This window comes from Macrosteles quadrilineatus, unplaced genomic scaffold (genome assembly GCF_028750875.1).
Source record: "Macrosteles quadrilineatus isolate MER2022 unplaced genomic scaffold, UCM_ALF_1.0 Scaffold_13__1_contigs__length_4303367, whole genome shotgun sequence".
NCBI lineage: Eukaryota > Metazoa > Arthropoda > Insecta > Hemiptera > Cicadellidae > Macrosteles > Macrosteles quadrilineatus.
This window is the reverse complement of record NW_026542606.1, coordinates 3,616,221-3,688,309: the sequence shown is the minus strand read 5'-3', so window position 1 is coordinate 3,688,309 and position 72,089 is coordinate 3,616,221. Positions and strand designations below refer to the sequence as shown.

The 72,089-nt window shown below is 35.8% G+C and overlaps 2 protein-coding genes across 2 annotated transcripts; one reads left to right on the top strand and one right to left on the bottom strand.

The window, feature by feature from the left end:
* The first annotated feature begins 5,299 nt into the window (after positions 1-5,299).
* Positions 5,300-17,578, top strand: LOC129004936 (uncharacterized). The gene is made up of 8 exons (XM_054433656.1): positions 5,300-5,362; positions 7,174-7,319; positions 7,802-7,981; positions 9,785-9,971; positions 11,734-11,852; positions 12,544-12,677; positions 13,070-13,187; positions 14,743-17,578. The coding sequence occupies exons 2-8, from the start codon at positions 7,205-7,207 to the stop codon at positions 16,890-16,892; spliced, it is 3,003 nt and encodes a 1,000-aa protein (XP_054289631.1). The 5' UTR covers positions 5,300-5,362; positions 7,174-7,204; the 3' UTR covers positions 16,893-17,578.
* Positions 17,579-34,982: 17,404 nt separating this feature from the next.
* Positions 34,983-46,314, bottom strand: LOC129004975 (zinc metalloproteinase nas-15-like). Its single transcript, XM_054433705.1, has 6 exons — positions 46,185-46,314; positions 41,426-41,602; positions 40,959-41,139; positions 39,146-39,264; positions 38,845-38,978; positions 34,983-35,132 (listed from the first exon to the last, which is right to left on the bottom strand). Exons 1-6 carry the CDS (start codon positions 46,312-46,314, stop codon positions 34,983-34,985), a joined length of 891 nt encoding a protein of 296 aa, XP_054289680.1.
* Positions 46,315-72,089: the final 25,775 nt, after the last annotated feature.

Below are 72,089 nucleotides of genomic sequence, written 5' to 3'. Positions count from 1 at the left end.
TGGGAGCTCTAACAATTGCAGTCCATTATTGTTAAGCAGTATGGTCCCAAATTATTGTTTTTTTTTTTTTTTTTCATCACAGTTCATTTGACAAAATTATAATTGAAGCAGCCCAATGTCAAGTCACGCGCGCTTGTGCAATAGTTTGTTTACAAGCTTTCTCCAGACCACGGGGGAGGGGAGGGGAGGGTCTGATAAGCCGTCTATTGTTCGATGTAGTAACACTTCGGCCCAGTAACATTTCGGCCAAACTCAAATTTCTTAGAAAAACAGTATCACTTCGTCCCACTCGCTTTTACAAATGATTAAATAAGCTAATGGAGTAACATTTCGGCCCGACGAAAAATTGACAAGGGTTGAGGAACGCAGTTCAGGTAGTAAGAGGTACATGACCTGTATACTTTGCAACCACCCTCTGGTGGAATGTCGCCCAACCGTCACCCCTTGCATCCTCTGACCTCACATGACGGAGAATCGGTGGAATCTTACCTAACCTAACCTAACCTATCCTAACCTAACCTAACCTCAGGCCCGTTCTTGACCCTGTCAGCGCCCTAGGCACATCTAATAATAGTAGCGCCCCTTTGCAATATATATAACAGGGTGTACACCGACCAGGAATCATGCGGGAGATTTTTAAACCTTGAATTTTGTGTTTCTACCTGGAGTTTTCAATTTACCGTGATCGCACATGACAACAGTGACGTTTCCGTGACCGCGGGAGACGATAATATGTCTACACACGGCCGCGAGGGATGATCAGAATATTGCCGCGATCACGGAAGACGATGATAATGTCCACACGACCGCGGGAAACAGCAAGAATTTTGCCGCGATCGTAGAAGACGATGATGATCTCCACACGACTGGAGGACATTATTAACATTTTACCGCAATCGCGGGAGACGATAACGATGTCTTCACAACTGCGGGAAACGATTACGATGTCTACAGAACCGCGGAATACAATAATTATTTCTACACGGCCACGAGGGGCCGTGGTTTCTATGATAATGTCCACATGACCGAAGGAAAAGATCAGAATTTTGCCTCATTCGCCGAAAACGATTATCTCCATTTGTCCGCGGTAGATGATTACCATTTTTCCGCAATCGCGGGAGGCGATTAACTATGTCCAAACGACCGCAGGGGACGATATAATGATGTCTTCACGGCCGCGAGGAATGATCAGAATTTTATCGCAATCGCGCAAGACGATGATAATGGCCACACGAAAAGGTAAAAAAATGTTGCCTAATGTCTCGTAAGAGGATGATGATCTCCACAAGACCGTGGCAGATGATTACCATTTTGCCACAATCACAGGAGGTAATAAGTATGTCCACACAACCGCGGGGGACGATATGATGTCTTCACGGCCGTGAGGGGTGGTCAGAATTTGACCGCGATCCCGCAAGACGAGGATAATGTCCTCACGACCGAGGGAAAATATCAGAATTTTGCCTCATTTGCGGAAGACGATGATAATCTACTCACGACAGCGGAATATGTTCATATATTGCCTCGATCATGGAAGACTCAGTCTTCAATAACCATAAATAATGGGTAATTTAAATAAATAAATAAATAAAATGGGTAAGACCATTTAGTATTTTATGTCCAAACGACCTGACTGCAGAAAATAGTAAGAATCTTGCCGCAAACGCGGGAGACGATTACGATGCCTACACGGCCGCGATGGGTTATCAGAAGTTTACCGCAATAGCATGCAAATACTACCACGAAATTTTTTTAATTTCCAAATTTTTGGCGCCCCCCAAAAAAGCCAATTGCCTCGCGCCCTAGGCACGTGCCTACCGTGCCTATTCGGTAAATCGGCCCTGAAACCAGCATATTACTAACAAAACAGACGTTGTAGCGCCTTCATTACCTGTGACACTGCAATGCTCACATATACGTAATGCGTGTAACGTTAGTCATACTGTAGGCATATAGCCATTCGCAATAAAGAGTTAGTAACATCGATGTAACGATTAATACCACTATATGTCAATAATTTTGGTGTCGGATCACTGATGATGTACCACTAGATTGAGACATAGCGGTTTTCCCGTATCCGTCCGTTTTCAAATAAATCTTTGAATAGAACTTTATTACAAAGCATTTATTACATTCAAGTTATACGGTAAAACGAAACCAACATGTAAATTGTTTCATAAAGTAGTGTCGAAAAATTTTATTACATCATAAGTTGCAATATTTGAAAATATAATATTAAATCAGTCCTGCAAAATTAATTTAATGTCCATGAAATGTAGTAAAACACTGCGTCTACACAAAACAGGCAGGGGTAGAGCGTACCCTTAAGAGGTCATCGTTCTTCAAAGAAATAAAACTTGACAGTTAATTCCCTTAATTCAGTTAATTAACTTCCCAATATTTTTGAGAGAGAGTAAGTGGTTTATTTATTTCTTTGACTACAGTAATATGTTTTTCAACCACACTTTTGTTGGTAACAAAGAAATCAATGGATGCTACATCTTTCCTTACCAGTTACTACATCGTTAAAGATATAGCGTAGATAAGGTTTGATAAAACGTAATAGTGGTTTTGATAATATGATTTAAAATAAATGGAACAACTTTTAAACCGTAAACATATTATCATAGATATAACTTGTCTAGTCTATGATATTATACAACAATTTTGTGGATAAATATAAACGAACATTTTAACAAGTTTAGTAGTTTAAGACCTGTTTATACCCAGTTTTCAGTAAATACCAATGTGTAAGCTGTAAGTATGTAAGTGATCGCGCTGAACAATGTTTATAATATGTAGTCACAAATGTCGACGGCGCGATGTTCTGATGGTTTTCCAATATTATCATCACCAGCCAGAAACTGGATTCTCCGTTCTTGTTCGATTTCAATAAATCTCACGTCAAGAATAAAGAACTCTCGCAATTTGATTTCACTCTGTAAGGAGTTACATAAGTAATCTCTTATCTGTAAATAAAAGTAGATATTTATCAACGATAAATAATATTTTGGGAATACATTTTGTCATAATGACACCACTAAACTTGATTGCTTTTTTGTTAGCTACCCGTTTTGATTTTTCTAGTGGCTATCATGACTATGACCACAGAGAATAGACCATTTATAAACCATGGTGGTCTATTGTCTGTGTTTTGACCTAAGTCATAGAAGTCTCTAGTAGCCTAAGTTTATGACGACCAGTAATAGTGTCCAAGTGGTGAACATGGATATGAGTTACAATCTTCATAAACTACGTTTAAAACTAATTTTGAGATATAAATTAAATCGTGTATTTTTATTGTTTTAAACTAAAAATCTTACAAGTAGCTTGTAAATTAGTTAATTACTATATTTTAATTTTATTCGCCCTGTTTATACCATAGATACAGGGTGTCCCACGAAGAGGTTTTAAACGTTTGATTTTATATTTCTTGCCCGTTTATAGACCGATCATTTTAACACTTTACGCAATTTATAAAGTAGGTTTAAAATATTCTGGGAAAATTTCAGCTCCCTAACACTTGTAGAAAAAAATGTTGGCATACGTATTGAAAAAAAACCGGCGCATCATACTAAGCGAAACTCTGAGCGAATTTCCATTTACCTAGCCGGATTTCAACTAAAATATTCCCCAACAATTGTCAGATTTATTTACTATTTAAAATACCCCCACCGCAGCGAACCTGCAGACTAAGCGAATTTCTATTTGCCTGATTGGATTTAAAATGTCTCCTTAAAAATATCACATTTATTCCCTATTTAATTAACATTAGCTTAACGAGTACTTAGGTTGCTGCAACAGGGAGGGTAGAAGGTGTTTTTTTTTTTGTAAAATGTTAATAGTTTAGTAGAAAATGAAAGCATTTTCCAAATTTGATTAAAGTATGTTTATAAAACAAGCAAACTACGACAGTTTAAACTTATTCTCCATAAGAATAACATGGGAATTTTAAATTTACAGTTTTTGGAACTTTCTCCGTAACTATTAGGCGCATAATAACGCTTAAATATACTAAATTATTTGTTTTTTTAAGCTCTACAAAATGGTTTGAAAAGAAAATGCTAAATTTTAAGTTTTTAGGGTCAAAATGGGAAATTCAAATTTTTACCCCATAAAACCCCCCATAAACCCCTGTTCCCATAGTCCGATCATGCTGGTTCGCGAACTCGTTCGAATAAACGTAGGTTTATACGTTTGTACCAAATTTAATCTAAATCGGACGATTTTTGCTCGAGTTATCACGCTAATGGACACATATATAAATATATATATATATAGGGACATATATAGGGATATATATATATATATATATATATATAGGGACCTCAAAACGAAAAAGTAAATCGGTCCCGGGTCCAGGTCTTACCATGAGTACTACGGTAATAGCTCATTCCCTAAATTCGCTAAAACATTAATTTTAGTAAGTACTTAGGTTATGCTGCCTGAGGGAAGATAGGCCTATTGAGTTGAGTTTTTTATTGCATGTTGATAGCTTAGGAATGAAATGAACAAAATTTCCAAATTTGGTTAAAGTATATCCATAAACAAGCAAACTATAACAGTTTATTTATTCTCTATAAGAGTAACATTAGAATTTTAAATTATATTTTTTTAAATTATCTCCGTAACCGTTGGGCATACAACAACGACGCTTCAATATACAAAATTATTAAGGTTTTAAGCTTTACAATAGGTTTGGAGAGATATTATGAAATTTTGTGTTTTTAGGGTCAAAAATGGGAAAAATCAATTTTTACCCCATAAACCCTCGTTCCTATAGTCCGATTATGCTGGTTCGCGAACTCGTTCGAATAAATGTAAGTTTACACGTTTGTACTAAATTTCGTCAAAATCGGATCATATTTGCTCACCCTAATACAAATATAGTAGAGAAACCCCACAATTTAAGATGCAGTATTTTATATATCGATAGCAATAACAATGTAAAAACTTTGAATGGGGTATAACAATAAACATCATTAATTGAAAGCATTTTTTATATTTTTTTCATACGTATGCGTCCATAAAATACGTAAAAATATGTATTTAGCTTCTAAGGGCCGTGATACGATCAAACACATCGGTTCCGGATCTAGGACTCACCATAAATACCACGACAGTAGTTGCTACTTTAATAAAAAAAATCGCTAAATCTAAATACAGTAACTTGTCTAAGTCACCTAAATGCCAACTTACACATGATGTCATGACCGTTTTATGTAAAATGAAAAACTGGAACACCTCTGTTATCACTATAGCAATGATAAGGTCAACAGAGTCTCTGAACAGTATCAGTGTGCTATGTACTCTGTGCTAGTGTCAACCAACCAATGCTGCTTCATGCCTACGTTGGAACTTTGTGAGTCCTTCCTGGTTTTACAGCAATAATTATAGCTTAGTGTTTTACATTTACTATTAAAGATTGAACGCTCAGTACGTAGGACACCCGTTTTGTTTGATTTTTATGTTAGCGACTGTCCTTATGAATTCAAATTGTTTAACAACTCACATTTGTAAATTAGGAATGCCGATCCAAAAAAATTAAAAGAATTCGTTATAAGCTTGTTTATTAATATTTATAAAATATTGCAGCCTTGTAGTTGATTACATCACAATCAAATACACCAGCGGCGAAATTGCAGTACCAAATAACATGGATTTACAATACCTGCCAGCAGTGCCAGCAGTTGTATTACGGATAGCTGATATGTATAGTCGAACCACATTAATGTATCACTCCAATGTATTAAACATCCCTCATTCTTGGAAGTATGCATGAACAAGCGTTTTAAAATCATGCTCAAATGCTTATTGTCAAATACAGAGTCAAAATCCGGGAAATGGTTCTATGGGTCAAAATAAAGAGAAAATGATGAATTAAACTTTTTACAAAATGGGTTAGTTAATAATATATGCACCAATTTGTATTTTACACGTATATACAGTATTTAAATTTTTAATTAGTTTGTTCGAACAGATCTTTATGAAACTTGTTATTTATGTCAAGGTAAAAGAAACCTTTGTTACCAAAAATTAATTTTGTCCACTTCAAAATTCAAAATGGTGCCCATTAATGTTTTTATAAATTACATTAGGCATAATGCCGCAACCCCTAGCCTGAAGTAATGTGAAAAACATTGCCGGGCTCGTGGCTAGCGTCTTAGAAAAAAAAACAACAAAAAACTATGAACTGCCATGAAAAAATATGAAGAACACTTTTATTTAGCATTTTTAATTTCCTATAAAATATCACGACTTTTAGTTCAAACAAACCAAAATGAGGTGCAACCTAATCAGGACCTACATAATCATGTAGCTTGCCCTTATTCTACCTCATTTTACAACAAAAATCGAGATATTTCAAATATTTCTTTATTTTTCATCTAGGGACTTACTGATGCTTATGCCTACTGATCTTTGGAAACACTGTGACGTGGTTTGGATTCATAAATTGTGATTTCGTTCAAACTACCAAAAATAATGATCTCATTTTAGATTTCACGCAAAAGGAGTATTTCGTAGTAAAGAAGACTAAATAGTTTTAATATTATGTAGTAAAAAAATACTTGGTTTGACAAATCTCAAAGCTAGCTAGCTAACGCTCATTATAAAATAAGTATTTAGATCTGAGTACCTAACATATGCCTAAGCCCTGTGTTAAGCTAATCATAATATATACATCAGATATGAAATATTGAAGTTAAAAATGTTCACTAACAAAGCTTATCATTTTGATTTGTAAACTTTAATAAAATTCCCATAGATTCTTTCATAAAGGTCGCCATCGTATTACTCAATAGATAAGAGGTGTAATAAATATATTTTCAAGGTTGAGAGACGATATTTTCATTGTTCTTGATAGCAAGCATACAGCTACGACAATGAACTATTAGTTTCCCCTAGAAAAGATTTAGTGGGAACTACTTTCTTGGTTCAGTAATGTATTATTCAATTTTTAATAAATTCACCATGATAATTTATCATAATGGAATGGTAAGGTTTCCTACAGTAAATAGTGGTTAGGTATTGTCATAAGTGTAAATGTGAATTTGTTATGACGTCGAATTTTTAGTAGTACATGAATTCTCTACCAAATTATCTATATTTTATAATCATAAAAAATATTAGTTAGTTTTTAGTGTTTTAATGTGTTTTATTTTGTATTTTTAGGGTGACATTGATGAACTGAAACTCTTTATTCATGCTACTGCTTCTGTTGCTGAGTGTTTATATTCTGCCGAATGTCTACACAAAGCCCGTTCATCCCCTCAACCCTGTGGAACAACCCTCGGAGTGCTACCTCTCCCCGCCGTCACGTATGTAATCAACCGTTAGCATCTATTTAAGCCCGTAGTAGATGGGTATAAGCTACAGCTGGTCCATATAGGTTGGATGTCCACTCTATTTATTACGTTAATATGTACGTCAACGTTGTCATAGTCAATTTAATCCCTTTTACCTATCAGGAACCAATAAAAAAAACCTTAGCCATAACAATTTGTAGATTATTATAAAAATTAATTCCTTAATGGATTGCACGGTTGGTATGGTTTGACGAATCTTGTATTTGGAAGATATCTTTGGGGTAGTCCTAAGGTAGAATTCAACCATTTAACGATGTGGTAACTTGCCAATGACCAAACTAAACAGTTAGGTTCCTATGTTATTCTATTTTCATATCGTACAATATCATCCATACCTTAAAATGGTAATAAATGATAATTTTTTCGATTGGACACTCAAATCATCATCAGACCCAATGGGCGAGTTTTTTGATGGGATTAACCTGTTTCCGCAGCCCCCAAGGTGTACCACTGGACCCCAGAGAGCCCCGTCAACCTGTGGGAGCTGTCAGGGAGGTTCCAGGGAGACTTGGTGAGTCACCAGGTGGTGTCCCGGGGGGAGCGATGTGTCCTCAAGCAAGGCGTTGACTACTGGCCTGAGGCCGTCGTCCCTGTGTCCATCGGCCCTGGGTTCGGTAAGTGAAACAAATTAATAAATTGTAGCTGTAATCTGTATAAATACACATTTGTCAATAATCGGATTGGTTTAGTTTCATACTTGTTGAAATTGTATGCAATAGAGTATTACTATTCGGAAATTGTGTTTGAGTTTATATTATTACATTCTTATTACAGATACGATTTTATATAGATGTATTCTATATTAAAATATGTTTCAAATTGTCTGTGGCTAGATTTATTATTTACTAACAAAATGGTTGGCTCCAGATATACACCCTTCAATCAAATGTATTATTTTACTAAAGAGAATTTATCAACATGGTTTTCATTGTACATAAACCTGAAAAAGCAATATATATACACAACCATCTATTCTAATTATCGGCATTTTTACAATATTAAAATTCTAATTAAAATATCGATATTAGTATTAAAACGCCGATAATTAGAACAAAATAACCTATAAAAATTTAATATTATATTTAGAATTGATTAGATTTTAAATATATTATTACGTTATTTTTTGTATTGAAACAATGGAAAAGAACAACCTTTAGTGCTGTGGTACTTTGAATAGATTTTCAAACAGTCTTATTGGTAATTTAAATCTGTTGTGGTTATTATCCACAATTGCTTATCTTATACTTAGGTTTTATTTGACAATAGACAAATATATTATTAAAGACTACAAAACTGTACATTCAAAAATCTTTTTTTAATGCCTTCAGTATAAAAAAGGTAAAAATCATTTGAGAAAAGGCCTTGGAGATAAATTGAGGACTACTTATAGAAATATTTAAAAGTGGCTTAATGCCACATCATACTGCATTTTCATCAACGATGCTACTTGTACTTACCAAGAAATAGTGACAAATAACAGTACTTAATGCGTACGCACAGACATAAAAGCATAAAGTCATCGTTCAGTTAGGACTTCTTCGGCTTTTGTTGAGTATGAAATAACATAAAAAAAAACTCTACGCCATCTCAAGCAATGTACAGATGATATCTAATCTTAAAAAGATGGTCACAGTTTCGATAGAGAAATAAAAAAAAACGCAGCAAATTTTGAAGATTAATTGTGTATAAACCAAAACATAGGTTGACCTAGTTAATTAATTCTAAAAACTCTATAATTTTAAGGGAACAATTACTTAACAAAACGTATTACAAATAATTATAAATGTAATTCTTAATATGTGAATATTTAAGCGAAAATATTGTGCTTATTAAAGCGTAGATTATTTGGATCGTTGCGAGTCACAGGAATTACCTTCAATGATTGAAGGATTGACTATATGACAAGTGGACGTAGCAAATCCTCTCTGGCTTACAGAGTAAGCATGTACACACGCTGTGATCACCGTAAGCCATATGACAGAGTTTGATCAGGTTATTACATCTGATAACAAGATGGAAATTACAAATACAAATGATGCAATGACAAACTAGTGTGCATTGAAGTGAATACAATAACGATACAATTCGGATTTCTTAACATTTAGCTTTTACATGAAACATAAATTTTAACAAATTTTTTTGTATTAACCTCAGAAGGATCAAGGAAAATGTTTGGGTTGTGTCAAGTCATATGGGAATTTTAAAAGGAGTATCAGTGATATTTAGCTATTCAAATTCTTTTGGAAAGTAAAAGAAGTGTTTGGTGGGTTGACATGGTCGCACAATGAAAATGCTTAGTAAATCCAAACAAAAACAATTACAAAGGCAAAAATAGTTAACAAAACAAACATTTTTAAGCCTCTAATAATTTCGATTAAATTCATTATATCAATATTTATGGAATATATTAATTCTAGGATTTAAAGATATGAACATTCTGAAGAAAGCTTTGCGGATAATCGAGGATAAGACGTGTATTCGCTTCCCACCTCGACAAGAGAACCACACGTCCTATGTGGAGCTGAAGGGAGACTTGGGCTATGGTGAGTGCTGGTCCTATCTTGGGAGGATCAGTGGCAACCAGACCCTCAGCTTAGGGGAAGGGTGAGTATGATGTAGGCTACAGTGTAGAGAGGGCACTATTTGAGGCTGGAAAATACTACATGGGACTACGATTAAGAGTGTTTATGGATAATACTAGACTTACCATGGTTTTGGAATGAAAATGGACTACAGTGGACATAAGCCACAACAGAGTGTGCTGGTGTCATAGTTAACAAATGTTGTAAATAAACGTTTTAAACAAACATACAGCGTGGTAGAAAAGTCCCGGAACGGTTAAATATTTTAAATAAATAATGCAGATAGAGCTAAAATACTTGGTACAAAGTTACAGGGCATAAAACTCTATTTTAACACATATTCAGTGATTCAATAACTCTTCAGGGGGATGTCCCACAAGGAGTCAGAAGAAAATCTTAAATCGAAGCATAGGTCAATATGCGCATCAAATTAAAGGTCTTTTTTAGTAGAATACATTGCCACAAACCGAACTTCAAAAGGTTGATCCTGCGCAAAATGACAGTTGTTCAAAGAGTCATTTAATTTACATTGCTATTATACGCTTTCTCCTCAGGGGGCCTAGGAATCGGAAGAAAATTGTTAACGTAAGAATAGGTCGATATGCACACAAAATTAAAGGTCTTCACTTTTAGATTACGATGCCGTAAATTCAAGCTCAAAAGAATGCCTGAGTAAAAAATGGCAGTCGTTCAAAGATTCAAAATGGCGGATTCAAGAAATCTTTGAACATCTGCCATTTTGCGCAGGATCAACCTTTTGAATTGCAGTTTGCGGCATTGTATTCTACTAAAAAAGACCTTTAATTTGATGTGCATATTGACCTATGCTTCCATTTAAGATTTTCTTCCGACTCCTTGTGGGCCGTCCCCCTGAAGAATTATTGGATCACTGAATCTATATATAAAGCCAAAAGTACCCATGCACTTTTAAGAAAACTACAAGTCGCACCCCCCATTAACCATATACTTAAAATGTTCGTCATGACGAGAAACCTTGCGCAAAATTATCCATTTTTTCATAAATTGCCCTTTACGGTCATCATTGATCCAAAGGGAACTTTCCATATACTTAATGTTAAAAATACCTCAGCTGTTCTTACGTGTATGTTATTCTTTCAATTTATTACCTTTCTGGTGTGATTATTTGTAATGCTGCATTCTGCTTTGTTTATTTCAGCTAAACTTATCATAGTTTTATTAGTACTTGTGAAGTCAAACGGGTTGAAGCCCGTGGGTAACAGCTAGTATGTGTTAAAATAGAGTTTTATGCCCTGTAACTTTGTACCAAGTATTTTAGCTCTATCTGCATTATTTTTTAAAATATTTAACCGTTCCGGGACTTTTCTACCACACTGTATATTGTAACCTACACCTCAGTTATCTCAGTAACAAAAACTAAAGGCTGTATGCTTTTAGTATTCGCAGTTAATGACTCACTGAACCATGTTCTTTGGACTCACATTGGATACAGCTTGTCAAAGTGTATGGGATATCTACTTCAGTATCAAACATGTATGTATATATAAAGTCCATTAGTTAATATTATGTAAGTATTTTGTGAAAAGCCGTGGCGTATCCCAAGAAAAATAGGGACATAAAAGATATTGTCAGAGGGCAAATGAAGATACAGAATTAAGAATACACGGTGTAAAGGTAATTTAGTTAGAGAAAGATGATAGTAGACCTATATAATGAAAGTGAAATAATTTGATATTGCATAATCATATCACAAAATTTAACTTGACATTTTTACATGGGACTAAATGTACACGTCTGTATCTCAGGTGTGTCAATCTTCACCACGCCCTGCACGAGATCTGCCACGCTCTAGGTCTGGTGCATCAACACAGCTCTCCTGACAGAGACGACTACATCAACATCCACTGGGAGAACATAGACCCAGGTATAGACGCAGACGTGGACGTACTTGCCAAACCTGCGTCCTTAATTACACAATCTGTCAAAAATAGAAAACAATGTATATCATTAATATCCATACCCCGACCTTGAATCACTAAATAAACATGTAACCTCAAAGGTCAATCAACTCTGATAGGAAGGGATAATTTCCTTGAGTTTAACTTTTTTACATTCTAGCCTAAACTATGATTTGGAAATAAAAATATCGCGTTATTCAAGAGGAGACTATAAAATTGTTTTGACTGAGATATTTTTGATTTTACCATGGATAAAACATAGTTCCTTACCAACCATTTTGGTGGTAATCACAACTCTGCTGTACCACAACCACGAGAATACAGTATATGTAATCATCTGTTACAACTGATATGATCCAAGCAGCTGAAACAAAAGTTACTCGTCTAACGATTGGTTTTTCACAAGTTATTAGTGTCACAAGGAGTTATGTGTGCCTTTGTAACTCCACTTAAGTGGCCTAAGTTAAAATTCTTCATGTGCATAGCAAAAAACAAGGATAGCTTTAAATATTTTCAATAATTGTGTGACCCTCCTTCTTCCCTTATTGGCAGGGGCCTCTTAGAAGTCCCTGGCTAAAGGTTTGAATATAATACTTGTGAAGCAGAACTGTTCGGATTATTTCACAGTGATTGACTTACCTAACTTGTTCATTTCAGATTTCGTAGAATGGTTCGACAAGTACACCTGGGACGAGTATACGGACTTCGGTCTAGGCTACGACTACTACAGTGTCATGCATTACAGTGCCTACATCGCCTCCAGCAACGGCAAACCTACTCTGTCCGCAAAGGTTGTGGTCAAGTACAAACCCAATGTGTATATACTGTAGTTTATTTATAGTAATGTGTGATAACAGCACAGTAACAACATTGCCCTCATTACTGCTTCGAGGATACTTTTTATTGCTACCGAACCAAATAGATATTTTACTTGGTAGAATTAAATAGCAGTGTTAACTACTGATGGGAGAATTGCCGGTACGATTCTGAGAAATGTCACTCACTGGGTGTTTGATGATTCGAAACTATACCCTACTGAACTTGACCATTCCCTTTTAATAAATAGTCCTGGCTAAAAGCATCATTCATAGTCAGTAACAAAGCTATCATTTCATCCTTTCAATATTCACATCCAGTCATCCTCGTAAAATACAATCTTATCTAATGAGAGAATTCTCTTCAGGACCCGGACGTGAAGATAGAACCACGCACGACGTTGAGTGACAAGGATGTGCAGAAGCTGAACATGATGTACTGCAGCGACGGCGCGTACGCGAGACAGTTCAACTACAGGACGTTTGGTAACTAATTACTCTACATCAACAATCTACAGTAATGCTACGGAGTAGTGGCTTGTAATATAATTTTAATTACGACTATTGTAAATAGATTTTTTAAAATTCAGCTTAAAGATGATGACAAGGTTTCAGTTTAGTTGAGATATTCTGTAAGTTAAAGTGTACATCGACTTTATATCCCAGAAAACTTAGACCCAGGAATTTATGTTTCCATGAATTATATTTTGCCTTTGACTTTGGAAATTGCTATGAAAGCCGAATAAGAAAACCAATAAAATTACTATTTTACTCTGAATCAAACTTGGTACCTACCAGATAAACATACATAGCATAATAGGCTACTTTGGCTTTGTAGTAGACCAAAACTGAGGTGTATAATATTGTGTATATTGTTCATAGTGCTTAGATTATATCTTGTATCATTTCAAAATTAACTCTAGTAGTGTGCAATTAAGTGCTTTATAACCTAAAAAGGCCGAGGTTTGTTTTCTGAATGACGTTAATCCCAGTTTCTTGAAATTAAACCTGGGAACATGACGCAATTAAAACACCCCTCATCGGTCGAATGCTGAAGTATCAACTGAGCTTCAACCAAAGCTTCAATTGACATTCATAAAGTATATTTCATTCCTCCATGTTTTCTGAGTTAATCAAAAGTTAAAGATAAGTTTCAGGAAAGGGTTACGTGTTTTACGACATATTTACTTTGACCCCAATGTAGGAAAGTTGTAAGTGGAGAGTTATTTACACGTGGTGTGCGTATGTCGTATATAGGCCCGAAGCTCCAAAGCACTTTAACCCGATCAGCTCGTCCGTGGCTAGGGACCAAAATGCAACCCTTTGAAAGCTTTGATCAAAGTTCTATCCCTCAATCTTACGGCTTAGCATATCTTGATAAATCTGTAGTTTTCAGATTATATCATGTTTTGAGAATATTTGTTGCATTGAAGATTAGTAACAACAAATGAATTTGTCATTTGTAGTAAATTATACATTTCCCAAATAAAAGATTGTGCAAATTCTGCTTAAAAAGGTATTTTTAGAGATTTTAATTCACATAGTAGATCAATTCATATTTGTATCAAACGTAATGTTAAGGGAACAAAATAAACTTTTTGCCAACACTGCCTGAACCAAATTTGACTTTATTATTTTTTCAATCGCATGATAAACACATTATTGAAAAAGAACAGCCACTAGGCACTGTAATGATTATATTCGTGTAACGTTATGTAAAAAGTTTCAATAGTATTCAATTATGATTGCGCGTTACTTCCTATGATTTCATACTATAATCAGTATTGGATCCACTTATAAATAGGATAATTAGGAGAACTACCCTAATAACAGGGTGACTATCCTAAATTTTTTTTGACGTATAAAAAAATAAAACCTCTGACAAAATGAAGCCTTATAGATGAAAACCTTTGTAAGTAATTTTAAATGTAATTGCTGTAAATATAAAAAAAGATGAATGTACCTACAGTTTTCTAATAAAACAATATTTTGATAATTTTTTAATATTTTGCAATTTATTCACCCTGTCCACCTCTCACAGGAGGCTATGTCGTGGACCTGGTGGATGACTTGTCGCCCTTCACACGTCACATGATCATTCTGCTGACCGCCATCTTGCTCCTTCTGGTGACGTCACTGGCAGGCAACTGGCTGTTCTCCAGACTTCTTGTCAGGAAGACTGTTCCAGACAACCCAGAGGACGGGAGAGATCCGGAAGATGGGATGGGAAAAAACATTTTCTTGGAAAAAGAAGTCATATTGGAACAGGTGTTGACCAAACCAGATACAAAAAAGATTTTGAGGTTAGTGGAATGTGAGAAGGTAAATGAGTCATCTAATAGGATGTCAATGGGAAAGGAAATGGAGGAGTCGCAGGGCCAGGAGATGATAAATAAAAAAATAGGGAATGATATGGTCAAGGATGTAAAGGTGCCAAGGAAAGAAGGGGATGCAAATTTCGAGGACCAGAGGGTTCCGGAAGAGGTGATGAGGGAAAACTTATATCATGGTGAAGAGATGGTAAATAGTGAAATAAGAACCAAGGGGAAAGATATACACAATGACGTAATGCTGCTTAAGGAGAAAGAAAATAAAAAACGTAAGGGAGAAGGAGACACTGTACGAAATATAGATAACACTGGTGCGACTAAAGGAACAAGCGAGGAGAAAAAAAACAATAACGAAGAGAAGATGAAAAATGAGTGTACGATCAACGAAATTCAGATTGACTGTGAGAAAGTGGTTACGAATGTTGGGGAAAGTAACAGGAACAATGAAATTGATAATGATGATGTGGATAAGGAGAAGACAAATAATGAAAATGCCATAAAAAAAGAAACGAAGATGGATGAGATGGTGAAGGAGGAAATCCTCAAAGCGATTCAGATGGACAATGGGAACGTGACAATGAATTTGCGTAAGGAGGTGGAGATCAACAGGGACAATATAGTCGAGGGTAAAAAAAGTACCCAACAGTATAAGATTAACCAGGAGGAAGTAAGGAGTGTTGAGAGCAAAGGTATTCAAATTGATAATGGGGAAGTAGTAAAACGTGCTTTGGAAGGGACCAGTAGGGAGGATATTAAAATGGAGGATGGAACCAGGTATGAGAAAATGTTGATGGATATGGTAAAGAGCAAGAAAGATAATATTGATGAGGAGGATGTGAGGGGCAAGTACGGCAATATGGAGACGCTGATTAACCTGGAGGAGGTAGTAACAAATAAGGGAGATACATCAATCAGGGAAAGTGTACGAGAAATGTGGGAAGGGTCTGAGGAGGAAGTGATGACGAAAATAAACGAAGAGGAAACCACCCAGATAGAAAAGATTGTAGTCAAGGAGAATATTGAGGAAAATGATAAGATGTCAGGGGAGGAGGAAGTGAAAATTGAAATTGTTATAAAGGAAGATGAGACTTTCAAGGCAGAAAGAGGAGAGGAAAAGACAACCGAGGACCTGGAAATGGTTATAGCAAAAGAGGATGAAAAGGCTAAGGAAGACGATATAATGATGAGGTATGGAGGTAGGATGAAAGAGAGTAAAAAATCTACAAAGGGAGGTTCAATAAAAAAGAACGACCGGGCCAAGAAGATACTAATTGAAAGAGGGAGGGAGAAGACAAGAGACGAAGATAGTACCAGAGAGGAACGAACAACCAAAAATAATATAAAAATAGGAAAGGGGGCAGGGCTATTTGAGGATAACAACATGGCCGAGGAAAGTGAGGTAGAAAGGTGGAATGAGGATAAACCAAAATACAATGACATAGTAAAGAATATTGGGGATAAGACCAAGGAAGAACGAGACGCCAAAAATAAAATATCAAAGATGGTAGAGTTTTTTGAGGATGACGACAGGGCTAAGGCGAAAGATACAGAAAGATGGGAGGAGGAAAAACCCAAATATAATGAGATAGAAAAGAATATGGGGACTACAAATAAACATCTGGATGTTGATGATAAAGAGATAACTAATATAAATGAAGCAGTAAAACCCCACGAATCTGGCAAAGAGGTTGGAACAAGAAAGGGAGGAGGATCTAAGAAAACGGACTGTGAGAATGTTGATAAAGTGTCGGTAAAGCGGAAGGATAGTACTAAAGATGTAGAGATTGGCACGGAAAAGTCGACGAACAATGGAAATGATACAAGAACACCACGGAGAAGGAGGCAAAAAAGGAAAACCTAAATTCGAAATGTAAAAGTCAATGGAAGAGGGAATGAAGAAATAAATCGAGCAAGTTATGATGTGTCGTTTAAAAGCAAAATTATAAACGACAGTTAAAAATATTTCAGTTCACATAATTTCAAATTCTGTTAAGTAAGCTGGAGGTTAATTTTTTACAGTCATTGAGATTAAAAATATACTTACTGTTGAAAGTATTTCCATATCCATACAGCCAATTACACCACACACAAATTAATATAAGGCATAGAAACTAAGTAAACAAAAGAACATGTTATTTGTAATCAGACATTTATGTATAGTGCAAGATATGGTATGGTTATACTGTTTATAATTTGTAAACCCACAATAAAACACACGAGTTTACATTTTACAGGTACATACTTTTAAAACTGTTATGTTCTTCTAATTAAATATTTACTGAAGCAAAACTCTAACCAGAGTCGTATTTGACCGTGATATTTTATGTTTTTAAGTTGTTATATATATGTTTGTTATCTGATTTTTTATTATTTGTTTGATCCAGGTAATACTGAGTCTCTGTTGGAAATTGAAGATACAAGTTTAGTTTTATCAGCTTTAACAGCTTTAACAGAAGCTTTTATGAATTTATTTAATATCTTCCTTCAGTAGTATTCAATCCTGTTGATAATTATATTTGACAATATACGTTAAAAGAAATATTTTTACCCAAGAGTTCTTATTACTTGGTCCAATTTGCCAATATAAAATCATTTCCTGTCAATATAACTATAATCGACGTTAAAGTTGGTAAATTATGATTACCTTGTGATCGATTTCTGGTTCCCTATCAAGTACTATGGGAAAACCAGTAGACAAAAATGTTATCAACACCAGGAGTTGCGACAAGAATAGCATATTACAAATATCATAACGCCACGAACTAGGATGATTACACTATTGAAAGATATTTGGTTTTGTATCGTGAGATAATACTCATTTTGCTAACAGACTGGTTTGTTTACATTACTATAACGGTACTTCAATATAAATACAACAGTTAAGCAATAGTGTATTCAAAATGATATGGGTTTATGAATTCGTTACATTAACAAATATATTCGCCTTTGTGTTTGGGTGGAGTTGTAAACTGTAATGCTTTTGTATAATAACCCAGTTAGTTGGTCATGCTATTTAATACACTTACAAACAAAACTTCTTTGAAACAATGATGAATTCAATGGAAATTGCAAAATTCGTTGCAACTAAAAATAGTTGATAAGTAACTATTCGAGCGATAGTGCAATTGAAATTATGAGTGATAGTGAATGTATTTTGACGTTAATGGTATTTGTTTATATACTAATACTCTACATCTCAACAACATTGAGAGCAAAATACGTGATTTGTATCTGGGGGATGCTGCTGAACTTCCTGATTTCAAGTAATGTGAAGAAAAAGTGAACAAATAATTCTTATATTAAAGTAAATTTTACAAGTACATATAAATTATAAAAATATTTACAATTATACACTTGGCTAAATAGAATTTGAGTAGTAAACAAAATAACAAACTCATATGTCAAATGAATACGTAAATAGATGTATAATACATTCATATACACGTGTAATACTCTGCCTGTGGGAAATAGGTACGTTGATTTCAATGGATGTATAAATGAGTGAAATTCATGAAAAAACAATAATAAAATAATATCCATTTTGATAGCTGAGTAAAATTTAAATGAGGATAGTTCTATACTTAACTTTGTTGTATGTTATTAGATTAAGGACTGTTTACGTTTTTGGCGAGGGAAGACCCAAGCCCTCGTGAGTATGATTTAAATTGTAGGTATTTTGTGTTGTTCGAAAACATAAATTTGTGCCAAAACTATGTTTCTTATTATAGTTTATTCAGACATAAAGATAAGTCAGAGTGAAGTTTTACAAAGTAATACCTCTGTTATAGATGAAACACTAGAAAGACTTTCTTTGAACAGTAATTTTATCTTTGTTCTTAGTTATTGTGAAGGCGTCCCTTGAAACATTACGAGAAGGAAATGTTGATGGTTTAATGTTGTTAAGCTATGTCATTTTTATTATAAACCATTCTTTGTTAGCCGTGGCGTGAAGTACCGGTTCTCATAATAATTTATTATATTATGGTTTAATTCAAATTTGTCCTAACTACATAGCTCGCCTTGCAGTTCAAATATAGTTTTTTTAAATCCACTACATATGTTTCGCTAAATATGGCATTTTCAAGTGGTTTACGGATACATCATATCCAAATTGGACAAGTTAATTTTTTTTGTTTTATAAAGTTGAACACAAAAATACATCGTTTTATTTATTTATTTATTTATTTGTTACAAACGGCGATACACCAATACAAAAGTAATACAAATATGATGGGTTGAAAACAATGTCCAGTTTCACAGTTTGATTTAACACAGAATGAATTGAAAACAACTACATCCAACAAACAAAGTATATCAAAGTATAACAAAGTATATCGTAACACGCAAAGCAGTGCAGCGTTCAGGTTAAGTGTTGTAGGCCTACATGTTTAATGTTTTATTCGTGCTACAATGAATACATTTTTGTGTTTAACTTTTTTTTACAATTTAATGTGTCCAATTTGGATATAATGTTTATGTTAATCACTTCAAAATGCCATATTTGACGAAACACATGTAGTGGATTTAAAACAAATTGGAACTGCAAGTCGAGGTATGTAATATAGTCCAATCATATAAGGAATTTCCCGGGAAAAAATAACCGAAGAATTTTTCTCAGTGGTTTCTTATGAATTTTTTGGCGCTGAATCCGATTTTAAACTTTGCCACCTCGTCAGAGGTGAGCTAACTTCAGAAATCACGAAAAACTAATAAAATACTGTACTTGTTTGACTTTCTTGCGTATAACTCACAAACGGAGTTTTTTTCGTAATAACTGCCATTTACTAAATTAAAGTACACTAAATTCCCTACAATATACATATAATAACTTTATTTCTACGATGTTCCAAACTGACACTAGAGCGCGCACAAAATTCATCCAAGGGATATTCTCTAGCTAGGATTGATCACCCGGATCAGAGAGTAGCCACATGAAGCAGAAGCCTGCACAACAGTTGCATTAAGGTTAGTCTGACCCACCTCGGTAGTCAACTGTACCAAGGGATATTCTCTAGCTAGGATTGATCACCCGGATCAGAGAGTAGCCACATGAAGCAGAAGCCTGCACAACAGTTGCATTAAGGTTAGTCTGACCCACCTCGGTAGTCAACTGTACCAAGGGATATTCTCTAGCTAGGATTGATCACCCGGATCAGAGAGTAGCCACATGAAGCAGAAGCCTGCACAACAGTTGCATTAAGGTTAGTCTGAGCCACCTCGGTAGTCAACTGTACCAAGGGATATTCTCTAGCTAGGATTGATCACCCGGATCAGAGAGTAGCCACATGAAGCAGAAGCCTGCACAACAGTTGCATTAAGGTTAGTCTGAGCCACCTCGGTAGTCAACTGTACCAAGGGATATTCTCTAGCTAGGATTGATCACCCGGATCAGAGAGTAGCCACATGAAGCAGAAGCCTGCACAACAGTTGCATTAAGGTTAGTCTGAGCCACCTCGGTAGTCAAATGTACCAAGGGATATTCTCTTGCTAGGATTGATCACCCGGATCAGAGAGTAGCCACATGAAGCAGAAGCCTGCACAACAGTTGCATTAAGGTTAGTCTGAGCCACCTCGGTAGTCAACTGTACCAAGGGATATTCTCTAGCTAGGATTGATCACCCGGATCAGAGAGTAGCCACATGAAGCAGAAGCCTGCACAACAGTTGCATTAAGGTTAAGGTATAAACATCAATTACAATCTTTTACCCCTAAATGTGACCTAATGATACCATATAATTATAAAATAATCAATATTAATCAAATAGAGTTCGTTGGGTGTCTAATCCAAGGATTTATAATGGCGTTTCCTACGTTTTCCAATAGCTTAAAAAAAATGATGAATTTTGTGCGTGCTCTAGCGTCAGTTTGGAACATTGTAGAAATAAAGTTGTTATACGTATATTGTAGGGAATTTAGTGTACATTAATTTAGTAAATGACAGTTATTGCAAAAAATACTCCGTTTGTGAGTTATACGTAAAAAAGTAAAACAAGTACAGTATTTTATTTGTGTTTCGTGATTTCTGAAGTTAGCTCACCTCTGGCGAGGATTCAGCGTCAAAAAATACATAAGAAACCACTGAGAAAAAGACTTCGGGAATTTTTTCCTGAAAACATAATCTTTTTCCTCATATGCCTGGACTAATAGTTTAGTCTATACTAAGCCGATTAGGGGCTTCAAAATAGAATTTAATTCAAATTTGTGTTGAATAATGTTTTTCGACAAAACACCACATTGTAAAACTTAATCTAGTACCAAATAACTGTTCCTGAACAATTGAGACAATATTTTCGTTGCAGTTACACCCTTAACAGCTATATTGGTTGCATCGTAATGCAACCAATATACTGTTGCAGTAGTCTATGGCGACTGTGGTTGTTGTGTAGTTAAGCAATGCGGCTACACTCGGACAGCTCAGACTAACCTTAATGCAACTATTGTCCAGGCTTCTGCTTCATGTGGCTACTCTCTGATCCGGGTGATCAATCCTAGCAAGAGAATATCCCTTGGTACAGTTGACTACCGAGGTGGCTCAGACTAACCTTAATGCAATTGTTGTCCCGGCTTCTGCTTCATGTGGCTACTCTCTGATCCGGGTGATCAATCCTAGCAAGAGAATATCCCTTGGTACAGTTGACTACCGAGGTGGCTCAGACCAACCTTAATGCAACTGTTGTCCCGGCTTCTGCTTCATGTGGCTACTCTCTGATCCGGGTGATCAATCCTAGCAAGAGAATATCCCTTGGTACAGTTGACTACCGAGGTGGCTCAGACCAACCTTAATGCAACTGTTGTGCAGGCTTCTGCTTCATGTGGCTACTCTCTGATCCGGGTGATCAATCCTAGCAAGAGAATATCCCTTGGTACAGTTGACTACCGAGGTGGCTCAGACCAACCTTAATGCAACTGTTGTGCAGGCTTCTGCTTCATGTGGCTACTCTCTGATCCGGGTGATCAATCCTAGCAAGAGAATATCCCTTGGTACAGTTGACTACCGAGGTGGCTCAGACCAACCTTAATGCAACTGTTGTGCAGGCTTCTGCTTCATGTGGCTACTCTCTGATCCGGGTGATCAATCCTAGCAAGAGAATATCCCTTGGTACAGTTGACTACCGAGGTGGCTCAGACCAACCTTAATGCAACTGTTGTCCCGGCTTCTGCTTCATGTGGCTACTCTCTGATCCGGGTGATCAATCCTAGCTAGAGAATATCCCTTGGTACAGTTGACTACCGAGGTGGCTCAGACTAACCTTAATGCAACTGTTGTCCAGGCTTCTGCTTCATGTGGCTACTCTCTGATCCGGGTGATCAATCCTAGCAAGAGAATATCCCTTGGTACAGTTGACTACCGAGGTGGCTCAGACTAACCTTAATGCAACTGTTGTCCCGGCTTCTGCTTCATGTGGCTACTCTCTGATCCGGGTGATCAATCCTAGCTAGAGAATATCCCTTGGTACAGTTGACTACCGAGGTGGCTCAGACTAACCTTAATGCAACTGTTGTCCCGGCTTCTGCTTCATGTGGCTACTCTCTGATCCGGGTGATCAATCCTAGCAAGAGAATATCCCTTGGTACAGTTGACTACCGAGGTGGCTCAGACCAACCTTAATGCAACTGTTGTCCCGGCTTCTGCTTCATGTGGCTACTCTCTGATCCGGGTGATCAATCCTAGCTAGAGAATATCCCTTGGTACAGTTGACTACCGAGGTGGCTCAGACCAACCTTAATGCAACTGTTGTGCAGGCTTCTGCTTCATGTGGCTACTCTCTGATCCGGGTGATCAATCCTAGCAAGAGAATATCCCTTGGTACATTTGACTACCGAGGTGGCTCAGACCAACCTTAATGCAACTGTTGTGCAGGCTTCTGCTTCATGTGGCTACTCTCTGATCCGGGTGATCAATCCTAGCAAGAGAATATCCCTTGGTACAGTTGACTACCGAGGTGGCTCAGACCAACCTTAATGCAACTGTTGTGCAGGCTTCTGCTTCATGTGGCTACTCTCTGATCCGGGTGATCAATCCTAGCAAGAGAATATCCCTTGGTACAGTTGACTACCGAGGTGGCTCAGACCAACCTTAATGCAACTGTTGTCCCGGCTTCTGCTTCATGTGGCTACTCTCTGATCCGGGTGATCAATCCTAGCTAGAGAATATCCCTTGGTACAGTTGACTACCGAGGTGGCTCAGACTAACCTTCATGCAACTGTTGTCCCGGCTTCTGCTTCATGTGGCTACTCTCTGATCCGGGTTATCAATCCTAGCAAGAGAATATCCCTTGGTACAGTTGACTACCGAGGTGCCTAAAATCTAGACGACAATTCGTCCATATTTTCTGGGTACAAACACATTTAAATATAGCTTGACCTAATACTGTAGTTAGGTTTAATATTCAAAGAAAAACATAAAAAGAAAATGTAGTGTACAGCATATTGTAAAAAAGTGTAAAGCAGTTTAAATTGAAGTGAATATTTTAACCGGATAAATATAGTCATTTCTTACAGACAATCGCAAATGACTCTTTAAAACAATTATTTGAATACCTTTTCCGAGAATAAAGGTTTCAGTTAACATTTACCAATATCGTCGAATTGCTAAGCTCCTTACAATCCCTATATTGGTTTCCTTTTCAGTAGTTGTAAAAGTGTTCCTGTTATGTTATGTTTTGCAGCAGTTCCTGTTACTGTGTAAAAGTAATAAACTATTATTATTAAGCTTGAAAATCAAGTTTCGTAAAAATAGATATATTGCTGGAAACACCTAGCAGAAAGATACATCTGTTACCTATAACGCTCTATTTTCGCACCGATTACACCTAAAATAGCAGATTCATGCCCGTCCAAATTTTCCCAATTTTTTTTACCCCTTTTTTTACTTATTTACTCTCACTGATTTTAAAACCAAAAATATTAAGCTCGTGACGGCAACGCAAGGTCATGAAAACAAGTTAGCAAAACAACTATGGCTATGAATACTTAACAGTAGATCAGCTGTTTGTTATTGCGGTACATAGTTTACTGTTGTCACCGGCTAAAACTAAGTCATTTAAATAGTAATTTTTTTGTAATGGCATATTACGTGCTATGGGGGACAGTACGTAAACGTGTAATTAGTAATATTATTCGTGCTTAAAGTATGTTAGCTGCACACGACAGACTATTCAATGACTTGTGATTTAGCCTTGTGTCTGTTGAACGCAGCAAAATTCCACGAAAATACTGATATACAAACTGAGCCAGTAAAATAAAAACTCTCATCAGTTTTGTTCTGTTTTCGAAACATGCAGTTTCAGAATTCGACTAAGTAATTAAATGTTGTATCTGCAACCGAATTGTCGGTTAAGCCAACAGGTTTATTATTGGTTATTGCAATGAGCAGGTTATTAATTAAAGACATAGTTTGATGGATAATTGTATAAACCTTGGAAATAAATTAAATTGCCGGAAATAACTGCATCCAAAACTGTCAAGACCCGTAAACCGAGTGGTAAAAACGACAATTTTCTTGACTGGATATTCCACAATCAGTGCCCTCATCCAAAACACTTTACTAGTATTTAATTATTTAATTTCTAAGTTACTGGATACTGTAATAATGTCATTATAAAAAGTTTGAAGTATTTTATCTACTTTGGAAGATTATATACTTTGAATGGTGTGTATAAAAGAGCAGATAAATGCATCCTTTCAATATCCGACTACAGCCTGAGGCTTATAATGTCAAGCTGAGAACATGAAACTGAATGCCATCCGTTCGTCAGAGATGAATCTATAAGTATATATTTTTCTGAAATATATTGTGCTATTAACTTCGTCTTGAAGGCTGACGATATCATATTTAAATAACTTAAACAGGCAAATAAAAACACTGTTCTCTGTAATGTTTAACTTATTATAATAATGTATACGGTTAAATATGGACTTTATCGCCATAGTACTTTTAACTAATATAGTTAATGCAAACTTATAATATTACCTCCACAAGTACACTAAGCACTTTAATTGATCTGCATGCCTAGAGGTCTGCATTGTATGGAGATTAGGATTGGACACTCCAATCATAATCAGACCCAATAGCCAGATACAAGCAATAGTCAGATCAGGATATGATTGGAGACTTATTGCACTATGACTCTACTTACCATAACTAGAATATACTTGACATCACGTATATGAAGAAGGTTATAAAATACTTAGGTGTAGTAGAGCACTTATATCTCTTGTAGGTTATTAATAAGTTACTTTTAGCTCCTTTTTATTTGCAAAATGTTTGACTGGATGTATACAAAATATATATAAAAATCTTATTGCATATCCGACAAATGTTTTTTTCTTGTCCTTCGATAGGGCAACGGTACGTCATTGTGTGATTATATTTATTATCTAGCACGCAATAATAGCAATTTAATCGCCTTGAACCACATAAGTAATCTGATTTAAAATTACACATTTTAACGCCCAACAACAGATTTGTAACTTTTGTTCCAGGGAGTAACTAGTTTTACACATCAGTATTATATCCTGTAAGATTACCTTTCGCAAATGCTAGGGTTCCATTAGATCAATTAATTGCCAATGCTATTAACCCATTTGCTCAACCCATTTGCAGTAAAGATGATTGATTGAACGTGAGGGGCAAGTACGGCAATATGGAGACGCTGATTAACCTGGAGGAGGTAGTAACAAATAAGGGAGATACATCAATCAGGGAAAGTGTACGAGAAATGTGGGAAGGGTCTGAGGAGGAAGTGATGACGAAAATAAACGAAGAGGAAACCACCCAGATAGAAAAGATTGTAGTCAAGGAGAATATTGAGGAAAATGATAAGATGTCAGGGGAGGAGGAAGTGAAAATTGAAATTGTTATAAAGGAAGATGAGACTTTCAAGGCAGAAAGAGGAGAGGAAAAGACAACCGAGGACCTGGAAATGGTTATAGCAAAAGAGGATGAAAAGGCTAAGGAAGACGATATAATGATGAGGTATGGAGGTAGGATGAAAGAGAGTAAAAAATCTACAAAGGGAGGTTCAATAAAAAAGAACGACCGGGCCAAGAAGATACTAATTGAAAGAGGGAGGGAGAAGACAAGAGACGAAGATAGTACCAGAGAGGAACGAACAACCAAAAATAATATAAAAATAGGAAAGGGGGCAGGGCTATTTGAGGATAACAACATGGCCGAGGAAAGTGAGGTAGAAAGGTGGAATGAGGATAAACCAAAATACAATGACATAGTAAAGAATATTGGGGATAAGACCAAGGAAGAACGAGACGCCAAAAATAAAATATCAAAGATGGTAGAGTTTTTTGAGGATGACGACAGGGCTAAGGCGAAAGATACAGAAAGATGGGAGGAGGAAAAACCCAAATATAATGAGATAGTAAAGAATATGGGGACTACAAATAAACATCTGGATGTTGATGATAAAGAGATAACTAATATAAATGAAGCCGTAAAACCCCACGAATCTGGCAAAGAGGTTGGAATAAGAAAGGGAGGAGGATCTAAGAAAACGGACTGTGAGAATGTTGATAAAGTGTCGGTAAAGCGGAAGGATAGTACTAAAGATGTAGAGATTGGCACGGAAAAGTCGACGAACAATGGAAATGATACAAGAACACCACGGAGAAGGAGGCAAAAAAGGAAAACCTAAATTCGAAATGTAAAAGTCAATGGAAGAGGGAATGAAGAAATAAATCGAGCAAGTTATGATGTGTCGTTTAAAAGCAAAATTATAAACGACAGTTAAAAATATTTCAGTTCACATAATTTCAAATTCTGTTAAGTAAGCTGGAGGTTAATTTTTTACAGTCATTGAGATTAAAAATATACTTACTGTTGAAAGTATTTCCATATCCATACAGCCAATTACACCACACACAAATTAATATAAGGCATAGAAACTAAGTAAACAAAAGAACATGTTATTTGTAATCAGACATTTATGTATAGTGCAAGATATGGTATGGTTATACTGTTTATAATTTGTAAACCCACAATAAAACACACGAGTTTACATTTTACAGGTACATACTTTTAAAACTGTTATGTTCTGCTAATTAAATATTTACTGAAGCAAAACTCTAACCAGAGTCGTATTTGACCGTGATATTTTATGTTTTTAAGTTGTTATATATATGTTTGTTATCTGATTTTTTATTATTTGTTTGATCCAGGTAATACTGAGTCTCTGTTGGAAATTGAAGATACAAGTTTAGTTTTATCAGCTTTAACAGCTTTAACAGAAGCTTTTATGAATTTATTTAATATCTTCCTTCAGTAGTATTCAATCCTGTTGATAATTATATTTGACAATATACGTTAAAAGAAATATTTTTACCCAAGAGTTCTTATTACTTGGTCCAATTTGCCAATATAAAATCATTTCCTGTCAATATAACTATAATCGACGTTAAAGTTGGTAAATTATGATTACCTTGTGATCGATTTCTGGTTCCCTATCAAGTACTATGGGAAAACCAGTAGACAAAAATGTTATCAACACCAGGAGTTGCGACAAGAATAGCATATTACAAATATCATAACGCCACGAACTAGGATGATTACACTATTGAAAGATATTTGGTTTTGTATCGTGAGATAATTCTCATTTTGCTAACAGACTGGTTTGTTTACATTACTATAACGGTACTTCAATATAAATACAACTGTTAAGCAATAGTGTATTCAAAATGATATGGGTTTATGAATTCGTTACATTAACAAATATATTCGCCTTTGTGTTTGGGTGGAGTTGTAAACTGTAATGCTTTTGTATAATAACCCAGTTAGTTGGTCATGCTATTTAATACACTTACAAACAAAACTTCTTTGAAACAATGATGAATTCAATGGAAATTGCAAAATTCGTTGCAACTAAAAATAGTTGATAAGTAACTATTCGAGCGATAGTGCAATTGAAATTATGAGTGATAGTGAATGTATTTTGACGTTAATGGTATTTGTTTATATACTAATACTCTACATCTCAACAACATTGAGAGCAAAATACGTGATTTGTATCTGGTTGATGCTGCTGAACTTCCTGATTTCAAGTAATGTGAAGAAAAAGTGAACAAATAATTCTTATATTAAAGTAAATTTTACAAGTACATATAAATTATAAAACTATTTACAATTATACACTTGGCTAAATAGAATTTGAGTAGTAAACAAAATAACAAACTCATATGTCAAATGAATACGTAAATAGATGTATAATACATTCATATACACGTGTAATACTCTGCCTGTGGGAAATAGGTACGTTGATTTCAATGGATGTATAAATGAGTGAAATTCATGAAAAAACAATAATAAAATAATATCCATTTTGATAGCTGAGTAAAATTTAAATGAGGATAGTTCTATACTTAACTTTGTTGTATGTTATTAGATTAAGGACTGTTTACGTTTTTGGCGAGGGAAGACCCAAGCCCTCGTGAGTATGATTTAAATTGTAGGTATTTTGTGTTGTTCGAAAACATAAATTTGTGCCAAAACTATGTTTCTTATTATAGTTTATTCAGACATAAAGATAAGTCAGAGTGAAGTTTTACAAAGTAATACCTCTGTTATAGATGAAACACTAGAAAGACTTTCTTTGAACAGTAATTTTATCTTTGTTCTTAGTTATTGTGAAGGCGTCCCTTGAAACATTACGAGAAGGAAATGTTGATGGTTTAATGTTGTTAAGCTATGTCATTTTTATTATAAACCATTCTTTGTTAGCCGTGGCGTGAAGTACCGGTTCTCATAATAATTTATTATATTATGGTTTAATTCAAATTTGTCCTAACTACATAGCTCGCCTTGCAGTTCAAATATAGTTTTTTTAAATCCACTACATATGTTTCGCTAAATATGGCATTTTCAAGTGGTTTACGGATACATCATATCCAAATTGGACAAGTTAATTTTTTTTGTTTTATAAAGTTGAACACAAAAATACATCGTTTTATTTATTTATTTATTTATTTGTTACAAACGGCGATACACCAATACAAAAGTAATACAAATATGATGGGTTGAAAACAATGTCCAGTTTCACAGTTTGATTTAACACAGAATGAATTGAAAACAACTACATCCAACAAACAAAGTATATCAAAGTATAACAAAGTATATCGTAACACGCAAAGCAGTGCAGCGTTCAGGTTAAGTGTTGTAGGCCTACATGTTTAATGTTTTATTCGTGCAACAATGAATACATTTTTGTGTTTAACTTTTTTTTTCAATTTAATGTGTCCAATTTGGATATAATGTTTATGTTAATCACTTCAAAATGCCATATTTGACGAAACACATGTAGTGGATTTAAAACAAATTGGAACTGCAAGTCGAGGTATGTAATATAGTCCAATCATATAAGGAATTTCCCGGGAAAAAATAACCGAAGAATTTTTCTCAGTGGTTTCTTATGAATTTTTTGGCGCTGAATCCGATTTTAAACTTTGCCACCTCGTCAGAGGTGAGCTAACTTCAGAAATCACGAAAAACTAATAAAATACTGTACTTGTTTGACTTTCTTGCGTATAACTCACAAACGGAGTTTTTTTCGTAATAACTGCCATTTACTAAATTAAAGTACACTAAATTCCCTACAATATACGTATAATAACTTTATTTCTACGATGTTCCAAACTGACACTAGAGCGCGCACAAAATTCATCCAAGGGATATTCTCTAGCTAGGATTGATCACCCGGATCAGAGAGTAGCCACATGAAGCAGAAGCCTGGACAACAGTTGCATCAAGGTTAGTCTGACCCACCTCGGTAGTCAACTGTACCAAGGGATATTCTCTAGCTAGGATTGATCACCCGGATCAGAGAGTAGCCACATGAAGCAGAAGCCTGCACAACAGTTGCATTAAGGTTAGTCTGAGCCACCTCGGTAGTCAACTGTACCAAGGGATATTCTCTAGCTAGGATTGATCACCCGGATCAGAGAGTAGCCACATGAAGCAGAAGCCTGCACAACAGTTGCATTAAGGTTAGTCTGAGCCACCTCGGTAGTCAAATGTACCAAGGGATATTCTCTTGCTAGGATTGATCACCCGGATCAGAGAGTAGCCACATGAAGCAGAAGCCTGCACAACAGTTGCATTAAGGTTAGTCTGAGCCACCTCGGTAGTCAACTGTACCAAGGGATATTCTCTAGCTAGGATTGATCACCCGGATCAGAGAGTAGCCACATGAAGCAGAAGCCTGCACAACAGTTGCATTAAGGTTAAGGTATAAACATCAATTACAATCTTTTACCCCTAAATGTGACCTAATGATACCATATAATTATAAAATAATCAATATTAATCAAATAGAGTTCGTTGGGTGTCTAATCCAAGGATTTATAATGGCGTTTCCTACGTTTTCCAATAGCTTAAAAAAAATGATGAATTTTGTGCGTGCTCTAGCGTCAGTTTGGAACATTGTAGAAATAAAGTTGTTATACGTATATTGTAGGGAATTTAGTGTACATTAATTTAGTAAATGACAGTTATTGCAAAAAATACTCCGTTTGTGAGTTATACGTAAAAAAGTAAAACAAGTACAGTATTTTATTTGTGTTTCGTGATTTCTGAAGTTAGCTCACCTCTGGCGAGGATTCAGCGTCAAAAAATACATAAGAAACCACTGAGAAAAAGACTTCGGGAATTTTTTCCTGAAAACATAATCTTTTTCCTCATATGCCTGGACTAATAGTTTAGTCTATACTAAGCCGATTAGGGGCTTCAAAATAGAATTTAATTCAAATTTGTGTTGAATAATGTTTTTCGACAAAACACCACATTGTAAAACTTAATCTAGTACCAAATAACTGTTCCTGAACAATTGAGACAATATTTTCGTTGCAGTTACACCCTAAACAGCTATATTGGTTGCATCGTAATGCAACCAATATACTGTTGCAGTAGTCTATGGCGACTGTGGTTGTTGTGTAGTTAAGCAATGCGGCTACACTCGGACAGCTCAGACTAACCTTAATGCAACTATTGTCCAGGCTTCTGCTTCATGTTGCTACTCTCTGATCCGGGTGATCAATCCTAGCAAGAGAATATCCCTTGGTACAGTTGACTACCGAGGTGGCTCAGACTAACCTTAATGCAATTGTTGTCCCGGCTTCTGCTTCATGTGGCTACTCTCTGATCCGGGTGATCAATCCTAGCTAGAGAATATCCCTTGGTACAGTTGACTACCGAGGTGGCTCAGACTAACCTTAATGCAATTGTTGTCCCGGCTTCTGCTTCATGTGGCTACTCTCTGATCCGGGTGATCAATCCTAGCAAGAGAATATCCCTTGGTACAGTTGACTACCGAGGTGGCTCAGACCAACCTTAATGCAACTGTTGTGCAGGCTTCTGCTTCATGTGGCTACTCTCTGATCCGGGTGATCAATCCTAGCAAGAGAATATCCCTTGGTACAGTTGACTACCGAGGTGGCTCAGACCAACCTTAATGCAACTGTTGTGCAGGCTTCTGCTTCATGTGGCTACTCTCTGATCCGGGTGATCAATCCTAGCAAGAGAATATCCCTTGGTACAGTTGACTACCGAGGTGGCTCAGACCAACCTTAATGCAACTGTTGTGCAGGCTTCTGCTTCATGTGGCTACTCTCTGATCCGGGTGATCAATCCTAGCAAGAGAATATCCCTTGGTACAGTTGACTACCGAGGTGGCTCAGACCAACCTTAATGCAACTGTTGTGCAGGCTTCTGCTTCATGTGGCTACTCTCTGATCCGGGTGATCAATCCTAGCAAGAGAATATCCCTTGGTACAGTTGACTACCGAGGTGGCTCAGACCAACCTTAATGCAACTGTTGTCCCGGCTTCTGCTTCATGTGGCTACTCTCTGATCCGGGTGATCAATCCTAGCAAGAGAATATCCCTTGGTACAGTTGACTACCGAGGTGGCTCAGACTAACCTTAATGCAACTGTTGTCCCGGCTTCTGCTTCATGTGGCTACTCTCTGATCCGGGTGATCAATCCTAGCTAGAGAATATCCCTTGGTACAGTTGACTACCGAGGTGGCTCAGACTAACCTTAATGCAACTGTTGTCCCGGCTTCTGCTTCATGTGGCTACTCTCTGATCCGGGTGATCAATCCTAGCAAGAGAATATCCCTTGGTACAGTTGACTACCGAGGTGGCTCAGACCAACCTTAATGCAACTGTTGTCCCGGCTTCTGCTTCATGTGGCTACTCTCTGATCCGGGTGATCAATCCTAGCTAGAGAATATCCCTTGGTACAGTTGACTACCGAGGTGGCTCAGACCAACCTTAATGCAACTGTTGTGCAGGCTTCTGCTTCATGTGGCTACTCTCTGATCCGGGTGATCAATCCTAGCAAGAGAATATCCCTTGGTACAGTTGACTACCGAGGTGGCTCAGACCAACCTTAATGCAACTGTTGTGCAGGCTTCTGCTTCATGTGGCTACTCTCTGATCCGGGTGATCAATCCTAGCAAGAGAATATCCCTTGGTACAGTTGACTACCGAGGTGGCTCAGACCAACCTTAATGCAACTGTTGTGCAGGCTTCTGCTTCATGTGGCTACTCTCTGATCCGGGTGATCAATCCTAGCAAGAGAATATCCCTTGGTACAGTTGACTACCGAGGTGGCTCAGACCAACCTTAATGCAACTGTTGTCCCGGCTTCTGCTTCATGTGGCTACTCTCTGATCCGGGTTATCAATCCTAGCAAGAGAATATCCCTTGGTACAGTTGACTACCGAGGTGCCTAAAATCTAGACGACAATTCGTCCATATTTTCTGGGTACAAACACATTTAAATATAGCTTGACCTAATACTGTAGTTAGGTTTAATATTCAAAGAAAAACATAAAAAGAAAATGTAGTGTACAGCATATTGTAAAAAAAGTGTAAAGCAGTTTAAATTGAAGTGAATATTTTAACCGGATAAATATAGTCATTTCTTACAGACAATCGCAAATGACTCTTTAAAACAATTATTTGAATACCTTTTCCGAGAATAAAGGTTTCAGTTAACATTTACCAATATCGTCGAATTGCTAAGCTCCTTACAATCCCTATATTGGTTTCCTTTTCAGTAGTTGTAAAAGTGTTCCTGTTATGTTATGTTTTGCAGCAGTTCCTGTTACTGTGTAAAAGTAATAAACTATTATTATTAAGCTTGAAAATCAAGTTTCGTAAAAATAGATATATTGCTGGAAACACCTAGCAGAAAGATACATCTGTTACCTATAACGCTCTATTTTCGCACCGATTACACCTAAAATAGCAGATTCATGCCCGTCCAAATTTTCCCAATTTTTTTACCCCTTTTTTTACTTATTTACTCTCACTGATTTTAAAACCAAAAATATTAAGCTCGTGACGGCAACGCAAGGTCATGAAAACAAGTTAGCAAAACAACTATGGCTATATGAATACTTAACAGTAGATCAGCTGTTTGTTATTGCGGTACATAGTTTACTGTTGTCACCGGCTAAAACTAAGTCATTTAAATAGTAATTTTTTTGTAATGGCATATTACGTGCTATGGGGGACAGTACGTAAACGTGTAATTAGTAATATTATTCGTGCTTAAAGTATGTTAGCTGCACACGACAGACTATTCAATGACTTGTGATTAAGCCTTGTGTCTGTTGAACGCAGCAAAATTCCACGAAAATACTGATATACAAACTGAGCCAGTAAAATAAAAACTCTCATCAGTTTTGTTCTGTTTTCGAAACATGCAGTTTCAGAATTCGACTAAGTAATTAAATGTTGTATCTGCAACCGAATTGTCGGTTAAGCCAACAGGTTTATTATTGGTTATTGCAATGAGCAGGTTATTAATTAAAGACATAGTTTGATGGATAATTGTATAAACCTTGGAAATAAATTAAATTGCCGGAAATAACTGCATCCAAAACTGTCAAGACCCGTAAACCGAGTGGTAAAAACGACAATTTTCTTGACTGGATATTCCACAATCAGTGCCCTCATCCAAAACACTTTACTAGTATTTAATTATTTAATTTCTAAGTTACTGGATACTGTAATAATGTCATTATAAAAAGTTTGAAGTATTTTATCTACTTTGGAAGATTATATACTTTGAATGGTGTGTATAAAAGAGCAGATAAATGCATCCTTTCAATATCCGACTACAGCCTGAGGCTTATAATGTCAAGCTGAGAACATGAAACTGAATGCCATCCGTTCGTCAGAGATGAATCTATAAGTATATATTTTTCTGAAATATATTGTTATCATATTTAAATAACTTAAACAGGCAAATAAAAACACTGTTCTCTGTAATGTTTAACTTATTATAATAATGTATACGGTTAAATATGGACTTTATCGCCATAGTACTTTTAACTAATATAGTTAATGCAAACTTATAATATTACCTCCACAAATGTTTTTTTCTTGTCCTTCGATAGGGCAACGGTACGTCATTGTGTGATTATATTTATTATCTAGCACGCAATAATAGCAATTTAATCGCCTTGAACCACATAAGTAATCTGATTTAAAATTACACATTTTAACGCCCAACAACAGATTTGTAACTTTTGTTCCAGGGAGTAACTAGTTTTACACATCAGTATTATATCCTGTAAGATTACCTTTCGCAAATGCTAGGGTTCCATTAGATCAATTAATTGCCAATGCTATTAACCCATTTGCTCAACCCATTTGCAGTAAAGATGATTGATTGAACACGTTGACGCCACCCTTAAACGTTTACTTCAATTCAATACCTCTTTAGTATCTTATCGATTTAAGTTTTATCTGATGATACGTGCAATTTCAATACCTAATAGCTTAGTTTAAATATAATTATGTTATGTTTTATTTTAAAATAAAATTCCGTGAATTCTTAGGTGAAAACAATATTGACAACTAGTTGGTTTTCAACATACCGTTCTTTTATTAAATGGATCTTTACTTATGTTTTATTTTATTTAACTTTATATTATCCGAGGTAGTCTACGATGGAGTTCATTTCATTGCTGTCATCCTCTTCGTCCTTCTTGGCAATCTTGGGACAGTTGTACATGGTGTTTAGTTTAGCAATGTCTTTGTCACTGAGGGTCTTCCGTTGTCCGATCTTGGCCTTCTTGTCCTGAAACGAGAGGATCAGTTACTGGGAGTTGGGAGTGTCACCGTCGGACAACCACGGGGCGAGGAAGCCGAGGGGAACCAGGGGGGCTAGGGGGGACTGGCTGCCCCCGGGGATTTGTGACTCCCCCCGACATGGATACATGATTCGCAGCTTGGCGATATCTTTCTGGCTCAACTGCTCGGATTGGCGTAGAGTAACATTTGCCACCTGTAATTACTTATCATTACTTACTGACTTTCCCTAAAGTAGACATCAACAGTTAAGTCAACAAATAAGTGATAAATGACATACAGTTAATTTCAAAAAAAAAAAACAAAAAAAAAACGTTACATTCTTTATGTACGCAGGTAGATGTAGTTAGTTAAGGAGCAATACCAGTTTTATTGTGTATTCATACAGGTCAGGGTGTGTTTGGTGACTAATCGGAATGGATATCCAATTTCCATAATTACACAAACACCGGCATGCGAAATCATATACAGGGTGATCAACTCAAGGAGGCCACCATTGGGATATCGGAAACGGTAAGAATTAGAGAAAACTTTAAATGGGGGACATTCCTTTATTTTTTGTGGCAGTTAAAAATATGATTTTATTTTTTCGAAATTCAGCCGCCATTTTCCAAAATGGCGGCCAACTTTGAAATTTCTTATGGAACACCCTATATTTTATCATGTTTTCGGATAGAACAGGCAATTTAAAAACTTTTTTATTCTTGACATTTTTTCGATAAACCCACTCGTTTAGGAGTTACAGCCTATGGAAAAATGACTTCCGGTGTAAATTTTACATCATGTAGCTCCTAAACAAGTAGGTTTATAGCGAAAATGCGAAGAGTAAATAAGTCAAAGAAGTCTTAATATTGCATCCACATACCATAAAGACCATAAAATTCGTTTAAAACTATTAATTCTATTATTTCAAAATGGCGGCCATTTTTCAAAATGGCGGCAAACTTGAAAAGTGGAAAAATGTGTATTTTATGGTCTTTTTGGTATGTGGATGCAATATTAAGACTTCTTTGACTTATTTACACTTCGCATTTTCGCTATAAACCTACTTGTTTAGGAGCTACATGATGTAAAATTTACACCGGAAGTCATTTTTCCATAGGCTGTAACTCCTAAACGAGTGGGTTTATCGAAAAAATGTCAAGAATAAAAATGTTTTTAAATTGCCTGTTCTATCCGAAAACATGATAAAATATAGGGTGTTCCATAAGAAATTTCAAAGTTGGCCGCCATTTTGGAAAATGGCGGCTGAATTTCGAAAAAATAAAATCATATTTTTAACTGCCACAAAAAATAAAGGAATGTCCCCCATTTAAAGTTTTCTCTAATTCTTACTGTTTCCGATATCCCAATGGTGGCCTCCTTGAGTTGATCACCCTGTAGATTGGTAAAATAATAACCAAGACTACCTCCATTAACCTCCATTAACTATGGGATACTGTATTCAACAAGAAAAGTGAGGTGTATTTTAAGCTAATCGTAATCAAACACATTCTAGTAACGCTTAAGACTAATGTGAACAGAATATAAATACAAAGGAAAATTTTCATTGAATATAAGATCAATATGTTTCCAAGATCAGTTTAATAATAAACTACACATTATCAAATGGAAAAATGGTATATGAAAAGCTGATGTTATTGTTTAATTTAGATACTTTAGCATGAGGTTAACAGTAGTTTGAAAGAACAAGTTATGAAAAGTTTCATACCAACATAAGTTTGCTAAGAAGCCGAAAAAGTTTCACGTGGTGTTAAATTTACAGTAAACAGGATGTGAGAACTCTTTTCGAGAGGTTGGGCAACTAATCAACCCACTGAGGGAAGTTTTCCTTTGTTGTTTGTTCTTTTTCATTTCAGTTTTCAAACAGGTAATGTACACAAGAGAACCCTTAGGGAATTCTATTTACTTAAATTACATCTTTCATTCAGCCTACTATGTCCAGCTCCATAATAAGACTTATAAATGTAACAAATAAAAATAAAATCTTATCAAATAACAAATATCAAATAAATAAATATCAAATATCAAATATAAAGCTCGTATGGTCTGTCAGTTCTGTAACACATCGTAAATAGTTAAAAACTTTGAGTGATTGTTGTTTTTAATATAAGCCGAAATGTACATAGACAATAACACGATTTCATCAAACTACAAAATATCACAAGCGTTAACCGATAACAGTAAAGAATCCAAGGAATATATTTAAACTTACAATCGTATATAAAACATATTTAATTTAAAATGGAAATAACTAAAGCAAATCTGGATTAACTGATATTTTCTAGGCCAAACATACACTGAACGTAATTAATTCATGTACGTGTTTTGCGACTATTGCATCGTAGCAATATGCTCTATATAAGTGCACCTGCACCAACTGTTCAACTGTTTAACTACTTCAGCTGTTGGAATTACCTTTACAAACTGGAGCATTTATTTAGATCAATGTTTATTATATTAAAGGGGTATGTTGATCTTTTAGGACGGGGATTTTATCCCATAAACTCTTGTTCTCCAGTATTTATCACATACCATCACAGTTTATTTTTATTTTTGCAAACATACCAACAAAGCCAATAAGCTAAACTCTCAGATACTCACCTATCTACCTTAAATACCCTCAGGTTGTCGCATAGTTTTACCTCCTGGTCAGTGCGTATTTATCGATGCATAGTTTAAAGTGTACTAGATTAAAACTAAGTTGGATTACTGTTTTAATAAACTAGTACATAATCAAAGACTTATTGAAGACAACCACTACGTTATACAAGGAACCTGAAATACAGAAGACGCTATGTTTTGTAGGCTACGAGTATGGATTGAACAATCAAAGTTTGGCGTTGCATGCCGGGACTTTTACATTACTTTGTAAATTGCAACAGCAGATTACAACAACATGCACATGAGGTAAACTAGGTTCAAACCATGTGCCATGATTTTGAATTTACATGAAATCGTATATTCAATGTAACTTACGTCAAACACATCGCCGATTCAATTAAATGTCATAATTAATTATTGAAGTGTAAACAAGTTGGAATATATTGGGATTGACGCATAATAAGCCACGCGACTCTTTGTAACGTGAACCAGATATCTTAAGAGACTTCTAGATCTACGGGTATGATGTAAAATTTTAAATTTGACGTAATGTTAAATGAGTGGAATTATGTGTTTACAATTAATTGTTACGAGCACAAGTATGAACTTATTTTAAAGTAGGTCAATGTAATGATAGTTAAAGTCCATAAGGAAGGTTTTCTTTAACATAGTCACCTAGTTTTAGACAGCAAATACCGTTTGTTGACAGTAGAAAAATTACTTTTTGAAACATTAGACATGCATACAGGGTTGTTGGACAATTTCTTGCAAAAGGGCCTTTATTTATTAAGACCTAAGGAAATTTGTGACTTATATGTATGATGGCACTCGCTTTTGAGATTTAAAACATCCTTACTAATTCTTGCTTTTAACACACTTTTGCGTGCCAATGTAGAATCCATAAACTTTAGGATATGAGAGTGCTACTGAGGCTTCAGCCACCCTTATTACGGCCTTTAACTGAGCGGAAAAAATATTTAGGTAATTTCATAAATTTTATGTTCGAAATGATGACTATATCTTGTGAATCGACTGTTCAGAGTACGTACGCAGTATTTAACGGTTATACACGGACTGTATACAAAAACCCAGCCTACCTTGGGTGTTATGGTCATCTGGTCGTTGCGAGAGAAGGCGTAGGCGCTGTAGTGCATGATGCTCTCATAGTCGTAGCCCACCCCATGGTCAGTCACAGTGCTGCTGTTGTACTTGTCAAAGTTGTGTTTATGATCTGTGGATGATATAAGGTTTTAGGTTATGTACAAAACAAACAATACCTATTGATCGTTATTTAAGTGGTAACTAATGTTTGCTAATAACTATGAAGCGTCTTTTGTTTCAAACATGTTTCTAATGAAAAGGTGATGTTGTTGATGTACTTGGTGACGTCATACACACCAGACTCGATGTTGTCCCAGTGGATGGTGACGTAGTCATCTCTATCGTGAGAGCTCTGCTGGTGGTGGAGTCCTAGCGCATGTAGAAACTCGTGCACAGCAACTCCGTGACGGACACACCTGGAATGTGTGTAATAACTACTGTAATTGAACTGTATCTGTTGTGTGTGCTACTGTTGAATAATGTATGTTTTTCTAAATGATAGTTTCAGATAGTCTTTAAGCTGGATTTTATAAAAAGTTGTACCGATGATATATTAACTTTTACTACTAGTACCGAAAATGGCATTTTCCCAGTGCTCGCTCAAGTTAAGTGTGAGGTAAAGCTATATATCAAAGTAAATGTTAGAAGTTAAAGTTTATTGTGCAGTAAGCACGCACTATTTGCTCAAGATACAACAAAACTATATTTTGCCTATTTCTGTTCAGAACCAATTGTGCTATTGAAAATAAAAAAAGCTAATTTATACATGGAAATTATTGGTAAATAAACACGGGTGTGTGTAGTAGGTAAAAGTAGAACTCATTGCGAGAAGGGGTAAATCAGCTGATCGTTTCCCCTTGCTCCAAGTTAGAGCCAGGAAAACAATTACTTGCATCGATATAAGCTATCGAAAATGGCTACTTTCTGTACGGAGTGATAACAAATTTTAAAGTGAATCACCAAAAGAATAAAAACAGAATCAAATTTACAGTTAAGAATAAAAAAAATAAAACATCCTAAGAGGAATTTCTTGTTTTGTTTTAAAAGAACACTTCAATATGGATTATACGGATGACACATATGTAACTGATAAAGCTACACTCGAAACTGTGGCTAGAGTATATGAATTCATTAAATCAGTTACATGTATATACTAATCAACGTATAGGTGATAACTGATCGTAGCTTTAAAGGTACTAAAATATCGTTAAGTATTTGTATATTTATAAATGATCATTTAAATATAAAATTAAAAAAATCCAATTTTACTTTTGTCAGGCAAGATGGTTATATAAATCCACTGATCCATAAGCAAGTATCTCACTCCAGCAAAGTATTAGGTTACTCTTGGTTAAACAACATACAAGCTGAACCAATCCTGTTTCTGTAGAACTTGTAACGGCTCTGGGCGGATGACCGGCGATATCCGTCTTCACTCAACTGTAAGCTTTACATCCCAACTTGTAATTAATGTGTTTCCGAACACAAGATTCAAACCTCAGGGCATGGCGATGTTAATAATTCGAATGTAAATCTTCTCGTGTAAAAATTTTAATATATGAATACATTAAAAGTAAAAATAAATTATTTATCTAACAATTAATTAATTATTGGTTTTTTAAATGTCGGTATTGAAGGTTTTTATGTATGATAAATAAAAAAGAAAATAGTAATAAAAATGAAAAAATCTTGTAATAGCCTATGTAATTGTTATGTTTTACAGATAATTTATTACAAAGTCAAGCATCTAATTCAAGTAGCAACTGAGCTGCAGTATGCTCAATTAAACGAATAATAAAATTTTTGGACGATTAAAAATACAACAAAGATACTTATTAACAGATTGAACGTTTTATAAGTTTTTACAAATTTTCAGGCTATATACCACAGTCTTCAAAATACTACTGAACATTTTTTCGGAGTTTGACTATTTTAATGCCATTTAGCTCGTAAGCATTATCTTACTGACCTCAACATTTCATAAATTTATCACACCAATCTCTGGGTTGGTAACGATATTATGAAAGCAAACACTATGCATTCGAGCATCTCATATTTTTTCTAAACCTAAAGTAATATTTTTATCACAAGCATGCACTTGACAGCTCACTTCTCACTAAGGTTGAGTGTCTGTCCTCCGTCCTTCCTGCCCACGTAGGACCAGCAGCCGTCCCTGTCACCCCTCACCACCACGTAGGCGTCATCCCCGTCCTTGTAGGGGCGGAACTGTATACACGTCTCTGACTCTATGTTCTTCACCGCTCCTCTAATGATCTTCCTATCTTCTTTATCTGGAGGAATTTCAAAATATAGTTTGTATTGTTTCAAAATTTATAGAAAATTAACACACTTAGTTGTTTGGAGTTTTTTGGTAATGGTAAGTTAAGGAGATAAGGCCAAAGGATTATTTAGACAATTTCACATCTCAATTACATATACTCATAGGTTGCCACTTCAAAATTTAAACCTCAATCACGTAAAAGTGATTCAGAAATAAAAAAAATGTGTATACCACATTTACTAGCGCAAATTTGTTTCATACAATTACTGTTTGGACAGGAAGGTATGCACGCTTACCAAAGTCGTCAGTGTCTATGTAGTATGGCACCACCGCCCCGGGCCAGAGCTTTGCCTTGTCTTGCACCGCGTTCCTCCCTTCACCATCACCCTCCATCATGATGTCTCCCTCGTACTGACCACTCAACTCCCAGATGTTCACCCGAGACTTGCTGGACCATGAGGAAAACGCCTGAGCTGCAACAAGAAATAGCCCACTTGACCGTAATGGTAAACAGGTGTAATTTATAATTTTGTAAATGTTTTACTATCCAACAAAAAATGCATAAACAACTCTTCTAAATGTAATTATAAACGGGAAAAAACTTGCTATCCGACGTCTATACAAACTAGGGATCAACAATTTTTAGTTAATAAAACTAACGTATAAAATTTAACCCAATCATTACCGATATTATAACATAAAAATAACCTCATTATTGAGGGGTAGTTCTTTCAAATAATTTGTGTACTAAATCATACGTAAACCTTTTCTACGTAATAGTCGAAGCTCTAAGCTAAGTGCTGTAAGTGCTAAGCTCTAAGTGTTCTAAGCTGTAGCTTGTGAAAAATGCAAATCGTACAAATAGCGTAAGTAACTGTGCAATACTTAGTATTGCAATTAAGGTATTAGACGATCAACTATGATAATTGTAAAGTCCCTAATTGAGCCTAGGTTTAAATTTGAGCGGGGATCGCTGATACGGGAAGTGGCCACCCGCTGCACACGAACATCGGAAAGTACGTGCACTAAAACCAATGTAGCTACTATAAAATAATATCACCTGACTATACTACTGGACCAAATTACACGCGGTTGGTACTAAATGAAAGATATTTTCCTGTAGAGGTACAGAATCCCTTTATAAATTAAAATAGACTAACAATATTGAATTTGAAATGGGCCTTATGTGTTGCCATACGGGCGAAAAAAAAACGCGTAAGAAAAACCAAACAATAGAGAAAAGAGAAGTATAGTAACTTCGTGTTCGAAACCCACTGATTGTGCCAACATGTGTTACATATTATTATTTACATTAAAAATGTTTGGTCGAGTTTTCGGCCATGGGGTGACCTCTAGGAACCAATATAAAAATAAAATTTTCTTACGGAGATTTAACATGGGGCAAAATTTTAAAGCTTATGACAGCTAGCATACCATACTACTGGACCGAACTACACGCGGGTTGTAGCAAAAGAAAGGTTATCGGTCCTATATGTACAGGTTTTATTTGTATTTTGAAAATATTTATGTTAATTGGGTTAAAAATGGAAATTAAACATTCTTTATGGAGATTTAACATGTTGCCAAATTTGTAATCTTACGACAGCCATACTACTGGACCAATTTACAGGCAGGTTGTACCAAAAGAATGGTTATAGGTCCTATACGTGCAGGTTTTAGCGAATTTCCCTATAGGGAAGTAGCTATTACCGTAGGTGGCACGGTAAGACCTAGACCCGGGACCGATTTACTTTTTCATTTTGATGTCCCCAGAGGCCAAAAACACCATTCGTTCAAATTTTTATATATGTATATATATATATATATATAGACTTATATATATATATATATATATATATTATACGTCCGTGAACGCGATAACTTGAGTAATTTTTGTCCGATTTTGATGAAATTTGGTTTAAAGGTGTAAAGCGGGATAAACTTGAATGAGTTCGCGAACCAGCACGATCGGACCATGGGAACGGGGCTTTACGGGGGGTTTTATGGGGTAAAAATTGGTTTTTCTCACTTTTGACCCTCAAAACACAAAATTTCCCGATTTCTCTTTAGACCTTTTTAAAGAGCTTAAAAAAAAAAAATTTAGTATATAAAAGTATTTTTGTTCAATTATAGTAACGGAGAAAATTAAAAAAATTGTAAATTTAAAATTCCCATGTTATTCTTATGGAGAATATTGTCAAATGTTGTAGTTTGCTTGTTAATGGATATATTTTGATCAAACTTGGCAAATTTATTTATTTTGTACTAAGCTATCAATATTTTACTCAAAACACACTTTATTAGTTTCCTTGTAGCAGCAAACCTAGGTACTCGTTAAACCTGATGTTATTAAAATATATTTAACTGAAAATCAATTCCGACAAATGGAAATTCGCTTAGTCGGCAGGTTTGCTGCGGCGGGGGTATATTATTTGTATTTAGAGAATATTTATGTTAATTGGGTCAAAAATGGATGTTTTATCGAAAACTATTTTTCTCAGCTCCTGTGCATCGCAGAGAAGGCGCAGATCTATATTTTGCCTGTAGATGTGCAGAATCCTTTTATAAATTAAAATAGGCCCAAAATAAGCACAAAAAGTGAGTTAAAAATTTTAAAAATTAACATGAGCCTTAAAGGGTTGCCATGTTGGTGACGAAATAACAACAAAATATAAACAGAAAAATCCATTCACATGTTTTATTTATAGCGTGGGGTGAAAATAGGGGAGTTTGCACAATACATACTTTTGGTCGAGTTTTCGACCACTGGGCGAGCTCTAGTTAATTTAAACTTGTTTTATCATTCTAATCACATGTCACAGCAAGTAAACCCGCTCAAGGAATCCAAGTAGCTATCAGGTTAACCGTGGTATTGTCCCTTTACATTAGATAGAGTTTATTTATGATTTTAGCAGATTTTACTGGAAAGGAGATTTAACGATTTATTTAAGAATGCAGTCGTTTTTTTATACGCGTAGGTATTACCTTAGCAGTTATCTGTAGTTCACCACTGATCCTAGGTTATTTTAAATGGCTTTTTCTAAACTCCTTTAACCATATCTTCAACTTTAACAAAACTAAATCCGGAATGAACTGGTTTTAATAAGGGCGTTGATGTGGCAATGGAAGAACGATTGAATGATTAATCCAGATGCTTTGAGCCCAGCTATTTTATTGTGTCAGACATGATTGACCTCTGGACCCAAACGACTGAGCACATCCGAGGTTTATAGAGTGTAAATTTTACCATCTCGATAGTAACACCTTATAATTCATTTTGCCTTACTTAAATAAAATTCTAAAGTTGTTATAATTTAAAGCAATAACACTTAGGAGTGTGTTGCATACGTTTGTTTGTACAGTAGTGAGCACAGAATGGTGACTTGACGTATCTACGTTCACATTGTCAAAGACTGTTTGCCCTGTCACCCAACATGCATTCACTTCCACTCCACGACTTTACTCGATCCCTCTACCTATAAGAATACCAGAAATGTCAGATAAATATAATGGATCGATTACTTCAAAAGGCGCAAAACGCCATATTATTGTAGAGCTTATTCTTTTTATCTCAAACAATAAACCACAGGTTCCCAATAAATCACCAAATAAACCTCAAGTGGCAATCCGCGTGAAAGTCTATTTATATGCACATATTCCAGGCTGCTTAAAGTGTATTGATTCAATAAATGTAGTACCATCGTTAAAGTAAAAGAGTTGGAACAAAACATACGGTATTTAAAATCTAATGCCATTTTATGTTTGGACTACTGTACTGTACTTCGGGAATATCATCAGTAGTTTTTTTTTATATTTTACCACCTTTTCGATAATCAATAAAATACACTATAACCCGCTATTTTAGTGTATTTCCGAATGTGGTACTTATGCATGCATGTGCATTACCAAATCAATTGAACCAGATTATTATTTTCATTATCGTCTATCAATAAGCTAACCATCGGATATTCGGCATCCAATGAAGAATTACTAAGTTATAGCACTATAATAATGATAAATATATATTTAAAGATTACTAGCCTATATTAAAATACAAACCACACACTTATTGAGTGTGTGGCTAAATATCAGCAGTAAATATATCTATAGTTATTTGTTACAATAAGTAAAATGTTTTGTAATTTCAATTTTAACGGGTAGAGCTGAACATAAAGTTGTCTATTCAACGATTTAATAGGAACAATTTTGGTTGTCACGAAAATGTGTAGCTGGTTATTCGGGATCTGATTGTACATAGCAAAATAAATTACAAATGTGCAGTAAGTTATTTGTGATTTTTGTCTTAGTTTAGCCGCTTGTCCCAGTTAAAATGTCATTGGGTTTGGACTAACAAGTGCTTAAATTTATGTTGTGTGTATTTTTGGATTTAGCTTTTATTTGTGTAATTTGACTTTAAATCTTGAAACTTCTACTTTTAATCTTTAAATTGCTGCCATTTTGAAATTTTATAAATTATAGTTGCCATAACTTTAATATTTTTTGTTGTTTACAAAATGGTGGATATTGGCAAAGCTAAGCCGAAATAAAAAATACATTACCGGACATTTATGATATTTTTGGTATGTACAATTGGATCTTGCATAGCCCGATTCGCATTTTTGCGACACCATATATTTTTAAGTTTTCATCTATGATTGATTTAGAGTTTATTTTAATTACTTTTCACACAACTAATTCCAGGAATCGTGGTTTCTCAGCTGAAAATCTTGTTACAGATCCATGCGTATAGCACAGAATACGTATTAAGGTTATTTTATACCAACACATGTCATCAATAGAAACTTAAAATAAATTCAGAACAGATTAAGAAATATTTTGGTAATCTCACAGTTTGTTTTAAGATTGAAGTTCTAAATTACTGGCTTCTGGCTTCTGACTTATTGACAAAAACAATTATAACTTGAGGCCTGAAGTCGTACCCAGCAGTATATGCCCTATGGAATTCATCTGCACACCTTCCTCTTCAGAAGTGAACACAGCTATCAAATCACGGAGCTGTGTATAACATAATGCTGTCAATCACCCATCACTTACCCATGGCCGCAGCAGGAGCCTGTTTGCCAGTAGGGCCAACATACTGTGGAGGTGGTGGTTTGGTCTTGCTCTCAGCAGATACCAGCAACACACTCAGCACACTCAGTGCGATCAGCAGCGATGTATACATGTTGCAGGCCTACAGAGACACTGGCCAGCCTGGCCCACATACATACAATCATCGGCCACTGATAATACTCATCAGCATGCAGAGAGGTCGCATATACACAGGTAGCCGCTGATAGTAGATACATGTGTAACTGTCACCCATGAATCATCCCACCCGAGACTAAATAAACACATGAACCAATTGTCTGTGTAATTAATGCTGTTGTCGAATATAAAACAATTAATTGAATTATTGATAATATGCACCTTCATATTCCTATTCGTATGTTCTGAACATGTATCACCTAGCTCCTTTACGATCAAATAAACTGTGGGAATCAGCTATTAAACTGAAGTAAATTAAAATACAAATCTGTTCAATGTCAGGTTACCTTCACCAACCTACACTTATTAAATGTAAAAGATTTAAAAAAAAGAATGATTTCTATTTTGTTTTATTACTAATTTAAATGTAGGGCATTTTTATATTTAATTACCTTTGCTACAGTAACAATCCAAAAACTAAAGATAATTTACCATTCCTGTTTGTTACTGACTTTTGACTCGACGCCTAGACTGTAATATAAATACATTTATAAGTGTTGTATACGGAATGTAATCAAACTCTGACGGATTTTGTTGAATTTATCATGCTAGTAATTATTAGTAGTACTTATTAAACTAATGTAATATGTACAATCACCTTAACACTGGATAACGTCCGAGCTTCTAATCCTATGTATGCTTGTAAGCAAGGGATCTGTCGTGGGACGCTTGTTGCATCTCCTTTGATATTTTTGAGTACATTTTAGTTGTTTTATGGATTTAAAGTAATGGCATTTCCACTAAAACATCAGTTAGCAATCTCCAGGAAAAGCGTTAAAGAAAAGCTATTTATAATGTTAATTTGACCTTTAAAGAATCTCTAAATTAGTTTGAAACTCATTTTAAAGCTGCTAGTCACGCGAGTAAAGTTTAACAGAGAAGATTCAGTACATTTCAGTACTATAATCCTACACATTCATTACCGTTGAGAAATCCATGTTTAAAAATTGGTCAGGTGTGTTTAATCAGGAATATTTTAATTTTAAATATGTACAAAATTTGCACGCATTATAAAATATAGTGTTGGATTTTTAAATGTATACAACCATAGATATAATCTATGATACAACCCACTTGTTTTGTAACTAAAAAATGCCGAAGTGCTTTAATTTAATGAAGTACTCAAGTACAGGGCGTTTATAAAAGAATCATCAGGTTTCAAAACATTTTATTGACGCTAATGTTAAACAAATGCGGTTATAAAACATATCAACATTAAGGAGAACTCTTAAATTTTTATAGATACCCCTACAACTTGTCAATGTGCCGTCAATTAGCCGTGGAGCAAGTTTCCAAACTATGCTGTAAATTGTCCTATACCCTGGCTAGCATCGCTAGGTTGATTGATCTACACGGCATTTCGAATTCGTCCACGGAACTCGAGGCATTGGTGGTATATAAACTTTGTCTTTTACATAGCCCCATGGAAAAAAATCACACGCCGAAAGATCAGGGGATCTAGGGGAGCATTTGAGAAGGTTAAAGTCATTATCGTTACATTTGCCAATCCACCTCAGTTTTTAAGAGAACTCTTGCGCGGCCACTGATTTTACTTTTTAATACACTTCCAGAGTTCTTAGACTGTCGATACCACCTTAAAATGCTTTGTTGTGTAGGAGGAATCTGTCTAAAATGCCCCCGAAACTCACGCTGGGCAGTTATTAAAGATAAACTTGAGTCATAATGAAAAACACAAAATGTTTTTTTTCTGAAATTTTAATCATTTTGAAAACTATGCAAACACGTCCAAGAAAAAACCAAGACTTGTTATTGAACAGCTGATTATAAAACTTGAAAACATGCTTATTAAGCACATGTTTCAAATATTAATGTGGGACATGAATTGGGTGAGGTACACGCCATTAAAACCTGATGATTCTTTTATAAACGCCCTGTACTTTGAGTGCAACAATAACTATCTTTTAAAATCTACAAAAAAGTTACATCACTTACATGTTACATTATTTGTTCATGTAGCATCTAACCAACCCAGACCCGATTGTGCAGTTCTCATTGTCACTCAATGATGACACCTCGTAACTAGGCTCCATTACAATTGTACCAGCGACACTTCCACCGCACTGAACACAAGGTTGGTTCCATGTTTCACGTAATGTTTATTCACATAGATAGATAAGATCTGAAGTACACAACGTCACCTCGAAGTGTTCCAGCGCCATCTAGTACCTGATATGGTGATACACTACCACAATATTCAGGTAAGATACATCTGGCTTTAGCTTATCACTAGATTCGTAAAGTTTATCAATTCTTGATATGTGTAACAAGATAATAATATTCAAACAGATAAATTCAAATCGGTGTTTCATACCGTGTGCTGTTCATGGGTGACCTTGAAATTTTACCCTGGCCTAGTTTTCATATAGTTTAAAAATCGCACTATTGTGAAAGCGTACTAGATATCTTTTGTTACCATAAAAAAATCGTTACCTTAGTGAAAACCTGTGAAGTGACGCTTTCAATTTCAACTTTTCGTATTTTCCTAATTTTTATTATTTTAAAATAAATAAAATAGTGTTAAAGAATAAAGCATTGAATACCCATGTTAACGGTAAAGACCAGCTGTTTCTTTAGAATAGAAAGTAATTATCAAACATTTATTTAGAAACACTGGGAAATTATTTAAGAGCTCCAGAGAGAGGGAGAGAGCTTAGACTCATATTACAGCGATTATATACCTAATGAGCTTCCCTATTTAAAAGATAAATTTGTTGCATAAAAGGTTGAACAGTATTATATTTACCTAATTAATTACGAGTTAAAAAGGACTCAAGAGCTTCAACAATTTATAGAGCACCAAAGTTTATACACTTCAAAAATTGATGAAAAGCTGATTTAGGTAAAGTGTGTTGGTTTTGCTTTTGTACAGTAAATCCAGTGTTTACTTAATGCATAAGGTAAAGTTGGTGAGTTTATTTGTTTTGTTGCTGAACACCTTTCATAAAAAAACTCGTCTATACTTTCCGTCTAAGCTAAGTAACTTTTGAAAGAAAGTATAAAGTAGGTCATGAACAGAAGAAGTATAGTTATTTACTTTCTCAATTTATAGACGAGCTAGATAAGTGACTTCTAGCTGGATTGCTGGTGCGGGGTCCTAAAATCTTAAAGATTTGAGTGAGGAATGTGGCATTTAATAATTTAAAACCCCCCTACCACTCCGAAATATATAGAAATCCCCATTTAATTTTTACGTATAACGTACACTTGTGTTATTGTGTTTTCTACTAAAAATTTACTAGAGACTTTAAACATCAAGTTTTTTATTGGTATTGTAATTTTATATGTTTCTCTCAATGAATCTATGAAACTATTTGAGGAATTGTCACTCCCCCCCAAAAATCTGGAAAATCGAAATGTAATTCCTAATTACTAAGGTCTGATACTTAAAAAGTTTCAACCTACATTATTACGCACACAATACAAAGTAAATATTTGAAAAAAAATACATTATAAAACTGAAACACGCATACAAAAATACCATACAAGAACTTAGTATGCATGGATACCCTATTTAATAACAATACTAGTTGCTTGTACATAAATCACTGATAATATCAGTGATATTGTCACCAATAATCATAGTGATATTGTCGAAATTAGTCGACATTAAACAATATATTGCCTTAACACCAGCAGCTTCAACCTTAGCCACATTCAATATCTCTACTTACTACATACTACTACATACTACATACTACTCTACTTACTACTACACGGTATCAGTTTCAGCCGTGTATCGCGGTGTGATGCTGACGACGTCATAGAGACGCTGATGCCACTTTGTCTGCTGATGGCGACGGTCCTCAGCAAACCTCTAGTTATATATCTATACTTACTAAGTACTTACATAATACCAATTTCAGCCGTGTATCGCAGTGTGATGCTGACGACGACATAGAGATGCTGATGCGGCTGATGCCACTTTGTCTGCTGATGGCGACGGCCATCAGCAAACCTCTGGTTATAAATCTCTACATACTAAATACTTACATAATACCAATTTCAGCCGTGTATCGCAGTGTGATGCTGACGTCATAGAGATGCTGATACGGCTGTTGTCACTTTGACTGCTGATGGCACTGGTCCTCAACAAACCTCTGGTTATAAATTTTTACTTACTAAATACTTACATATTACCAATTGCAGCCGTGTATCGCAGTGTGATGCTGACGACATAGAGATGCTGATGCGGCTGATGCCACTTTGTCTGCTGATGGCACCGGTCCTCAGCAAACCTCTGGTTATAAATTTTTACTTACTAAATACTTACATATTACCAATTGCAGCCGTGTATCGCAGTGTGATGCTGACGACATAGAGATGCTGATGCGGCTGATGCCACTTTGTCTGATGATGGCACCGGTCCTCAGCAAACCTCTGGTTATAAATTTTTACTTACTAAATACTTACATATTACCAATTGCAGCCGTGTATCGCAGTGTGATGCTGACGACATAGAGATGCTGATGCGGCTGCTGATGGCACCGGTCCTCAGCAAACCTCTGGTTATAAATTTTTACTTACTAAATACTTACATATTACCAATTGCAGCCGTGTATCGCAGTGTGATGCTGACGACATAGAGATGCTGATGCGGCTGATGCCACTTTGTCTGATGATGGCACCGGTCCTCAGCAAACCTCTGGTTATAAATTTTTACTTACTAAATACTTACATATTACCAATTGCAGCCGTGTATCGCAGTGTGATGCTGACGACATAGAGATGCTGATGCGGCTGATACCACTGTGTCTGCTGATGGCACCGGTCCTCAGCAAACCTCTGGTTATAAATTTTTACTTACTAAATACTTACATATTACCAATTGCAGCCGTGTATCGCAGTGTGATGCTGACGACATAGAGATGCTGGATGCGGCTGCTGATGCCACTTTGTCTGCTGATGGCACCGGTCCTCAGCAAACCTCTGGTTATAAATTTTTACTTACTAAATACTTACATATTACCAATTGCAGCCGTGTATCGCAGTGTGATGCTGACGACATAGAGATGCTGGATGCGGCTGCTGATGCCACTTTGTCTGCTGATGGCACCGGTCCTCAGCAAACCTCTGGTTATAAATTTTTACTTACTAAATACTTACATATTACCAATTGCAGCCGTGTATCGCAGTGTGATGCTGACGACATAGAGATGCTGATGCGGCTGATGCCACTTTGTCTGATGATGGCACCGGTCCTCAGCAAACCTCTGGTTATAAATTTTTACTTACTAAATACTTACATATTACCAATTGCAGCCGTGTATCGCAGTGTGATGCTGACGACATAGAGATGCTGATGCGGCTGATGCCACTTTGTCTGATGATGGCACCGGTCCTCAGCAAACCTCTGGTTATAAATTTTTACTTACTAAATACTTACATATTACCAATTGCAGCCGTGTATCGCAGTGTGATGCTGACGACATAGAGATGCTGATGCGGCTGATACCACTGTGTCTGCTGATGGCACCGGTCCTCAGCAAACCTCTGGTTATAAATTTTTACTTACTAAATACTTACATATTACCAATTGCAGCCGTGTATCGCAGTGTGATGCTGACGACATAGAGATGCTGATGCGGCTGATGCCACTTTGTCTGCTGATGGCACCGGTCCTCAGCAAACCTCTGGTTATAAATTTTTACTTACTAAATACTTACATATTACCAATTGCAGCCGTGTATCGCAGTGTGATGCTGACGACATAGAGATGCTGATGCGGCTGATGCCACTTTGTCTGATGATGGCACCGGTCCTCAGCAAACCTCTGGTTATAAATTTTTACTTACTAAATACTTACATATTACCAATTGCAGCCGTGTATCGCAGTGTGATGCTGACGACATAGAGATGCTGATGCGGCTGATGCCACTTTGTCTGATGATGGCACCGGTCCTCAGCAAACCTCTGGTTATAAATTTTTACTTACTAAATACTTACATATTACCAATTGCAGCCGTGTATCGCAGTGTGATGCTGACGACATAGAGATGCTGATGCGGCTGATACCACTGTGTCTGCTGATGGCGACGGTCCTCAGCAAACCTCTGGCACCCTCTCTCCACGTAGAAGTCTCCATCAGCGAGATATTTACAAAAATGCGTAAGGAATATGCAGTAGTTGATAGTGTTAGTATATTCTTAAACTGAGCATTTCCTTAGTGTTTTGCGTTTTTTAAATCTATTCACACAGTTTCAAAACTCATTTTAGTTGGGAAATTATGGAAATCTTTCATCGCAGCTACTTTATTGAATGTGAGATGGATTCCGATCATTTATAAGTGATTTAGTTAAACAAATTTTTGTTTCTAATTAGTGTATAGTCCATTCGTGAAACGAAATTTACTGTTGCACAGTGGTCATTATTTTCGTTTGGCCAATCAACATTTTTAAAGTTACCGAATATTTCTATATTACTGTACGTTTAAGTCCTATTGTTTTGTTGATAACGAAGTTGTCCGTTTAACACGTAACAACTACATGGTCAAAACTATATTAAACTTTTATATGCATTTTAATTAGGAAAGTGGAATTGTTTAATCTTCATTTAGTTTGTCAAACATGTTTGTGCAGATGCACTGATCTGCGTTGCAACATTAGCAGACATCGCAACATAGGTACCACTACATGGGACTATTACATGGGAACCAGACTGCTGTTCGCTGACCTACATACTCGTACATTACAATAAAGCTTTGTAACGGTTTAATAGACTGGTCATTTGTACGTGCAAACTTTATTAATCAACATTGAGTTAATGGATACTTAAAGGTCACAATTGTCGTAAGAAACTGTCAGTGTGACCTCACCGATTTTCTCTGTAGGAAAAGCAAATAGTTGTATTTGAATATTTAAAATCTTTTAGTATATTAGGCTCTTTAGGTAGAACACACTAAAACGTAACCAAACTTTAATGCTACGACTAAAGGTCCAGCGTTCGTGATGATATAACATTTCTGTGTAAGCTATATTTTGGAAGTTGTATACATAACACATTTTTCAGTTTTCTGAATTTAAAATTTTACAAACAATGGAAATAAACTGGATGTACATTTTATAATCAACGCATTAGACTAAAAACATATACATGAAATTAGTTTGGGAGAGGTGAGTATCATTACGTGTTTTTAATAATTAAACACCGATAATGATGATTTATTTATGCTAAAGTTCCCAATTAACATAAAAAAACACATACAGTGACAACACATCAGCACTACAATATATGAGATTTTAAATGAAACCGTTAAATGATGTTACTCTAATCCAGTTTCAGCCTCAGAATTGTTCAACGAGGATGTTAGCTCTGGAGCAAATCTTCTGGAGAATGGGAGGTACCACGAAGGAGACATCATGAGGCGTTCTCCTTCTTACTCCACTTCCGGTGGCCACTCGAGAAGAAAGAGGTCCACAATGAGATACGACGTCGAGTATTGGAAGGACGGGGTCGTACCTATCCTCATCAAGTACGACAGCTTCGGTAGGGTGCGTTAGAGCAGAGTATGTACTGAATAGGATAGTTACTGACACTACTTAATCTTATTAGAGAACTAGCTGTTGTAACCCGTGCTTTGCAACGGGAAGATGACGTGAAATAGAAACATTTGATCTTTACATAATATGTTAATATTTAGACATCCACTAACACTTTAAAAACAAACTTCAAATCATACGACTTAATTTGATTAACGGTTACGGCTTTTAAATCAGATAAGTAGTGGAAACCAACATCTTGGTATGGGTTAATTAGCCTATATGAAAATATAAGAAAATATTACCAACTTTTCCAAAAATATTTTCATATACTTGATTCACCTATAATTATATCCTTCTTTATCTTGACTTATCCATATTCTTTATTATTGACATTTTAAATTTCAATCAAGTATATGAAAATATTTTTGGTTTCAAAAATAATTATAGTTAAATTTAAATAAACAAACTTTATTAGGTACATAAAATCTCCTTCAAACCAAATCACAAAGCCTTCAACCACTAGCAAGTCACAATAAATCATAAAAAAACACAAACATTAGCTGTTATAAACTTTATAAATAAATATGGTTATGAGTTATCAATAGTGTTTCGAAATGTATAAAGAAACAATATCTATACTATATAGAGTTGGAAATTATTAATTTACCACGTATAGGTAACAATGCCAACAATGACTTTTGTGAAAATTAAATAATTAAAAACTTTCATCTTTGTATCTTTATTTTATATTATTAATTTACAAATGAATTGAGCATTGGATAGAACAAACAAAAGGAATTTGATTATCAAAACATCAAGTACTAAAAATGTTCCTATAGTAAATATAAGTTTTATTACATCTCTGATCACACACTACAAAAACATTATCGAACAACATGCCATACAAGCAAGTTCTTGTTAATATATTTGACTTTGCCCTTAGACAATTTAACACTCACCTCCAATACTTCTGCCAAAAACAGTAAACATGAATCCCTTGAAGGTCTCTGATTTTTCACAAGAAATAATATCTACCAAATATTACTAAAGAGTAGCAGTAAGTTTTCGAAAGCTAAAACTACTTTAAATGGATTTTCATGATAAATAATTGTTATTAACAAGTCGTAAAAATAATTAGAAAATTAGCATTAACAGACATGTGTTTGTTGGATGGATTGAGATTGTGAGCATGCAGAGTTACTAGAATACAATTCTTTTTAACTATTATAAGAGAAATCAATTTTTGTTGTTAAAGGTTTGTGAAGGTATATAAATGATCATTATACAGTTAAAAACTCAAAGTCCAACAAAACATTTTTCAGATGACGACGAGATAGAAATAATTACCAAGTCGATTAAGAAAATCGAAGATCATACCTGCATTAGATTTCCAAAGAAGCGCAAGAAAGACAAGTCCTACGTAGAGTTGAGGGGAGACCTTGGAGAGGGAGAGTGCTGGTCCTACTTGGGGCGACAGGGTGGCAACCAGACACTTAGCCTAGGGGACGGGTAAGTTTATGAGTCTAATCAAAACGATATTACTTGTACTAACTTTTTGTTGAAATTGACTTAGTAAAAAAATAGGTAACTATTAGTTTGATTAACCATCTACTTGGTATAACATAATGATAAAAATGCATGGGTTTCATAATAATTATGAAAATTGAAGTACTGGAACCGTGGAATGTCTATTTTCAAACACTTGAGTAATGTTATATAGCCTAACATTAGGATGCATATATTATTTATGTACATTAACAATCATAATTCAAACAATATTTTCGTCTAATGTAACACCCACGAACAAAAATCTTAGCCAGCTGCTAGTGTAATGCCTCTATACAAAAATAAGCTGATTTCGGCCCTAGGGATGTAAATACCTGCTCGGTCCCCAAATGACGATGACAGCTGGCACGGACAGCAATAGGTATCTTACGGCCTCTAATAAACCTGTGTAAAATGGCTAAAAACATCTAATCGTAGTGTGGTGAAAATCACTACCTACACTCAAAATCAAACCTTAGCCTTCATTGAATAAAATGTTATTTGAATATAGGTTAAGTAGGCCTATGTCTTGTTATTGGAAAACAGTTCTTAGTAAATATCAAATCAGACAAATTGAAATCCACATAGCCTAGTCTGCAGGTTTGCTGCAATGGGGTTATTTTTTATGTAACCTATTTAACTAAAACTGTCCACAGGTGTGTAATATACCACTACGTGCTACACGAGATGTTGCACGCCTTGGGGTTTGTTCACCAACACAGTTCACCGGACAGAGACCGATACATCAAAATACACTGGAGCAACATTGACTCGTCCAGTAGTCAGTAATGTAACCATTTTATGTGTATATTATGTTAGCAAGTGTAATCTGATGACTTAGTAAGTTTCTCAAGCTTTTAATATCCTGTTCACTAATTAACACTTATCACAACTATATTTACCGGTGACTTAGAGAATCCCAGGAAAAAACTGTAAAAAAAATATTTCATGACAATTAAAAACATCTGGACGACGGTAAAGTGTAATCCTTCATACAAAAATAACCCAATTCAAAATACTAAAAAAACATTTAAAATTCGAGTAAATAAAAAATGTAAAAAAATGATTAGGAAAGTTTGTTTTTTAAAATTTTAAGATACATTTATACATCTTTCTGTGTGAAAAAACATATATGTAGTACAATTTATGGTAATGAAACTAGATAATGATTTTTTTTTTAAATATATAAGAGAAAATTGATTTTTTATTAGACGTTTTGTTCAATCCCACTCACGTTTTCTCATTGTAGAATAATGGTCTAGGTTTGACAGCTGTTAAAGTGTTCGCCCGCCTTTTAACTTAACTTAGATGGAGTTACCAAGAAACGAGAAAACCCAAGTGATTAATGCCCCTGAAGATGAGTTTGCGGTCTGATGGCTTCTGCTTGAATATGTATTACAAAATAACAAATTGGGTTTTAAGCCGGAGTTCCCGGTTAAAAGCTTTTTTTAAGTTTTACTGACAAAGTTAGAAGTATGGCAGCTGATGAAGGAAGATTATAATATCGAACCGAATTGTTATTATCAATTAAAAAAAATCTTTACAATTTACAGTTATGTTATATTTTATTTTAAAGACCGATCAATAGGGTCGCAGCCTAATGTTTTCGTCTATTTTGGCAGTCAAAGCTAAAAATAAATATGCTTTTTGCATCTCAAAGAGCCCCTTGATTGTCATAAACTATGGAACATGTCCGGTCTTTAGGTAACGTCATTTTAAATGTTAGATGTATTAAACCAGAAATACTTGATGAAACACGTATCAATAAATTTTAAATCTCATGAAATAATGTGGATAGGTTAGGTTTACCAAGAAAGGGGTTGCTTTAGGATTTTTCAGCTTTTGCTTTTACCTCATATTCAAAGTGAGTTTCAAATATACATTCGGAGCACATTATGATGAAAATGCGTATTTGGATGAACGAATAGGGAGCCTACCAGTAGACCGACAAGATACTTTGTCGTCTGGCCACTAGACCGTCTTTTTTAATTAAATAGATAAATGCTGAAAACCAGTACGTCGACAAGTTATTTCATCGTCAGTCCAGTTGACCGGCCTGTAAAACTAAATTATTATATTCGAGAAACCAACTTGTCGTCAATCCTCCCGACCGACTTACCACTTGCTCGTCTTTTAGGTGGGGATAGGGGGCAGAGTGGGAGGAGCTAACCGGGGATTACCCAGGAGTTTGAGGCGCTTCTCATGGTTGAACCACCTCACTCGAGGCTAGAAGCCAGTATTGCCAACTGAAAGTACTATAGCTCCGTCGAACACTACACACGCGGCGTGTTTACACAGTCTGGCGTTAAGTTGACGTTGGCGCGCAATTCTCGTTGCGTCGTTTCTATAGCAACCGTGCCGTGACATTGTCCTTGGTCTCGCGCATTCCTCTGCCTTTGTATTATTTAATCTGCATCGAAAGATAAGACTCGCTTATATGCATTGACTATTAAGTCAATTAAAAATTTCATTCGGGGTTTTTGATCGTTTGTTTGGATAAAACTACGTACCGTATATTGTAGAATTAAATTTGTAGTGTGGTTATATGGTATTATGGTATATATATATATATATCCTACTAATCCTACTAATATTATAAATGAGAAAGTTTGGATGTATGGATGTATGTTTGTGACAAGTAAACGCAGAAAATACTGGCCGGATTGGGCTGAAATTTGGTGTAATGATAGCTCACATTCCCGATTAACATATAGACGCATTCTTATCTCAAAAGTCCGTTCGGGCTCCGCCCCAGTGGCTCTGGAATTTCCCATGTTAACCTTATGAGTAATATTTAAAACGAATAAAAGAATTTCGTCAGCTGTTTCAAATACACAAGTTGGTTCTGTGATATTAAATTCGCATTAACAAGTTATAAAGTTTACTGACAGGGTACAGTACTATTAATTTAAATGAATATATAGAATAATCCATAGCCTATATCGATATTTTTCATTGTTATGAGTGTAGGACAGATACTAAAGTGCAGCCAAATTTTGTTTCTAAAAGTGGTAGCCTATATGTGTAACTATTTTATACAACAAATATAAAGATCAAAATGTTTGTATTTTGTGTCTTCTTCCCGTTGCAAAGCACGGGTACAACAGCTAGTATATACATATATATACATATATATATATGTACCAGGTTTTGCGTTGGATTTTTCGCCAGTTTCGTCATTGAGCTCTCTCGTAGTAAGTTGTATCACTTGCGTCTTGTTCATGTTCTGTGGCATATTTTGTATCACTTGCTTCCTGAGACGTATCAGAGTGGTGGAAACTGGTCCACGACGTAGAGGAAGTGGAGGGAAGTTGCAAAGGCAAAAGGTCTGGAGTGTGGGAAATGCCAAGCGACTATAGAATAATACAAAACCATGCTTAAAAATGCTTAGGGAGTGATGGAAACAGGCCCACGACGTAGAGGAAGTGGAGGGAAGTTGCAAGGACAAAAGGTCTGGAGTGTGGGAAATATAAAGTGACTATGGAAATATACAACACCATGCTTAAAAAGGCTTGAGGAATGATGGAAACAGGTTCACGACGTAGAGGAAGTGGAGGGAAGTTGCAAGGACAAAAGGTCTGGAGTGTGGGAAATATCAAGTGACTATGGAAATATACAACACCATGCTTGAAAAGGCTTGAGGAATGATGGAAACAGGTCCACGACGTAGAGGAAGTGGAGGGAAGTTGCAAGGACAAAAGGTCTGGAGTGTGGGACATGTCAAGTGACGATGGAATTATACAACGCCATGCTTAAAAAGGCTTAGGGAATGATGGAAACAGGTCCGCGAAGTAGAGGAAATGGAGGCAAGTTGCAAGGGCAAAAGGTCTGGAGTGTGGGAAATATCAAGTGACAATGGAATAATACAAAACCATGCTTAAAAAGGCTTAGGGAGTGATGGAAACAGGCCCACGACGTAGAGGAAGTGGAGGGAAGTTGCAAGGACAAAAGGTCTGGAGTGTGGGACATGTCAAGTGACGATGGAATTATACAAGGCCATGCTTAAAAAGGCTTAGGGAATGATGGAAACAGGTCCGCGACGTAGAGGAAATGGAGGCAAGTTGCAAGGGCAAAAGGTCTGGAGTGTGGGAAATGTCAAGTAACTATAGAATAATACAAAGCCATGCTTAAAAAGTCTTAGGGAATGATGGAAACAGGTCCACGACGTAGAGGAAGTGGAGGCAAGTTGGAGGGTGGGAAATGTCAAGTGAATATGGAATTATGCAAAGCCATGCTTCAAAAGTCTTAGGGAATGATTAATAATTAAATTAATTTAATTAATTAATTAAATTGAATCTAAATTATTGCATACAATTATTATCTGGACAGAGGTGGCAGTGCCATCGTGCGCGCAGAATGCTTCTATTGGGAATTTTTCCTTCCTACTTGGACGTCCTGCAACCTTATTTACGATGTGCCGCAATTTTCTGGAGTCTCCGTTTGCATCTTCGATTTTATTTTTTTTTTAAACTGTACTTGGCTTGTTTAATGACTTGAGAATATTCCTATATCCTGTCCGTGCTGTATGAAACTGACCTGTGCTGTATGAACTTGGTCAAACTACAGCACAGACAGTAGAAGGACAAGGATATAGGTTACATGAGCCTGATAATAGATAAGGAACTCTTACACTATAGCTGTCTCCCGGCATGTCTCTGAATTTTACTTTATAAGGAATAAGGATGAAGGTTTGAAATACCTTTAAACATTAAATCAAGAGGACAAATTGTATCAACTGTTGAGAATTTAATTGAAAATACTGTAAGACTGAAAATATGATTTTCTGGGTGAAGAAAGTTGTCTAAATTTGAGATTTCAAAGTCCCATAACTTTCGAACGCCTCAACCCATCAGTATGGGAATAAGTATACAATGTATATGATTTAAATCTCTACAATATCTGACCAAAAAAACAGTATGTCATCATGACTCATATCATGGTTGTATGTTGTATGTATAGTGTCCTATGGTCTGGCAGAGGCCTGACGTCACATGGAACTGTCACTGTAGGTGGTCTTTAGCTCTTTCCTGCTTTAAAACTCTCAATTCTTGGGTAAACTATAGGTTTTTTTTCTTATTACCTTGCTCCAACTAGTACTCTTTTGATGGTATGAGGTTTTAAAAAGTTTATAGTTATTAATTAGAATATTATTCACGCCTGAATATTTATTATTTTCTGTTCAGTTGTGGCTCAGTAGTTGCGATGCTAACACCATGGCAAAAGAAGGTTTTAGCCATGTACCTAGTATGGAGGCGAAGAAAAAGAAATAATAATAGCTGATTTGGGTTCACACAATACTTAATAATCGGCACGAGTTTGGGGCATCCAGGGTGTTATTACTCCCATAGCCCTACGCCGGAAACTAGCTATTACAGCTTGGCAGTTCATGAGATATTATTTAATTGTAATAAAAAAAATATTACTCTTTCAGTTCTGGGTAAAATGCAGAGCAATGCTAAAGTGGTACGTCAACTTCGTATTACGTTGTCATAATGATTGACAAACCCTTTCCTAAAATTGACCAACGTTAAAATGTAATTACAATGCATAAGTAACAATATCGAATACATAATACTGGGGTTATTAAAGTGTACAGCTGGCTAATCATTCAAATAGACTTAATTTTTGTTGTAAAAGGTGTTAAAAAATTAGATTTCCCTTGTTAATTATAATGAATTGTTAATGTTGATTTATTATAAGTGAACAAGGAACACAAAAGGATATATAAGACAAAAGACCCTAATATATGGCATAAAAACACAAACAAGACATTGCAGTAGTGTACAGTGTGTGATAGTGGTACGCCTACAATAACAATTGTTTTTATTAAAGTAAGATTTTTTTATGATTTTCTAAATATTAAACATTGTTAATTACTAACATTGGCATAAATATCAAACAAACTTTAAAACACTCATTTAAACTTTATGTTGACTTACAGGGTCGGCTACTCAAACATCTTTATTTTTTACAGTTGTTACAAACTGCATATTAGCGTCAAAACAATTATCTTATTAGAATATTTAATCACTAGGACCTCAAGTGACTCTTTTTGACCCGAGGTCAAGTTTTACGACGTAGGCAAAGCCGAGGTCGGTAAATGAGCGAGAGTTGAAAATTGCCCGTGTGGTGAACTATATTTTTCGTCATATGCATCATTAATTAACAAATTAAACTAGAAAACGAATAAGGTTTTGTGTATAGATAACCTATCAAAATGAGCTTGTTTTCAATTCTGCTATAGCAAATAAGCAGCTGTTTAGCAATGGATTCAATCATTTCATCTATTACGATTGGTACATTATACCATACAAGTAAACTCCTCATATCTATATATTAATTACGTTATTACGTAAGCCGCGGTCTTTACCTCAAAATTGTGGGTGACTGGGAAGTCGTAGAAGGACGGGAGAGGGCTCAAATTAAAGGACTCGATCCCGTGATGGCGGGAAAAATAGTTAATTTCCCCAAATTTCAACACAAAATTATATATAACGTAACATTGTCTCCATAAGAATAGCATTAGAAACCACACACAGCTGATTTTTCTTTACTTTAATGTACGGTAGTTGATCACAAATAAAATTAGAGTTTTGTCTGTACACTGTTCAGAATTATTTATTTTCGGTTATTTTTGCGTTTATACATTAAAAAGCTTTTAGTGTTTTATCTCAATTTCTGTCTGTCTGTCACGGCCCAGAAGGTATTTTACGTAGTGTTTGCATGTAAAGATGAACGAGAGGTCTTCTCCTGAAATACGAATACGAAATACGATAGACATTAAAATAGTCTTTTTGTATTGACTGAATTGGCGAGAGTGTATTTAGCCAAATATGCATCGCTACTTATGAAATAACCTGACACCTCGAGCAAGCTTGGTCTCCTGATACTTGTGCTAAGCTAGGCGCCCACCGGGCAACTCAGCGGGTGACGCGGCGCGGCGTGACGCCGTGGAAAAAAGTTGCCACGTATCCGTGCCATGTTATCTTATGGACTGACGCCCACCTAGCAACCCAGCGGGTGGCGCAACGCGGCGCGGAAAAAAAACTTCTTCTCGAATCCGGCAGTGAGAATTCGGTGGAGAATTTCTTCTTCTCTTGTTGCCGCGCCTCCGTTGAGTTGCCTGGTGGGCGCGGGGTAGAGGCACGGAAACGGCGTCTGCCCCTCGTCTGCCGCTCATTCGGGTGTTTTCGGAAAGTATCGTAAGCCCTTCGGGAGTGTTCGGGTCCGAATCGAAGTGCACTGTGCATCCCCTCCAACAGTGACGTAGCCAGGATTCCCAAATGGGGGGGGTCGAGCCACCGGGGGGTCTGGGGGGGTCTGGAATACCCCCCAGTTAGAAGGGGGGTCCGGGGGGTCCTCCCCCGGAAAATGTTTGGAAATATAGGCCCTAAAATGGCCTTTTTCAGCTCTCATGGCATTGAAAATAACCAACTCCTTTGACAGTAATTTGGCTTAGTACGTCCAGGCATATTTTAAAATATGTTAATTGAGACATTTAAAGGCCTTGGTGGATATTTTTTGTTTCTTATTACTAATTGGCTACGTGTTTATAGCCAATTTCTGTGAAAATATAAAATTGTTATAAATTATTAATCTAAGTACTGTCGTGTAGAATTTAGATTGTTACTAACTCATAAATGCTGTAACAGTTTCAATGACCTCTCAGACGCCTTAAGACGTAATTTTCTTAGTGATAGAATAAGTTAAAAATGAGATTAATTGAAGGTTTAGTTGGAACATAAGATATGCAACTCCCAAGGTGAAAGTTTTATTTTAGTACAATAACGATAGACCTAACATGAAATTATTACATTTTACAGAATGAATTTTCTCTTTCCTTTAGCCGCCATCACATTCAAAACATCTTCTGCGGTGAATGGTACAGGATAATGAATAGCCATTAAGGCTAGTCCCGTCAGTCTCTCATTTCCCATCCTATTCCGTAAATAAGTCTTAATACGTTTCAACGCAGAAAATGACCTCTCAGCTTCACATGTTGACACAGGCAGTGATGCCAACACACACAGCAAGTACCTGATGTTTGGATAAAAGTTCTTATCACACGAGTCTATCACTGTCATAAGTTGAGTCGGCCGGTCTGACTTTTTGACTGAACTCCACTTTTGACACCACATGGAGTATTCAGCATTGAGTAATTCTTGTGAAACTCTGCTTTCATAATAAACATTCAAGTTTTCCAAAAGGTGGAGGTCTTGAAGGCTACAGTTTTTTGGGAGGATTACTTCAATTGAGGACAGGAACTTGCGGTTTTGATTGAATCTTTCCTCGATGTTGACAATAAGTCCATCTATAGCTGGAATAAAAACTGCTCGTTTGAAGTAATCCTCTGGAGAGCTGTGGGGATGGTTGTCCCGTTTAGTTTGACTTTTAGTTTGTCTCGGGACTTCAATCTCACACTCAAGAACTAACTCAGACATCAATTTGGATCGCTCAAAAATCTTGTGAAACTGTTCTTCGTCTCCAGATCCAGCTCTAAGATCCTTCAGTCGGTTCAAAATGTCGTCACAATATTTAATTGCTGAAGCAAGCTCTTTAGTTGGACTTTGGAGGTAAAGAGAAAGTGGCAGAGTCAGGCCAAAAATGTATTCGCATACTAAAATAGAAACAAGAAAGCTTCCTTTCTCCATTGCAGCTAAGAGAGTTGAAGCGGTTACAGAAAAAGATCGGTTAAGTTCTGACAACTGTCTTAGGCTGGGGACTATTGCTGGAAACAGTTCTACAAATGAGTTTACCGAATCTTGCCGCTCAACAAACCTTGTTTCACAAAGTTTTAGAAGCCTTGACTTTGTTGACTCAGGACAAAATATTTTGACGTTTTCTTTCAAAATATCTCCTGCTTGTGTGTTGTGCCTAAAAAAACTAACAGTCTCTTTTAAAACACCCAAACTGTTTGTGATTAGAGGAACATTGAGAGAGTCAGAAAGGACAAGATTTAAACGGTGACTTGAGCAATGAACATACATAGCTTTTGGAAAAAGCTTTGCGATTCTAGTTTGAACTCCACTTTTGCAACCACTCATTGTAGACGCTCCATCGTACCCTTGGCCGACCAGTTTGTTTTCTAAGTCAATACCAAGTTTTCTGCATGCTTCAATTATTTTTTGAGCAATACTTTCCGCACCTAAATCTACTAATGGAACAAATGTTACAAAATCCTCTCTCAGTGATGAATGTTCTTCATTTGTAACGTACCTTATGCAAATCGACAGTTGTTCTTGGCCAGAAACATCTAGAGTTTCATCCCCGATGATTGAAAAACACTCTGCAGAATTGACATTTGCTGCTAACTTCTCTTGTATTATCTGGCCACAAATACCTATGATTTCATTTTGGATATCTGGGCTAAGGTAGGTTGCATTTTTAGGACATTTTATCACGTGGTCCTGGAGAGTTGAGTCGTAAGCTGCTCTATGTCTAATGAGAGCTCGAAATTTCCCATCTTTATTCTTTGGTTTTTCAAGAGTCAAGGGTCCACTGTCATTGTCACCTCTTAAGGGTAGCTCTTGTTCTCCACACAATATTATTGTCTCTATGATTGGTAGAATGGCAGCTCTGTTTTGCTCTTTTTATTTTTTCCTCCTGTTATCAAGAATGGTGGCTACATCTTCAATTCTCCCTTCTGCAACTTTCAGAAAATTGTCTGCAGAAATTGTAGCCAATTTGTGGTAGTTCCTGTTTGAATGGTGCTGGAACTTCTCAACAGCATCCTTCCATTTTTTGAATGGCTGTCCTACTAATGATGCCGTTCGAACAGATAAATCTCCCTTTCCCAAGCATTCTGAAGAAAAGAGAACACAAAATTTACAATAGGCTCCATCGTTTAGTTTTGAATAAGCTAGCCAGTTCCATCGTTGCAGCCAGTTGTGTTGAAACTTTAGATGTTTTTTCTGTAGTTGTGTGGTAGGAAACTTAAATGTTGCATCTGGCACAAACAGTCCCTTAAGTATATTTAGTTTCTCTTCGTCACTAGTATTAACGCATTTATTTGAAGAATGAAATATGCTGCTTGAAATGCTTCCAATGTCCACTTCAGAGCAACTTACTTGTAAATTAGAACAACTTTCTTGTGAAACAGGTCCAGGAAGATCAAGAATGGGTAAGGGTGTATCGTCAATTTTCCCCACTTTCGGTTCAACCTAAAAATAAGGCTAATAACTATTAGTAGGATTATAAATAGGTAATAACAAATCTAGGTCTTTATTTAAAAAATCTAAACACAGCTCAACCGTTGACGTGAGTTAAGTGAATTTCAATATTGTTTACTTATATTACGTTTCAACTGACGCTAAATCACTAATTTGTTATTAAGTTCAAAATTGGTGATTATTGTTTTGATTGCAGAATTTAATTTGTATGTACAACTTGGAACACTGAAATGACATCATATGTATAATTTTAACCATCACATTTCCACAACTCAATGTGAAAAATAAAAATCTAAAATACGCCAAAAACTACTTAACACGTTGAGTGCTGAAAATCTTTAAACAGGCGCTCGCCATGGCAGTGAGGCGTTGCCTCGGCGCGACACTGAATCAGCAAACGCAATTGGCATTCAAATATTTCAGTCTGACCAATCACAGAAGATCAGTGGTGATTGTGCTCCGTTGCCCTGTGAGTGGACGTAGTTCACTGAAACACCCAAAGGTAGCAGCACTGCCTGGATCCGTAGCCACAGTACCAATGGTGTATCGTACCAAAAGCAATCCTATATCGTAGAATCTACCAGAATGGCTTGTAATTAATTCTTTTACAAGAATATTGTTGTGGCCTACTTGTAGCAGAATTAATGGTATAATATTTCTTTCAGTAAATATTACGTTATTTTCTTCGATATACACCACATTACTTTCAAGTTACGTTGTTCGAGCTGTTATACTAAAAAACATAACCTAGCTTAACTTAACTCCTGATTTTACTGGAAACAATTAATTGTAACAAAGTACACAGTGAACTTACCTCAGATACGTTTGTATCATCATTTGATTTCCTTTTCTTACGTGTTACGAACTTATCCATAACTATTACCCAATATAAAACATAACAAACCACTGTACCGGACGGTAAGATACGATTCAGAGCGAGAGCGGCGTTGCCAAACTTCACCGAATAGCGTAGTGTTGCCAGATTTTGCTTCTCATACGAAACCATAGATTAAAGTTACCGTACTTAGTTGCTGTATTTAGGCTATATTTATATCTGAGCCTGATTAATCAGTTGGCTTACTAATCTGTGCCTTAAAAATAAGAAATAGGGAGTAGTATAATATATAATTTTACATTTAAGTTAGTAAAAAAATATATATATATGGCCGGAAGGGGGGGGGTCCGGACCCCCCGTACCCCCCCCCCTGGCTACGTCACTGCCTCCAAAAGAATAATTCTCCGCGCTGCCCCGCGCTTCCGCTAGAGTTGCTTGGTGGGCGCGAACCCTGGAGAAGCGGACGGAAGTTTTTCTCCGCGTCGCGCCGTGCCGCGTCGCGTCGCGTCACCCGCTGGGTTGCCCGGTGGGCGCCTAGCTTTAATCAAACATTGTCACATTTTACATTACTAAACAGAAACAAATGACCTTGTCAGATAATGAACATCAACATCAAGTGAAGACAACACAAAATCACTATTTACAACTTAATTATCGTTGTTGTCCCATCTTATTTTTTACAGTCATGTTACATTTAATTTATAATTTATGTCATACCGTACTGTATAAGTTTTGCGTTATCTGTCTGGATTCCGAAACGTTAGTTCATGCTACCAAAATTTTAACACATTTAAATTAAAATTTTTTCAGCAAACCGTCATAAAATACTTACGCTTGACATTGTTTACGTTGCGATGCTTATTTTACCTGTACTCTAATTAAAATTTAATTAGAGATTAGATTTTAATCATATTAAATGTCATAATTAAATTCTGTACTTTATAAAATCTATTGATTGGGCCCAATGTTTTTAAAAGCCATCTGTTTCGAATATGGGTAAGTTTAGTAGTGTTGTGTGTTGCCTTTGTGGATATTATGATTTAGTGTCCCGAAAAGGGCGGCAACAATGTGATCAAACTAAACAGCCGCACATTGATCACGTGCCGGAAGCGACCGTGCCAGAAGCGACCCAGCAAAAATCGTGCCAGAAGCGACCCTGGCAGTAGTGTGAGTGCCACTAGCGACCCATTGTTTGATAATGGATTTTACAATGTTTTGTTCAAATCGGTGTTAATGGCTTACAAACAAATCATATTCTTGTTATAGCAATATGTACCACCTGGAAGAGATCAATATTCTACGAAAGAGCTATTTTAGCATCTCTAGTTTCCAGCTGCTAGCATAGACTCAAGTTATGTGTGGTAACTTAATAAAAAAAATTCTTGAATTTGTATCTATATAATTAAAATTGCAGTTTTGTCTGTACATTGCTTAGAATCATGCAGTTTTTTGTTATTTTTACATTTCATAACCTAAGAAAGCCGAAACGAGTCCCATCTCAATTTCTGTCTGTCTGTCTGTTTGTCCACTCTGTCATTCCGTATGTGACGCCAAAATGTCATTTTACGCGGCCTACTCCTAGAAAACTAGAGTACTGATCAAGGGTCTAATATTTTTTCTGTATTTACTGGATTGGTGAGAGTGTCTTTGGCTCTAAAAACATGGCCCCGCTTCTTATAACGAATAACGAACCATCAAAAACCCAATTTTGTTCGATTTAGTAAAATTTTCTCCCAATGTTTACTATTACATTTGATGAAATAACAATCACCTGTTTGGATTAGTTCTTACCTCTAGCTGTCACTGATATGTTTACATTAAAAGTTGTTTACAAAATACCGCAACCACTTCCGATCAAGTTTTGTTAGCACATCCCACGGCACATCCAAACCAAGTGAGATTAAAAACGTTGTGCCACAGACAATAAAATACTTTAATGTTTTATTTTTAATGGTTTATTCCATTGTCTGTGGTTGTACCTTAACCTGTTTAATTAATCGCAAGTGCAACGACTGTTCTTGAGTGTTGATAATCGGGGAGAATACGGTGAATCAGTGTTGTTTAGTGCTGGGAAACTTATATTTTTTTAATCATCGTCCCCAATAGCTTACAAAAAAGCACTAGGGTATTTTTCTAGTAATCGTGGATTCCACTCATTGACGGCGCTTCAAGGACAGTTGTGTAAAGTGCAAAGTAAAAAATCACAACTGCAGTAGGTGATCGTGGATGTTGCTGCGATCTTGGAAGATCTTACTAATTTCGCTGTGATCGTGTATTTGGGCTATTAGTTATAGACATCGGAGCATAGTGCTATAAGCTTAGAGGTTTAACTTACAGATATAGCTAAACTCGCAATTCGCTTTTCCAATGTGTCACTTTTGGTTTTACTTACTTACATTTCGACAACAATATCGGTACTTTTCCTACTTAGGAAGTTAAACTACAAACGTCCAAAACCCCAGATTTGTGCGTTTTTTGTCACATTTCCTCCGAATGTTTGCTATGTACCGATTATCATTTAGAGATTGCGTAATCTTTTAAATAAGAACCCTCTTTTTCGATAAAGGCGGTTTCTTCAAACTGCCATTAATATGTTAACATTAAAAGTTGCTTACAAATAATGCTATTAAGGGAAATAACATTGATTTTCGAAAAAATAAAAAAAATAAAAAACCCAGGGAGATTAATTTCGACCTTGGTCGACCTTGGTACTGCACCACATCAAGTGAAAGTTTTTTTGAGCAAACCATAGTGAGTTTTTTAAGATGTACATTGTTAACGTTACATGTTTCATGTTTTGTGACCTGTGTATTTATTTATTTATATATTTGCCAACGGATTGGATTGCCACCTATAATACAGTTTGATTAGAAGGATAGTTTGAATTGGTCGTAAGTACTATAGTTCTTTTCTTAAATGTAAACGTTGTATTTGGTACTACTACTTTTCCTTAGAACCGCGGTGGTAGCAGTTAGAATAATTTTTACGTACAAACACATCACTATTTAGAACTATAGTTATCGTTAGTGCTGCACCTTATTTCTTATTAAATTTAATTGATGTCTTGCTGTATATTTTTTGCGTTTTCTGTATGGACTCCAAAATGTTAGTTTATGCTATGACAATTATAAAACATCAGTGAAAGATGCTTTAGTAAACCATCATGAATTTTTAAAAGCTAGGCGTTGTTAACGTATAAATGTTTTGTGTACTGTGTATTCATTTACTTATTTATATATTTGCCAACGGATTTACACCAATTTTACAGATTGATTAGGCCTAAAAACGATTATCATAACATTTGATGACACTTTCAAAACTTTCAAATAATTATTTTGTTTGTAATTTGCTTTGGTTAAATCGTAGTAAATCCCCTAATCCAATTCTGTATTTTTGTTTGTATGTCTGTTGGTAACGCATTCATGTCCTTATTTCTCAGTGTTTCGTGGAAAAGACAAGAGCACCTTTGTTAATGAAAATTTCAACCCGAATAAAGTGTGCAGTAGTGAGGTTGAGGTAGTATTTTAACTACTTTTAACAAGTGTGAAAAGTAACTTTCAATTACAGGCCTACTTTAGGGCTATGCCTCATAGATCTATAAAGCAATTCCTTTTATTTTTATCATTAGATATAAAATATGGACTAACACGATCGGGTGACATTTAATTGCGAAGCATTCGTTTTGGCTTTGAAACTATCAGATATTGTATTTGCGAATGTTTGTATGTATTCCTATACAGTAATAGTTTTGCCAGCATATCTGGAAAATTGCACACTATACAGTATATAAATATATAAATAAATATTATAAATGTGCAAACCAACTCCTGTTCTGAATATAAGGTTTCAACTTACTACAATTTTCCCATACGTAGAACGGGCAAACAGCTAGTCATTTTTTAAGAGCAAATATAATCAATTAACTTATCTTTTCTTAATTTCTCAATTTATTATCTAAATGAGTAAATATGAGATGGTGGATGTGTGTTTGTATACTACTTAACCGCACGGGAACCACTCAAAAGATCTAAATACAACTTCACATGGAGGTAGTTTATCAAATAAAATCAAAATAATGTTTATTTCTGTAAGTAAAATACTATGTTACAATACTTTGTCAGTACAAATTTTAAAGTTATGCCATAGTAATGTAATAATATACTGACATAGTCAATAAATATGAAATCCTCTCACATAGGCTACTGCCCGTGCGTGAGAAATTTCCTCTATCAGTAAATAAATATTATAAATTGAAAAAATTGATACTAAACAAAACCTTAAACAAACTTATCACTGATGTTGAGCTACTGAATGTCACAAGAGAAGTGATGACTTGAGATCTCATTCGAGTAAGGGTTGTCCGTCAAACAATGCAAACGTTATTTACATACAGGGCTAGAGATTTACATAGCATAGCAGAATCACTGAAATTACGGCATCTTGGAACTTGAAATGACTTCCTGAAATAATTTCCGACCCCCCTTGAGTTAGTTCATTTTTCGTGATAGCAGGTCAACAACATCAGGGGTTGTAAGCTGCCGTACTATGACTAGAAACCTCAGAATCTTCTTTATTTTGTTGTGTTAGAATACTCTTTTCCATACAGGGAATAAGCTATTACCGTAGGTCTCATTGAAAGACCTAGACCCGGTACCTATTTAATTTTACGTTTTGATGCCCCGAGAGAGCAAAAACACCATTGGTAAAAAATATATGTAGTTTGGTTATAATTCGTTTCCATTCTAGCTCCTGAGCTGTTATATTCAATGTGATAAATATGTTTACATACCTTATAATCCGACAAACAGCTCAAATAGTAGGTTGTTTACGTGTTTCGTTGTATCCGCCATTGTCAAAACATTGCAGTTGGAAAAAAATACTTATCATGGTTAACTAATGTCCATCAAATTTCACACACATTACACGAACGAATAAAGATAAAATAGTTCTAAACACCTAAAAATAAATAAATGCACCTGGAGTCTACAAACTGTTATAGTTTGCTTATATTATTTATGGATGTGTATTGGTAAATGTATAATCGTATGAATTATACGATACAATTTACATAAAAAACTATTTTTCTTCCCCAAATGGAAATAAATTTAGCCTGCAGGACTGCTGTGGTGGGAATATTTTGTTATGTATTTAATGTGACAGCAAATCGCTTTAATATGGTTTAATAGTGAAATTCTGTTTAGTTTTTGTTAAGAATATAAGTTGAATCAGCGTTAATTCATTACTCGCCTCCCGCCACAAATTCTTGGGTCGCTAGCGGCACGGTAGAAAATTGACGGGTCGCTAGCGGCACGGGTCGCTTCTGGCACGGTCGCTTCTGGCACGACACCCGCACATTGGGGCTGTAAACTAGAAAGTGCCTCTTCCTAGAAATGCCTAACAAACAAGGAAACTCCTAGTCTTCAGAACCAGTCCCATCCCCTACTGGAACTCAAACGGCATAGGCGGGGTTTTTAGTTTTTTTTTGTTTTTTTGTTTTTTTTTGTAGTTGTTTTATGGACGATTTTATCATTCTAGTATTCTTATGACCTTACCATCTTGTCGCATTATAGTTTTGTTTTAGTTTATTTCGTAGAAAACCCCAAGTAAAATAAAGTTGTATATACAGTACAGTATAACAATTTGT

What these genes read in the sequence shown, in the direction of transcription:
- LOC129004975 (XM_054433705.1), bottom strand. Translation starts at nt 46,314, where the DNA reads ATGTATACATCGCTGCTGATCGCACTGAGTGTGCTGAGTGTGTTGCTG. An exon ending in GGCTCCTGCTGCGGCCATGG is followed by an intron (nt 41,603 to 46,184) that starts GTAAGTGATGGG and finishes TTCTTGTTGCAG; the next exon opens with CTCAGGCGTTTTCCTCATGG. An exon ending in CATAGACACTGACGACTTTG is followed by an intron (nt 41,140 to 41,425) that starts GTAAGCGTGCAT and finishes AAATTCCTCCAG; the next exon opens with ATAAAGAAGATAGGAAGATC.
- LOC129004936 (XM_054433656.1), top strand. Translation starts at nt 7,205, where the DNA reads ATGCTACTGCTTCTGTTGCTGAGTGTTTATATTCTGCCGAATGTCTAC. An exon ending in AACCTACTCTGTCCGCAAAG is followed by an intron (nt 12,678 to 13,069) that starts GTTGTGGTCAAG and finishes AATTCTCTTCAG; the next exon opens with GACCCGGACGTGAAGATAGA. An exon ending in GTTCAACTACAGGACGTTTG is followed by an intron (nt 13,188 to 14,742) that starts GTAACTAATTAC and finishes CACCTCTCACAG; the next exon opens with GAGGCTATGTCGTGGACCTG.